Here is a 71,827-nt window from a genome sequence, read left to right on the forward strand (position 1 = left end):
CAGCTTCAGTTTCATTCAAGTCAAATTCTTGCTTTTTCTCATCTTGTTCTATTTCTTGTGGTCTCATGTCAGTATCATCTGATGGAAATGTGTTTTTTTCTGATCACATAAATCTCTTCCACAGTCACAGTCTTTGTACAAACTTTTTAAAATGAAAAAAGTAAAAGAAAAATTTCGGAGGCCCTCTACGTGTCTTCTAGAGTCTATCGCAGTGTCTCCTTTAAATTTATGCTAGGCTTTGAACTTAGTGCATAGGCTTTACCAGTGTAGGAGTCACACTCTTTTCAAAATTCTCTAAAAATGTTTCCTGAGGCCCTCCTCTACGTGTCTTCCAGGGTCCATTGCAGACCCTCCTTCTAATTTTTGGCAGCCCTTGCACTTTATGAGTCTAGGAGTCCCACTACCTAACAATGGTAACAGAGTGTGTATGAGGCCCTCCCTTATGTCTAATACAGGGTGTATATCGCAGCCCCTCTTCTTTCTCATTTTTGGCACTTCTTGCATTGTCTGCATAGACTTTGTGAGTTTCAGAGTACCTCCTTCATAAATTAAACAGGATGTGTCCGACCATGTCTCACACCACATGGCCAGAAAAGGTAGTAAAATGGTAAAATGACATTTACTGGTGAATGTTTTTTTCATCATTAAAAGCAATGCAAAAGTGCAAAAAACGCATCAAAAACGCTACTTGTGAACTTAGCCTAAGATGCAGAGGAGGCGTTTTTTTTCTGTTTTTTTTTTTTTAAATTCGCCTTATATACAAGTCATTAAACAGGAAAGAAAGTTTCCTAACATTTTTTTCCTGTAAAATCCATTTCATCTTCTGTTTTGGAGGTTTTATTGTCAGTCCGTAAAAGTAATACTCTGCAGCAACCTGGGAGTCAGGGATGCGTCCAGGTGTCTTCCCCATGCTGTTCCCATTCCATTTGACAACTTTTTCCATCAATTTCGGCGATTTTACTGACCCCGAGACCTCCTGGGAGGGTTTACTGGAAAAATGCTCCTGTTTCCCATTAACTTGCATTGTTCTTGGTACTTGAGTTGAGCCGAGAGTCCGACCTGCTTGATTCCAGTACTGAGCACTCGAGCATTTTAGTGCTCACTCATCACTACTAGTGTTGAGCGAGCACTAAAATGCTCGGGTGCTCGAAGCTTGGGCCGAACTCACCGTGATACTCGGGTGCTCGACCCGAGCAACGAGCCCAATGTTAGTCTATGGGAGACCCAAGCATTTTTGCGGCGGCACCCCCGGCAGTCTGTAGAAAGCCTAAAAAGTGCCCAAAACGATAGTGATAGTGCTCAAATGACATGGGGACAGCATGGGCATCGCCCCAGGATGCATTTCTGACCCCCAGGTCACAGCTGTCAACAACGTGGTCAGAGGTATTAAGCCACTTTTACGGGCTCACAATAAAACGTTCAAAAACGAAACTGAAACGGTTTTCCTGTGAAATATGTTAAGGAACATCCTTTCCAGGGTAAAGACTTGTGTATAAGGTAAAATAAATAACCAAAAACAAAAATACTCCTCCACACAAGTAGCATTTTTTATCGTTTTTGCACTTATGTATTGCTTTCAACCGTGACAAACGCATTCACCAGGAAATGTCATTTTAAAATTTTACAACCTTATCTGGCCATGTGCTGTATGACACATGCATACAGTGCTGAAAAGACATGGGAACAGCATGGGGAAGACCCCTGGAAGCATCTCTGACTCCCAGGTCACTGCCTAAAAGTGTGCCCATCAGAAGTGATCCTTGCCGCATCAGAAGATGCAGACTTGCAACTATCCCTGTGCAAGTCCTTGTCCCAGGGCAGTGTTCAAATGTACCTCCCCCATTCCTTGCAATGCAAACGCAAATATGCAGCCAACCACCCACCCACCCACCCGCTGGCTGCAATACCATACTGCTAGCTTGCACTTGAAATAGGGGCGGCTGTGTTTTGGCTGACCATGTACCTTCCCCTCAGGTGACTGGTCACATGACTGTGACATAGCACAGGTCCTGTGCACATAGAATGTTTGATCACATGACTGTGACATCAGCACAGGTCCTGTGTGCATTGGAAGATATATAAACCCTGGCAGTTTTGAGACAGGGTGTGAAAGGCGTGAGGCCTGTTCCCTGTGTGGGACACCGTTAGTGTGAGGCCTAGTGAGGTCTGGTGAGGCCTAGTGAGGCCTGGTGAAGCTTGGAAGGCAAGAGTCCTGGAAGGCAGAAGGCTGGATCCTTGTGTGTGAGAGATGCCAGCAGCCTTGGAGGGCAAAAGGGCTGGAGACCACGTTTGGTAAGCCTTAGAGCCACAGTTGTGGCAGAACAAAGTGGACTGAAGCGGCTACGACCCGGCAAAAGTAAAAACACTGCCTGATGTGGACATTTCTATAAGTGACTTTGCTGGGGGCTGCAACTGGAGCCAAGTGGGCTTGTCTGCCGCTTGAAAGGCTCCTGGACATTATATGTAATATGTCGGCGAGCTACTGAGTTGAACTCGGTTATAGCAGTTATGATGTATAATAAACTGCTGGAGTGTGAAAACTGGAAAAACGTGGCTGGTGGGCTTTAATTGATCCGGTGCAGCGAGTATTCCCCAATATGATGACTAGCGCTGCCTTACATGTGGTTCGAGACTGCGGGCAACTGCAGCCAGGTTGCTAGGGGCAACTGCAGCCCAGTTGCTAGGGGCAACTGCAGCCCGGTTGCTAGGGGTAATGGCACAGGTCGACGAGTGTGGATGCAAGCATCTTGCTGTGACTCGGCGGGGTCACGAAGATTAAAGCATCTTGCTGTGAGTCGACGGGGTCACGAAGATTAAAGCATCTTGCTGTGACTCGGCGGGGTCACGAAGATTAAAGCATCTTGCGCTAACTCGGCAGGGGTTATGAAAATTGTTGTCACATTGAAACCTGGTTTGCTGTGGCTCGGTGGGGCCACAAATTTTTTTTCCGGGGAGGGTGTCTAGTGTGGACAGTGTACCACGATGACTATGACTGGAGCAGTATCTCCAGACGGAATGGAGAAGTGGTTGGATGACCGAGTGCAATCGCTCTTCGGCATGATGGAGTGTCCTGAAGAAATGCAGGAGCTGATAAAGATGGCTGTGAAGGGAGCAGCAAATGAGACTGAAGCTATTGAGCGATTAAAGTGCCTGTCAAAAGCACAGCAGCAGGCATTTGAGAAAATACAGCAACAGGACATGGTGCGGGAGCAGCAGGAGCTGTTGGAACCGTATAGAATGGCGGCAGTGGACCATTCTGTGAACTCTCCGGGGGCGCCAGTATTGTCGCAGAGTGCCCGGGGAGGAGTGCCCGGGGAGGTGGTAAGAGATGTTGTGAACTGAGTCCTAAGACTATTGCTGATTTTTTGTGTAAAAATTCCCCTACCGGTGTGGTTGTTCAAAAGGGGGCAGAGTCTAAAAAGGGGCGGATTTTCACAAGAGCGTGGAGTATAGAAAACCAAAATTTGTTACTGGTTGTGGGTTGGTACCCCCTAAAAATGACAATTTGACCGTTGATAACGGGGTGACTCCAGTGGAGGGGGTTGACGTCAAGGTGGGAGGTGACTTGTTGGTCCACGACACCATAGGGAGTGACACAGACCCCACAACTGACGGTAACGCTATGAAAGTAGAAAGAGACGTCAGTCAGGAGGGGCTAGACGAGGGGAGAGAGTCCCCCTCTCGTCGTCGACGGCGCAAGGGCCACAAAAAGGTTGCTCCTGTAGTCTTTGCTGAAAGTGAAAATACAGAAAATATAATGCTGTATGCCTTTGTTCCAAGTGTGGATCCTCCTTTAGAGGCAGAAGAGGAGGTGACGTTGCCAGTAGCAACCTCCGGTACAGTACTGAGACGGAAGGATCTGGATCTGACAGTCCTGAAAGAGGAGGTGGCTAGTCATGACCAAGAGCTGGAGCCTATCAGGCAGCAGGGTCAGAGTGACGTGCAGCAACTATGGGAAAACCTGGAGAACGTGTCCTCAGACCAGCCGAGCCTGGAGTCTGAACGGCAGAAAGTATACCAGGTTGTAAGGAACTTGCAGCGAGAACTGGAAGAAAGCAACGAGGAAGTTAACCAATGGAAGGAAATGTTCCAGGAAATTAAGGAGGACCGCCGCAAAACCAAGGAGGGAGGTTTTGCAGTTAAAGCTTGAGAAGGAGGCGCGGCAGGATGAAGTTTCTGGGTGTGAACAAAGCCTAGAACAACTGCGCAAACAGTTCAATCGGGAGCTGTGTGAATCCAAGAAGGAATATGGTGAACGCAGTGGGGAACTGCAACAAATTAAGAGAGACTATGAGGATCTCCTCAGGGTTAAAGAAAAACTAAAGGATGATAAGGCGGATGCAGAGCACATGCGCCAAGTGGTTGAGACCACTCTGCAGGACACCCGTGATGAAAATGATGATCTCCGCAGAAAGACCCTAGGTCTGGAAGCTCAGGTGAAGGAGCTGCAGACGTTACATATTACATAGTTACATAGTTACATAGTTTATAAGGCCGAAAAAAGACAAGCGTCCATCCAGTTCAGCCTATTTCTTGTGCACTGCAGCTATTCCGCAGCGTTGATCCAGGGGAAGGCAAAAAAACTCCAATGCGGTATAGGCCAATTTACATCATTGAGGAAAAATTCACTTCCCGACTCCAATCTGGCAGTCAGATTAAATCCCTGGATTAATTAACTATCACTAAGCATAAGATGTAATTTTATTGTTCTCAAGAAAGGCGTCCAGGCCTCTCTTGAACTCATTAAGTGAGTTGGACATCACCACTTCCTCTCCCAGAGAGTTCCAGAGTCTCACGGCTCTGACCGTAAAGAATCCCCTTCTATGCTGGTGCAGGAACCTCCTTTCCTCCAGACGCATAGTGTGCCCCCTCGTCTTTGTCACCATCCTTGGTATAAACAGGTCATGGGAGAGATCTCTGTACTGCCCCCTGATGTATTTATACATGTTTATGAGGTCTCCCCTAAGCCTTCTCTTTTCCAACGTAAATAGGCCTAATTTTGACAACCTCTCTCGATATTCTAGTCCCTCCATTCCCTTTATTACCTTAGTCGCCCTCCTTTGTACCCTCTCTAGCTCCAATATGTCTTTCCTGAGCACCGGAGCCCAGAACTGTGCACAATATTCTAAGTGCGGCCTTACCAGCGCTTTATACAGAGGAAGAACAATGCCCCTATTCCTCTTCTGATGCATGCCATGACTCTATTTGCCTTCGCAGCTGCTGCCTGACACTGGGCACTCCAATTTAATTTGCTGTTAACCAAGATGCCCAGGTCCTTCTCCATGTCAGACTTCCCCAACGGTTTCCCATTTAATATGTATGGGTGACTGCTGTTTTTCTTTCCCATGTACATGACCTTACATTTATCGGCGTTGAACCCCATTTGCCATTTTTTGGCCCAGCTCCCCAATTTATCTAAATCCTCCTGTAGCTGTGCCATATCCTCATCTGTATTAACTACTTTACAAAGTTTAGTATCATCTGCAAATATTGCTATTTTACTATGCAACCCTTCCACTAGATCACGTTCTGTGATAATCTCCAGAGGGCAGAGACGTGCCTTAAAGAAAGAATCAGCAAGATGGAAGCTGAGTGGGAAAATATGGAGGAGTCTATCGGAGAAGCCACAGACCAGGGCCAGGAGTTGGCCACTGGAGATGGGAGGTATGAAGCAAATACCTCCTTGAATAATGCGAGCTCGGATGATTCGGTGGATGTAAGAGCCGGGATCAAGGAGCTCAAGGAGACGCTACAAGCCTATTTCAGGCAAGAGAAGCTTGAGAGACTGGCTGTTGAGAGCCGAGTGGGCACATTGGAGACAGAGAGGTCTGAGAGAACTCTACTGTTAAAGGAGCAGTTGAAGCAGGAAGAGCTTCAGAGATGGGCTGCTGAGAGGCGAGTAGCTGAGCTAGAGGAAAAAGTTTTCGAGCTCAAAGGTCGCCTAGCAAAATGTCACTCAGTGAACGAGGCCTCCTTGGAGAAGAAAAAGGGCAAACAAGTTGCACTCACTCCCTTATACCATGAGAAGGTGGACCTGAGGAGAGCTAAGAGAGTGTTAACAGAAGATAAATATGAAATGGAAGTGGTCAAGACGAAAGTTCGTGAATTTGTAGCTGTGAGTCAGCTCAGGGGAAGCATACAGGGTGAAGAAGCTAAAAGTCAGTTGCCCCTGAAACCTGAGCCAGATGATTAGTTTGGAGAGCACTGGTGAGACAGAAACATCTCGGTACAAGTGCCTCATAGATGTACCCGAGGATTTGAGAGAAGAATGCACCAGTGAGTCCGTGCATGAAGAGTTTAAGAAGGCCGTGGGAGCCTGTAAGGTGTACTCGACCTCAGAAGCTAAACAGCTGGTGGTCCTGTCCACGACCAAAGTCACAGTGAAGAGGGTGGCGATCCTAAGTGACATGCACTGGCGATGTATTCGCACGAAGCGGTTTCTCCGGTTGAAGACGGAACAAGCCGTTAGACAACTGGAACTTACGAGAAAAGCTCACAGTCTGCGGGAAGAGGTCATCCGGGTGCCTCATGTTCTGGTAAGAAAGCTCATTGGGAGAAATGGCCGAGCCATGCAGATGATGGTAAAGAAGTCTGGTGTGATGTAAGTAAGCAGTCCACGTGATCGTCAGGACTGGATACCAGATGAAGACGGCATGGTGTCAATCTCCACTGTAGGAACGGAAGAAAGCCTGGAATATATGCGCATGCTGATGGAGTACCGAGTGACCTACCTGCGAGAGGTGGAACAGTTGAATCCCGCTAGACTGCGAGTGGATAGACAGCATCATCTGAGACCCGACAGAGAAAGGGCCCCTTAAATAACAGAACAGCTACAGCTGAAGTCAGGGACCTTTCAAGATGTCCTGAGAGTAGTGGGCGTGGCTTTAGAGGTAGTGAGACCTCCAGTAACTCAGGTTTGAGCAGCCCATACAAACGACCCAATAGAGGACAGGACAGCACGGAGTCGAACCGGACCTTAGATACCAGGGCATGTGACTCACACTGCTGTATTGACTGCTGGGAGCGGGGGAGGTCTGACAAGGTTACAACTGACTGCTGGGAGCGGGGGAGGTCTGACAAGGTTACGACTGACCGCTGGGAGCGGGGGAGGTCTGACAAGGTTACGACCCGGAAATGTGACTTGACGAAGTCAGTGACAATGACAAATGGTAGGTCCCTAAGGAATGGGCTAATGTCGATGACTAATGTTCCAGGGGCTGAGCAGCGCAATTGTCAAGTACATGGTCTCTGTGTGAATGGTGGGTTATAATGTGATGATGTATATTATGTGTTCAATCCCACAAGTTTGAACAGAGGGGGGGATATGTAATGCAGCGGTGTGCAGCATTACTATATTGGTCCCGGATGTGTTTTGGCTGACCATGTACCTTCCCCTCAGGTGACTGGTCACATGACTGTGACATAGCACAGGTCCTGTGCACATAGAATGTCTGATCACATGATTGTGACATCAGCACAGGACCTGTGTGCATTGGAAGATATATAAACCCTGGTAGTTTTGAGACAGGGTGTGAAAGGCGTGAGGCCTGTTCCCTGTGTAGGACACCGTTAGTGTGAGGCCTAGTGAGGCCTGGTGAAGCCTGGAAGGCAAGAGTCCTGGAAGGCAGAAGGCTGGATCCTTGTGTGTGAGAGATGCCAGCAGCCTTGGAGGGCAAAAGGGCTGGAGACCACGTTTGGTAAGCCTTAGAGCCACAGCTGTGGCAGAACAAAGCGGACTGAAGCGGCTACGACCCGGCAAAGGTAAAAACACTGCCTGATGTGGACATTTCTATAAGTGACTTTGCTGGGGGCTGCAACTGGAGCCAAGTGGGCTTGTCTGCCGCTTGAAAGGCTCCTGGACATTATATGTAATATGTCGACGAGCTACTGAGTTGGACTCGGTTATAGCAGTTATGATGTATAATAAACTGCTGGAGTGTGAAAACTGGAAAAACGTGGCTGGTGTGCTTTAATTGACCGGGTGCAGCGAGTATTCCCCAATATGATGACTAGCGCTGCCTTACAGCGCATATCCTACCTCCCCCGAGGATTGCTGGATGTTTTCCTGCTATTATCCCAGTTCTGTGACTCCCGTTAAAACAAAGCTTCAGGTGATAAATTATGGATGAGGTGGTGGCAAAGGAGAAAGAGCAGGAGGAACAGGGGCCATTCACATCAATATCAGGCCAGTCAACCACACATGTCTTGTAGGATATGTTTCTGTACCAAAAGGAGCAGTTCGGCTACACACTTATAGGGCATAGAGTGAGTGCAACGCCTACCAAAAATTTCGAGGCACTCTAATGCCCCTTGGAAGTGACATGGAGGTCAGAGGGCCTTAACTAAACCGTTTTTTCCATTTATAGCAACTGGGTCTCCTGCGCACTGTTAGCCTAAGCAGTGAATGGAAGGCTTTCCAAAAATTATGAGGAACTGCAATGCCCCTTGAAACAGACGTGGATTACAGCGTACTAAAAACCTTCTACCCATTATTGGGGAGTGGGTCTCCCTTAGTTTTCGCCTTTGCATTGAAAAGAAAAAGCTGACTAAAATTAGGAGGAAATGCAATGCCCGTTGGAAGAGTCGTGGAGGTTAGAGGTAATTAAAAACAACATTTCAATGCCCCTTGGAAGAGCTGTGGAGTTCAGAGTGGTTTAACAAGACGGTTTCAATGCCCCTTGGAAGAGTGGTGGAGATCGCAGTGGAATAAAAAGACAATATCAATGCCCCGTGGAAGAGACATGGAGGTCACAGTAGCTTAACAAGACGGTTTTAATGCCCCTTGGAAGAGACGTGGAGGTTGCAGTAGCTTAACAAGACGGTTTTAATGCCCCTTGGAAGAGACGAGGAGGTCGCAGTAGCTTAACAAGACGGTTTTAATGCCCCTTGGAAAAGTGGTGGAGGTCGCAATAGCGTAACAAGACGGTTTTCATGCCCCTTGGAAAAGTGGTGGAGGTCGCAATAGCGTAACAAGATGGTTTTAAAGCCCCTTGGAAAAGTGGTGGAGGTCGCAGTAGCTTAACAAGACGGTTTTAATGCCCCTTGGAAGAGACGTGGAGGTCGCAGTAGCTTAACAAGACGGTTTTAATGCCCCTTGGAAGAGTGGTGGAGGTTGCAGTGGAATAAAAAGACAATATCAGTGCCCCGTGGAAGAGACATGGAGGTCACAGTAGCTTAACAAGACGGTTTTAATGCCCCTTGGAAGAGACGTGGAGGTCACAGTAGCTTAACAAGACGGTTTTAATGCCCCTTGGAAGAGATGTGGAGGTTGCAGTAGCTTAACAAGATGGTTTTAATGCCCCTTGGAAGAGACGTGGAGGTCGCAGTAGCTTAACAAGACGGTTTTAATGCCCCTTGGAAAAGTGGTGGAGGTCGCAATAGCGTAACAAGACGGTTTTAATGCCCCTTGGAAAAGTGGTGGAGGTCGCAATAGCGTAACAAGACGGTTTTAACGCCCCTTAGAAGAGACGTGGAGGTCGCAGTAGCTTAACAAGACAGTTTTAATGCCCCTTGGAAGAGTGGTGGAGGTCGCAGTGGAATAAAAAGACAATATCAGTGCCCCGTGGAAGAGATGTGGAGGTCACAGTAGCTTATCAAGACGGTTTTAATGCCCCTTGGAAGAGCTGTGGAGTTCAGAGAGGTTTAACAAGACGGTTTTAATGCCCCTTGGAAGAGCTGTGGAGTTCAGAGAGGTTTAACAAGAAGGTTTTAATGCCCCTTGGAAGAGACGTGGAGGTCACAGTAGCTTAACAAGACGGTTTTAATGCCCCTTGGAAGAGACGTGGAGGTCGCAGTAGCTTAACAAGATGGTTTTAATGCCCCTTGGAAAAGTGGTGGAGGTCGCAGTAGCTTAACAAGATGGTTTTAATGCCCCTTGGAAGAGTGGTGGAGGTCACAGTGGAATAAAAAAACAATATCAATGCCCCTTGGAAGAGACGTGGAGGTCACAGTAGCTTAACAAGACGGTTTTAATGCCACTTGGAAAAGTGGTGGAGGTCGCAGTGGAATAAAAAGACATTATCAATGCCCCTTGGAAGAGACGTGGAGGTCACAGTAGTTTAACAAGACGGGTTTTAATGCCCCTTGGAAGAGCTGTGGAGTTCAGAGAGGTTTAACAAGACGGTTTTAATGCCCCTTGGAAGAGACGTGGAGGTCACAGTAGCTTAACAAGACGGTTTTAATGTCCCTTAGAAGAGCCATGCAGTACAGCATCTTAAAAACCTTATTTCCATTATTGGAGAGTGGGTCTCCCTTAGTCTTTGCCTATGCCTTCCAAGCAAAAGCTGCCAAAAATTAGGACGGAGGAACTTGCAATGCTGGCAAACAAGAGCCATGCAGTACAGCATCTTAAAAACCTTATTCCCATAATTGGGCAGTGGGTCTCCCATAGTCTTTGCCTATGCCTTCCAAGTAAAAGCTGCCAAAAATTAGGACGGAGGAACTTGCAATGCTGGCAAACAAGAGCCATGCAGTACAGCTTCTTAAAAACATTATTCCCATTATTGGGGAGTGTGTCTCCCATAGTCTTTGCCTATGCCTTCCAAGTAAAAGCTGCCAAAAATTAGGACGGAGGAACTTGCAATGCTGGCAAACAAGAGCCATGCAGTACAGCATCTTAAAAACATTATTCCCATTATTGAGGAGTGGGTCTCCCATAGTCTTTGCTTATGCCTTCCAAGCAAAAGCTGCCAAAAATTAGGATGGAGGAACTTGCAATGCCCCTTACAAGAGCCATGCAGTACTGCATATTACAAACATTATTCCCATTATTGGGGAGTGGGTCTCCCATAGTCTTTGCCTATGCCTTCCAAGCAAAAGCTGCCAAAAATTAGGACGGAGGAACTTGCAATGCTGGCAACATGGACCAAGGTCACCCTGGTGGTATAGTTGTGGTGGAGGCTGAGGATAAGGAGAAGAGCAAAATACAGCCAAAATGAGGAAGCGTATACCCATGTGTGGGTTTGAAGCGGTGCATGGGAATACACCTCCCAAAATAACACATTGGATTTGACTTTATGTTACTCTGCTGTCATTTGGTGGTGATGAGAAGTCCGACCCAATCCAGCCCTTGTTCATTTTGATAAGGGTCAGCTTGTCAGTTGACAGGCGAGTGCGCTTATCAGTTATAATTCCCCCAGCAGCACTAAAAACACGCTCCGATAACACGCTAGCGGCAGGGCAGGCCAGGACCTCCAAGGCGTACAGAGCGAGTTCATTCCAAGTGTCCAGCTTGGATACATAATAATTAAAAGGCACAGAGGAATCACAGAGGACGCTGGTATGGTCGGCAAGGTACTCCCTCACCATCTTTTGAAACTTTCCACTCCTTGTGAGAGCGCCTCAGGGCCTGTCCAAAGGGAGGATCTGAGAAAACTCTCCCAGAATGTTGACAGTGTTCTCCTGCCTCTGCTGGATTGGAGTTGCTTCTCTCTCGCCTGTACGCCTTGGTTGGGCAACTAACTGTGACCTCTGCCGCTAGCGTGTTCAGATGGGAATTTTTTTAACAGTTCTGCAGCAAGGGCCTTCTGGTACTGCCCCATTTTTGTAGACCTGTCCGCCTCAGGAATAAGAGATAGAAAGTTCTCCTTGTAGCGTGGTTCTAGAAGTGTCACCAACCAGTAATGACTGTCACCCAACATTTTGACAACGCGAGGGTCATGGCTAAGGCAGAGTAACATAAAGCCAGCCATGCGTGCCAAACTGGTAACGAGCAAGACTTCCGTGTCCTCACCAAGATGACGACTGACCATGCTCTCCTCCTCCTCCCCCCTGTCCTCCCACCCACGCTGAACCGACGGTATGACAGTTGTACAGGTACTACCGTCTACAGCGCATGATACCAGCTCCTGTTCTTCCTCCTCCTCCTCCTCCTCTCCCTCATTGTCCCCCAATGCACGTTGGGATGAGATGAGGCTGGACTGTGTGTAATCGCTCGCTACGGCTTCTTGATCCATCTCATTTTACTCTGGCTGCAATGCCTCCTCTTTAATTCTCTGCACAGAGCGATGCAAAAGACAGACAAGTGGGATGCTGACGCTAATGATGGCGTTATCGCCACTCACCATCTTGGTGGACTCCTCAAAGTTTGTCAGGATGGTACATATGTCAGACATCCAGGTCCACTCCTAAGGTCTTATGTGTGGAGTCTGACCTGAATATCAACGGCCTTGTTGCAGCTGGTACTCCACAACTGCTCTCTTCTGCTCACAAATCCTTTGCAACATGTGGAGGGTAGAGTTCCAACGTGTGGGGACATCACACACCAGTCGGTGTGCCGGAAGCTGCAAACACTGCTGCAACACAGCAAGGGCGGCGGCAGCTGTAGCCGACTTGCGAAAATGAGCTGACAGGCGGCGTACTTTCATGAGCAGATCTGGCAAATCGGGGTACGATTTAAGAAACCGCTGAACCACGAGGTTAAGCACATGAGCCAGGCATGGTACGTGTGTGATCTCGCCTCAGAGCCGCCACCAGGTTACGGCCATTGTCACACATGACCATGCCTGGATGTAGGTTCAGCGGTCTCAGCCACAGATCTGCCTGCTCTTTCACAGCTGTCCACAACTCACAAGCAGTGTAAGGTTTATCACCTAAGCTTATTAGTTTCAGCACAGCCTGTTGCCGCTTGGCTGAGGCAGTACTGCAGTGCTTCCAGCTTGTAACTGATGTGGTGATATCTGAGATGGAAGCTGAACATGAGGAGGAGGAGGAGGATGATGCACAGGAGCTGTACACTGTGGGGGCAACTCTGACTGACATATAGGGCCTGCAATCCTTGATGTGGGGAGGATGTGTTCCGTCCCAAGGTCCGACTGGGTCCCGGCTTCCACTATGTTTACCCAGTGTGCCGTCAGGGAGATGTACCGTCCCTGGCCACAAGCACTTGTCCACATGTCCATTGTCAGGTGGACTCTCCCAGTAACTGCGCTGTTGAGGGCACGGCAGATGTTTTGGGACACGTGCTTGTGTAGTGCAGGGATGGCACACCGGGCAAAATAGTGTCGGCTGGGGACCGAGTACCGAGGGACGGCCACCGCCATAAGGTTGCGGAAGGATTCCATCTCCACCAGCCTAAAAGGAAGCATTTCCAACGCAAGCAGTCGTGAAATGAGCGAATTTAGGACTGTGGCCTGTGGGGCGTTGGCTGCGAATTTTCGCTTTCGTTCAAAGGTCTGGGATATGGACAATTGAACGCTGCGGTGGGACGTGGACGTTGATGCTGTTTCTTGAGAAACTGCCATAACAAGTGAAGACAGAGAGGAGGGGGCATCTTTGCACGCAGTATGGACAGGGGATTGCCTTGCACACACAACAGTGGGTTCTATTGCACGCACAACAGCGGAAGAAGCAGTGGTGACACCCGCTGACACTGGTCGTGGACCCTGGGGTTCACCCCACAAAGTCGGGTGCTTTGCTGCCATGTGCCTGATCATGCTGGTGGTGGTCAAGTTGGTAGTTTTGTCACCCCTGCTGATGCTGGCATGGCAGGTGGTACAAATGGCCTTTTTGGGGTTATCAGCAGAGTCTTTAAAAATATTCCAGACTCTGGAAGACCTACAGGTTGTACTGGCAACGTCCCTCGTGTTGGTGTTACGGGGAACTGTTGCCCGCCTTCTGTGTGCGGCCACCACACTGCTTCTTCCTGCCTGTTGGGGTACTCTGCCTCCCTCACCCTGTGTGCTGCTGGCCTCGCTCTGCATGTCCTCCTGCCACATTGGGTCAGTTACTAGATCATCCACCACCTCCTCCTCTTCCACTTGCGCACCACGATCCTCCTCCTCACTTCCTGGCAATTGTGCCTCGTCATCGTCCACCTCTTGTGACAAATTGCCAGCGTCGACTTCCTGTTGCCGTGGCTGTTCAAATATTTGGTCATCGCTACATGGGATCTCCTCTTCCACCACTTCAAGCGGAGCAGGCGAGGGGCACAAATCTGGAAATGGACCAGTGAACAGCTCTTCAGAGTGTCCAAGTGTGGGATCAGTTGCTGTCTGACGACACTCGGCATGGTGGGAGGAAGGATCATCAGGGTGAGGAGGAGTATGTGGTCGAGACTCACGGCTACTAAGATTTGACCGTGTGGAAGACAGACCGGAGGTGGTGGTGCCCAGGTAACTGGAAGTATTATCTGCTATCCAATTAATAACCTGTTCACACTGATCAGTTCGCAATACTGGTGTCGTTCTGTGCTTCCCTAGTAATTCGGTCAAGAACTGGGAGTGAGAAGATGTGGCTATTGGTTGAGGCACATTTTCACCTTGGCCACGGCCCCGTCCCCTGCACGCACCATCACCAGAACGTCCAGTTCCACGTCCCTTGCCACGTGCCTTGCCCATTATAAATGAAGTAAAATAGCTTACACTCGCACTATCAATGGAAAAAGGGTAATAAAAAGGAGATTAGGACCGTGGAAGAGGAAAACCACAGTTCTATTTCTCTGGCCTACACCAGACTCTTTTAAACAGATATATTTGTGTCTGAACAATCACGGAGACACTATTACTCTTTTTCTTTACGGAAAAACTACCAAAAGCTGGATAATAGAGATTTTTTACCGTTGAACAGCAAAACCACAGTTATAATTTACTGGGGTATACCAGACTTTTTTAAATAGATATATTTGCGGCTGAACAGTGAGCGACACACTCAAACTGTATTTTTTAGGTAAAAATGGCCCAAAAGTGGATAATACTAAGGTTTGAAATGTGGAACTGCAAAACCACACTTGTATTTCTCTGGCCTACACCAGACTCTTTTAAATAGATATATTTGTGTCTGAACCATCAGGGAGACACTATTACTGTTTTTCTTTACGACAAAAAATGCCAAAAGCAGGATAATACAGAGGTTTGACCCGTTGAACTGCAAAACCACAGTTATAGTTATGTGGCGTACACCAGACTCTTTTAAACAGATATATTTGTGTCTGAACAATCACGGAGACACTATTACTGTTTTTCTTTACGAAAACACTACCAAAAGCTGGATAATAGAGATTTTTTTACCGTGGAACGGCAAAACCACAGTTATAATTTACTGGGGTATACCAGACAATTTTAAATATATATATTTGCGGCTGAACAGTGAGCGACACACTCAAACTGTTTTTTTTTTAGGTAAAAATGGCCCAAAAGTGGATAATACAGAGGTTTGAACCGTGGAACTGCAAAACCACAGTTCTGTTTCTCTGGCCTACACCAGACTATTTTAAACAGATATATTTGTGTCTCAACTATCACAGACACACTTTTTTTTTTTTTTTTTGGGGGGGGGGGGTGACACCAAAAGGTTAATAAGACGTGTATTTGTACAGTGTGAAGGAGGGAAAAAAAGAGGATTTAGATGAAAAAAAAAAGGATTTTTCCTGGCCTCCGAGACCTGGAGCTAAGTCCAGCAATTTCAGCAGCAGGAGCACACAGGACTGTAATGCAGCGTTTGCTGGTATAACCACTGCGTCTCCTATACAGCCTGCCTGCCTGATATCTGGGATGGATATTAGTCCTGAGAAGGACTGTTTGTTTAATTTTGCAGGCTTTAGAGACCCTACACTACCTATTTTGCACTATAAATCTCTCCCTAGCTCAGCAGCACTTTCCCTACACTGTCTGATCCCGGCCGTCTGTGTCCAAGATGGCGGCGCCCGGTTTGAAATATTCCAGGTGACGCTGTGCGGCCAGCTAATCAATGTAATGCCCACAACCAACATGGCTGCGGCATTACAGTGACTGGCTGGCAATCCCTGCATGTTCGCTGAACATCCCGAGTAGCGTGATGCTCGGGCGAGTACTGAGCAGTGTCGAGCATGTTCTCTCAACACTAATCACTACTCATGATCAGTCTCCTTGCAGTGCTCTGCTGACACCTAGTGGCCTTTTTCTATAACTACACCCTTATTTTCAACTACAAGTGTTCGTAACCACAATATTCACCTTTTCATACTTCTTGAACTGTATCTTCTTGGAAATCTTCATCATGGCTGTTCCTTGATTTGAACCAGTGACCTTTCACATGGGAATTCAGCTAATAACACACTGAGCTATTGGGAATGTGAGATCAGGTTGTATTTTGTAGTATATAGGAAGAAAAAGATTTTTCCACCACAAGGAGCAAAACAGTAACAATGCAGTGACATGACGAGAATCTGCATAACTAATGATATGCTAAATATCTGCAAGTCACATTTATGTATGAGATAGCCAAGATGATAGTCTATAAAATGATGGTCGTCTCATGTTCAGCAGTAGTGGATGGTGAGATACGGAGCGTGAAAGTCAGAAGGTCAGAACATTGTTACCCTTTAGCTCATCAGTGTATGTACAGTGGGGGAAATAAGTATTCGATACACTGACGATTTTGCAAGTTTTCCCACCTACACAGAATGGAGAGGTCTGTAATTTTTATCGCAGGTCACTTCACCTGTGAGAGACAGAATCTAACAATAATAAACAGAAAATCACATTGTAGGATTTTTAAATAATTAAATTGCATTTTAGCGCATGAAATAAGTATTTGATACAATAGAAAAACAGAAGTTAATATTTGGTCCAGAAACCTTTGTTGCAGTCACAGAGGTCAGACGATTCCTGTAGTTCTTGACCAGGTTTGCACACACTGCAGCAGGGATTTTGGCCCCCTCCTCCATACAGATCTTCTCCAGATCTTTCAGGTTTCGGGGCTGTCGCTGGGTAACATGGAGACTGGCGAGGCCACTCAAGGACCTTGAAATGCTTCTTACGGAGCCACTCCTTAGTTGTCCTGGCTGTGTGTTTCGGGTCATTATAATGCTGGAAGGCCCAGCCACGACCCATCTTCAATGCTCTTACTGAGGGAAGGAGCTTGTTGGCCAAAATCTCCCATGTAACGAGTTCAAACATGCGCAATTAATACAGGTAATGAGTGCAGAGTAGGAGGGCTTCTTAACCCCTTGCTGACATTGTCAGTAAAAGTACGTCTCTGTGCCCTGGGCCTATTGGACCAGGTATGTACTATTACGCACAATGTGATCACACCCGTCCAGAAGCTGTGCGGGGCGATCGCCGCCAGGTGTCAGCTGATTCTCACAGCTAACACCCGGTACTATGTGCCAGGAGCAGTCCCGCACCACTCCCGGCACATTAACCCCCGGAATGCTGCCATTGAAGTTGATCAGAGCATTTGCGGGGCAGGCACCCCTCTTACCTTGGATCGGGACCCTGCACTGTGCCAGCTCTGAATTCATAGATACATTATTTGTATGGTCCTATATTTATACTTTGCACATTATTTTTTTGGAGACACTCATATGTTTTTCTATCATATACCAACTCCTTTGTAGGATTTTATTCCACAAAATGTGAGACTGAATTGTATTTAAATCTCTCATTGACATGTGGCTATGAATCTCCATCTAATAATAATAATTTTTATTTTTATAGCACCAACATATTCCGCAGCACTTTACAAATTTTAGGGGGGACTTATACAAACAATACAGAATAAACATATCTCATATCGAAAAGAGTGAGGGTCCGGCTGCTCGCAAGCTTACAGTCTATGAGGAAATGGGGGAGACACAAAAGGTAGAATGCACATATATTGTATAATGCAGCCTTGATATACTATATAGGATAAATAATACATGGACTGGTCGCCAGCCAGTATGTGTGCAGTCCTGACCGCGGCTATTATGTACATGGTTGGTATGAACCTGAAATTGAAGATTTTAATATGGGGGAAAGCTGGGATGGACAGAGTGTGTTTAGGTGATACGCCAGTCTAAAGAAATGGGCTTTTAGGGTCCGCTTGAAACTGTGGGTATTGGGAATTAATCGAACTGTCCTGGGTAGTGCATTCCAGAGAATTGGCGCAGCACGCAAGAAATCTTGGAGACGGGAGTGGGAAGTTCGGATTATGGAGGATTTTAGTTTTAAGTCACTGGCAGAACGGAGGGCACTTGTAGGGTGGTAGACTGAGACAAGAGAGGAGATGTAGAGGGGTGCTGAAGCATGGAGCGCTTTGTGGGTAAGCGTGATAAGTTTAAATTGAACTCTATATTGGATGGGTAACCAATGCAATGACTGGCACAGGGAAGAGGCATCTGAGTAGCGGTTGGCGAGGAATATGATCCTGGCTGCTGCATTAAGGACGGATTGGAGAGGGGAGAGTTTAGTAAGAGGGAGACCGATAAGTAGAGAGTTGCAGTAGTCCAGACGAGAATGAATAAGAGCTACAGTAAGAGTTTTTGCCGAGTCAAAGGTGAGAAAAGTCCTGATTCTTGAGATGTTTTTGAGGTGTAGATGACATGAACGAGCGAGTGATCTGATGTGAGGAGTGAAGGAAAGATCTGAATCAAGTATGACCCCAAGACAGCGGGCTTGTTGCTGGGGAGTAATGGTTGAGCCACAAACGGAAATGGCAATATCGGGCACAGGTAGGTTAGTGGAGGGAGGAAAGACGAGGAGTTCAGTTTTTGACAGATTCAGTTTTAGGCAGAGGGAGGACATGATGTTAGACACAGCAGAAAGACAATCACTGGTCTTTTGTAGTAATGCCGGGGTGATGTCCGGAGCAGAGGTGTATAATTGGGTGTCCTCAGCATAGAGATGGTACTGAAAACCGAATCTACTGATTGTTTGTCCAATAGGAGCGGTGTTTAAGGAGAAAAGAAGGGGGCCTAGGACTGATCCTTGAGGAACCCTGACAGTAAGGGGAAGGAGAGAGGAGGAGGAGCCGGCAAAAGACACAGAGAAGGAGCGGTCAGAGAGGTAGGAGGAGAACCAGGAGAGAACAGTGTCCTTGAGGCCAATAGTGCGGAGCATAGTGAGGAGGAGCCGGTGATCCACAGTGTCGAATGCTGCAGAGAGATCCAGGAGATCAGCAGGGAGCAGTGACCTTTGGATTTAGCTGTTAGTAGATCATTAGAGACTTTAGTGAGGGCAGTTTCAGTAGAATGTAAAGAGCGGAAACCAGATTGTAAAGGGTCAAGAAGAGAGTTGTCTGAGAGATAGCGGATTAGACTGGAATGGACCAGGCGTTCCAGGAGTTTAGAGATAAAGGGAAGATTAGAGACAGGTCTGTAGTTGGCCGTGCAGTTCTGGTCAAGGGATGGTTTTTTAAGTAATTGATGTATGCTGGCGTGTTTAAAAGAAGAGGGAAAGATACCAGATGAGAGGGAGAGGTTGAAAATTTTAGTTAGGTGAGTGGTGACAGCTGGAGAAAGGGACTGAAGGAGATGTGAGGGAATAGGGTCACTGGTGCAGGTGGTAGGGCGAGAAGATGCAAGGAGCCTGATCACTTCATCTTCCGTGACTGGTTCGAAGTCAGAAAGTGAGCAAGATACAATGTGGCGGGGAGAGCATGTATAACGTTTGGGGATTGGGAGAAAATTTCCTGTCGTATATGGTCAATTTTTTCTTTTAAATAATTGGCCAGATCGTCAGCGCTGAGGTCGGTGATCGGGGCCTGTGCTGTTTGATTGAGGAGAGAATGAAACGTGTCAAAGAGGCGTTTAGGATTATTGGAAAGTGAGATGATGAGGTTGTTAAAGTAGGTTTGTTTGGAGAGGTGAAGCGCAGAGTTATATGTTTTCAGCATAAATTTATAATGGAGGAAATCTTCGGCCAGATTAGATTTTCTCCACAGCCGTTCAGCGCACCTGGAACACCTCTGGAGAAGACGTGTTTGAGGTGTGCGCCAGGGTTGTCGCCGTCTATGCCGAATTGTTCTTTGTGTAGGAGGTGCGGCTTCATCCAGGGAGCATTGCATTATTTCGTTATAATGCTTCAATGCAGAGTCGGGACATGAGAGGGAGGAGATTGGGGCCAATGATGATTGCAACTTTTTCATAAATTTCTGGGTGTTAATGGCGCGTATATTTCTTTAAGTGTGGAAAGTGGGGTGTCTTGAGTAGAGTCACAGTTCTTGACAGAGAATGAAAGAAGATTATGGTCAGACAGTGGAAGGGGAGAGTTAGTAAAGTCATGTACTGATCAAAGCCGGGAGAAGATCAGGTCCAATGTGTTCCCGTCCTCATGTGTAGGAGAATTAGCAAGCTGTGAAAGGCCGAAGGAGGAGGTTAGTGATAAAAGGTGAGCGGCAGATGGGGAAAGAGGATCGCCAATTGGGATGTTAAAATCTCCCATGATTATCGTTTGGATGTCACAGGATAGAAAATTTGTAAGCCAGGCAGCAAAGTGATCCAGGAACTGACGGGGGGGACCTGGGGGGCGATAGACAACCGCCACTCGCAGGGAGAAGGGCCGGTAGAGTCTGACTGTGTGGGCCTCAAAAGAAGGGAAGATAAGGGAGGGTACTGGTGGGATCACCTGAAAAGTACATTTTGTTGAAAGAAGCAGACCAACACCTCCACCTGATTTGTTGTCAGGTCGCGGGGTATGAGAGAAGTGTAGGCCACCATAGGAGAGAGCTGCAGCGGCGGTGGTGTCCGACTGCTGGATCCAGGTTTCAGTGAGAGCCAGAAGGTTGAGGGAATTAGAGAGGAAAAAGTCATGGATGTAGGAGAGTTTATTACATGCTGAGCGCGCATTCCAAAGGGCACAGCTGAATGAGACAGAAGATATGCAGGGAATATTAATGAGATTAGCAGGGTTACTGAATGTAACAGGGAAAGAGTTAGTGTTATTACTGGAGGGTCCTGGATTAAGAGAAATATCACCTGCGACTAAGAGAAGGAAGATACAGAGAGTGAGCAGATGGTTGAGTGATTTGTGAGAGCGTTTCCTGTGTTGTATGGTGGGAATGAATGGATCTGTGTGGTATAACATTGTGAAGAGAGCATGACAGCTGTACATAGGAGAAGAGAGGAGTTAGGGGTTAATATGGATGAAGTCTGCAGAATTTGTGGGAGAACGGTGAATGTGGATGATTGTAGCAGCCAGAATATAAATGGCACAGATACAAATGGTGAATACTGTTTGCAAAACAGATGACCTGGAAGCAAGTTTGTTTAATTGTCTTACCTGTCTCCTGCCCAACTGCCATATCTAACTGCCGAGACACTTTGATAAACTATGGCACTTCGATAAAGTATGCATAAATGCTATATGCATAAATGCTGCCCCTTGACTATGTCTCAATATATAGGGACGTATCTGCTTAGATCTACACAGATTTAACTCGTTAGCAATCAATCAACTAGCTTAAGACAACAGGAGACCATAAAACTGCAGAAAAAAAACAGACTGGCAACTCGGCATGGATCATAAACTGTTAAAGTAAGTGTGATGACCTTAAAGTATCATGGATTAAACAACGCAGAGGAGTGAGAAATATATACCAGTGATTAGCTGCAGAGCATTGCAAGGAACATGGAGGTACAATGCAGTTTTCAGAATAGATCACACATAGTAGAGGAGTGAGAAATATATACCAGTAAGAAGAGAAGAAAGATGAATATTAGCAATGCTGTATCTAACTGAAGAGACACTTTGATAAATTATGGCACTTCGATAAAGTATGCATAAATGCTGTATGCATAAATGCCCCCGCATATATGCATACATCTAATGGATGTATAGCATTATATTCAAATCTATACAATTTTTTTTACATTTTGTGAAGCAATGACTTTTGGGAAAATGGGGACGTCCTGTTACACGCTATTTTTTTAAATGTTTAACTTGAATAAAGAATATAAATATTACTTTGGATGTTTTTGATTCCACTATTTATTGGATGTTTAGTCTTCATGTATGACGGGGCCACTGCAGCCGTTTCTGCTTGTGAGCGCTTTGTGCTGAGCTGCACTTGTTCGTATCTGTACACTGTGTACATCCATCAGGACCTGTATACTGGTCCTTGGCTCCGTATACTGGTCCTTGGCTCCCTGTATACTGATCCTTGGCTCCCTGTATACTGGTCCTTGGCTCCCTGTATACTGGTCCTTGGCTCCCTGTATACTGATCCTTGGCTCCCTGTATACTGATCCTTGGCTCCCTGTATACTGATCCTTGGCTCCCTGTATTCTGATCCTTGGCTCCCTGTATACTGGTCCTTGGCTCCCTGTATACTGATCCTTGGCTCCCTGTATACTGGTCCTTGGCTACCTGAATACTGGTCCTTGGCTCCCTGTATACTGATCCTTGGCTACCTGAATACTGGTCCTTGGCTCCCTGTATACTGGTCCTTGGCTCCGAAAAATTGTCCACAAACACAGCATTGTTATATACATACTAGATGGTGGCCCGATTCTAACGCATCGGGTATTCTAGAATATGTATGCGGCCGACCGGGCGCAATCAGCAGAATGTTGTTTAAATTTGGAGCCAAAATCGCTGATTGGTCGCGACCGGCAACCGCGACTAATCAGCAAAACGGTGTTTAAATTTGGCGCCAATATCGGTGATTGGTCACGGGTGGCGGTCGCGACCAATCAGCGAACTGTGTTAGTGAGGACCGGAGAGCTTGTTTAAATTTGGTGATAAAATTGACCAATCAGCAGAGCGTTGTTTAAATTTGGCGGCAATCTCGCTGATTGGTCTCGGGCGGCCGGCGGCCGGGACCAATGAGCAGAGCGGTGTTTAAATTTGGCGCCAAAATCGCTGATTGGTAGCGGTCGCGACCAATCAGCAGAGCGTTGTCTAAGTTTGGCGCCAATCTCGCTGATTGGCCGCGGCCGCGACCAATCAGCACAGCGGTGTTTACATTTGGCGCCAATCTCGCTGATTGGTCGTCGGCGACCGCGACCAATCAGCAGAGCGGTGTTTAAATTTAGCGCCAATCTCGCTGATTGGTCGCGGCCGGCCACCGCGACCAATCAGCAGAGCGGCGTTTAAATTTGCCGGCCATCTCGCTGATTGGTCGCGGCCGGCCACCGCGACCAATCAGCAGAGCGGCGTTTAAATTTGCCGCCCATCTCACTGATTGGTCGCGGTGGCCGGCCGCTACCAATCAGCAGAGCGGCGTTTAAATTTGCCGCCCATCTCGCTGATTGGTCGCGGTGGCCGGCCGCTACCAATCAGCAGAGCGGCGTTTAAATTTGCCGCCCATCTCGCAGATTGGTCGCGGCCGGCCACCGCAACCAATCAGCGTCGTATTAGTGTGGGCCCGGGAGCGGTGCTGCTTGTGCGGCTCCGTATTAGCGAGGACCGGGGAGAGGCGCTGCCTGTGCGGCTCCTTCTGCTGCGAGAAGCCGGGAGATGAGCGGCTGCTCGCAGCAAAAGCATCCCGACCGGCGGCGCCGCTCCCCGGTCCTCCGTTCACACTTGGTGTCGGGAGATCAGCGGGCCAAGCCGCTGATCTTCCGACGTTAGCCGCATGGAGGTCAGCGGCGCCGGTCGGGGTAGTTGTGTTGCTAGCGCCGCTCATCTCCCCGCTGCATCGCCGCTGATCTCTGTCCGCCAGTGAAGCCGCTAACGGCCGCCATCTTTTTTCAGAAATCCCGAGGCGCTGATTGGCCGCTGCCGGACCAATGAGCGACGCGGGATTTCCAGGACAGACAGAAAGACAGACGGGATAAGACGATTATATAGATAGATAGTAAGTCCCATATTGTGCCTGAATATCTACATGGACAGTGTATAAGGTTCAGCACATATAGTACTCATATCATATAGAGAATTGTACATAAGAACCGGAGAGTACGAGAGACTAATATACCAATTTTTATTATTAAAGGGTTGTCCACTACTATGGAAAATGCCCCCAATGTATTCAAATGGTGTATATACGTTCATTAGTAAGTACCTTGTGCTGTCCTTCTTGCCTGTGAGTGGCGCTATCGCTGACCGCTCAGAGGCATCACGTGACCCCTGGCTGCAGCCGGCTGTGACCCAGTGACGCGCTCCGCGCTGATTGACGGACTGTGGGCAGGGTTTCCCCGGCGTCACACCCAGCATGCACCACGCACCATTCCCAATGAATGAGGAGAGGGAGAGCGCGCGGTAGATGCTGGGTGTGACGCGCGGGGAAACCCCGCCCACAGCCCGTCAATCAGCGCGGCGCGCGTCACTGGGTTGCGCCTCACTTGACGTCACATCAGCAATGTCAGGATGATTATCCATTGTAGTAAATAGTAGTGGACAACTTCTTTAAACAATACAAAAATACAATAAAAACACAGAAAAAGTGGGAAACCACCAGGTGGCGACACAGCACCAAATATCTAGTTTTTGTAAGGAATATAATAGAAACACAATAGTCAGGTTGTTACTATACAACAGATGACTGTCATGCAAGTCGTTATGACTAACACAAAACATGGGCAATGCTGCCGTGAAATCAGATAAACGTGTCTGCATAAACATCACTAAACTCCCAGACCAACATCAGATTGCTAAGCAAATAGTGACTAACTACCTGCTTAAAGGCTGAGAAACACCGGAGACCCCGACGCACGTTTCTGCTGTTATAGCTTTCTTCCAGGGGTGACATCACACTAACATGAGTAACCCTTTATACTATAGTGTGAGCAATCATCGCTCATGCACGCACCAGAACTGTAATTAATGAATCATTCACACCACAATCAAACAGACACAAGTCCGTCACCTTGGAGTGGAGATACTTAGCATATGTTCCACCCACCTATCATCTAATACAATCGCAATGTGTGTTTGCTAAAGTATGTAGAACCCAGCCATGTTCCACCAATAACATTGCCTATGGGTTGTTACTTGTGATGAGCGAGTGTGTCCTGTTAACGCTTTCGGCGAACATGCTCAGGTGCTCGCCGAGTATTTTCGGCATGCTCGAATGTGATGTTTGAGTCACTCCGTATGCATAATTTGCGACTGTTTGACAACTTTAATGTGAGGAATGCCTAAGAAACAAGCATTTCTCACATGTATTAAAGTTGTCAAACAGTCGCAAATCATGCATACGGAGTGACTCAAACATCACATTCGAGCATGCTGAAAATACTCGGAAAACACTCGAGTATACTCGTAAATCTCGAGAAATGAGCATGCTCGCTCATCACTAGTTGTGACTCATCCAGATCCTGCGTGGTGCGCGTCACACCCACCAATCAGGAGGGGCACATCCCAGGGTCGAGTCAAGGGGGGGCGGTCCGATAGCGCGACTCAAATTCGTCGCCCATGTGGGTGTGAAAGGGAGACAGTCCCCGGATGCACGCATCCAGTTTGGAAGGGTACCGGAGAGGAGAGAGTAAGTCAGTGGGAGGTTCAGACTGCAGATTATATCTCCATTATGAACCACTAGAGAGAATAAAAAAGGGGGATAAAGAACGCACAGAACCACAGCTGAGATATTAGGGTACGACATAAGCTGTATGAGCCCAACAGAGAGCGAGTGCATTGAAGCAATTGTACGAGGTGCAAAACGTGTATCAAAATAGCTAAAAAAACAGATGTATATACATATACCCATATCTGCATACACATACATGTCCACACATAGGGCAGAATGCAAGAACAGCTCCTTAACTAAAAGAAACAGACATAATAGAAGAAGACAGGATTTTACGGCCCATTGATAGGGAGAATATGATGCATAATATATCAGAATAATAAAACACAAACAGCATATAAGAGAGAAACAGGACAATATCTCTCCTGGACGGATAGGGATATATATATATATATATATATATATATATATATATATATATATATATATATATATATATATATATAAATGGAGAGGCAATGTAACTATAGAGTCCATTACAGAAAACGCCTAGTTATTTCAGCATAGTTACATAGACATTGACGTCTCTAATCCAGAAGAGTCCATAATAATCAAGAAATCCCACTGATATCCATCCCCTTTTTCCCTTCCTTCCTCGACGAATGTCCAACCAAAACATCACCGGACCCTGGAGCAGCGGACGTCAGGATGGGACGTCGGATTGAAGGGGAGTGTGCAAGCGCCATAATGATTAGACATGGCATTAGCATCCATACAAAAACACAAACATTAAAATAAAAGTGTGAGTAAAATTAGACATGGCTGATTCAGAGAAAAGCCGCAAGATTCGCATTTACATTGACCCCACGGGGTGGCATGGACTGCACCGTCCATATCCATCTGGTCTCAAGCCGAGTTAAAAGGCGGCTCAGCGGACCCCCGAGTACACCAAGAACTACACAGCTGATTCCCTTTACCTCCAACTTTGTTGGGTCACAACTGTGGAACTTTTTAAAGTGTCTTGGTTTTGTGCGCAGATTTTCTACCTCATCTCCCTTGTACTCAAGATGTTCCGCACATATGTACAATTCTCTATATGGTCCTTGGCTCTGTATACTGGTCCTTGGCTCTGTATACTGGTCCTTGGCTCTGTATACTGGTCCTTGGCTCTGTATACTCGTCCTTGGCTCTGTATACTGGTCCTTGGCTCTGTATACTGGTCCTTGGCTCTGTATACTCATCCTTGGCTCTCTATACTCGTCCTTGGCTCTCTATACTCGTCCTTGGCTCTCTATACTCGTCCTTGGCTCTCTATACTCGTCCTTGGCTCTCTATACTCGTCCTTGGCTCTGTATACTGGTCCTTGGCTCTCTATACGGGTCCTTGGCTCTCTATACTCGTCCTTGGCTCTCTATACTCGTCCTTGGCTCTGTATACTCGTCCTTGGCTCTGTATACTCGTCCTTGGCTCTGTATACTCGTCCTTGGCTCTGTATACTCGTCCTTGGCTCTGTATACTCGTCCTTGGCTCTGTATACTCGTCCTTGGCTCAGTATACTGGTCCTTGGCTTTGTATACTCGTCCTTGGCTCTGTATACTGGTCCTTGGCTCTGCATACTGGTCCTTGGCTCTGTATACTGGTCCTTGGCTCTGTATACTGGTCCTTGGCTCTGTATACTGGTCCTTGGCTCTGTATACTGATCCTTGGCTCTGTATACTGGTGCTTGGCTCTGTATACTGGTGCTTGGCTCTGTATACTGGTCCTTGGCTCTGTATACTCGTCCTTGGCTCTGTATACTGGTCTTGGCTCTGTATACTGGTCCTTGGCTCTGTATACTCGTCCTTGGCTCTGTATACTCGTCCTTGGCTCTGTATACTCGTCCTTGGCTCTGTATACTCGTCCTTGGCTCTGTATACTGGTCTTGGCTCTGTATACTGGTCCTTGGCTCTGTATACTGGTCCTTGGCTCTGTATACTCGTCCTTGGCTCTGTATACTCGTCCTTGGCTCTGTATACTCGTCCTTGGCTCTGTATACTCGTCCTTGGCTCTGTATACTCGTCCTTGGCTCTGTATACTCGTCCTTGGCTCTGTATACTGGTCCTTGGCTCTGTATACTGGTCCTTGGCTCTGTATACTGGTCCTTGGCTCTGTATACTCGTCCTTGGCTCCCTGTATATTTTGCCTTGGTCATTATTTGACTTTTTCAAAATCCTTTAATATTTTGCAAACAGAAAACAATCCAGATTAGAGGAGGAGAGAGGCGACGGCCAAAGTCCGCACCATGTATGACCGGAGCCAGGACGGGGGAGAGGGCGCCCCCCCCCCAATACAATAACAATATGAATATAAGGATTTGTCTACAAGTAATGGCGTCTTCTGGGGTTTGGGCTTCCGCCCATCCGCACGTTACTTTGCTCGCTTTGGTGTTGCGGTCATCATTAAAGGGACGGTGAAACGGACCAGGGCTGGGGGAAGCAGAAAAATCCTCACCCCGCTGCAGAGACCGAGCTGTGACGCAGAGGGTCCGATCCCACTGGCCGGACTGTGGAGGAACTCACAGAGTATCCGCTGCGTTCTGACTCGATACAAAACAGTTTCTGGTCCAGGAAGACCCCTGGCTCTGTAAGAACTGCGCTTCCCCCCTCCCCTGGTCCACCGCTCAGTCTCTGCTGCTGCTCGGTTGTCTGTTATTGTCTGCAGCGCTGATGTCACATCGACAGCGCTGCAGCCAATCAGAAAGCTCAAAGGGTTGTGCCGTCTGCTATCACAGAGCCTCTGAGCTCATTGATTGGCTGCAGCGCTATCAACATAACAGCGCTGCAGACAATAGCAGAGATCAGGAACAGCGGCAAGACAAAAAGACCTGCAGCTGAGGGTCAGGGGGTCCTAAGCCCAGAAAAATCCTTTAAATGGTGCCAGCAGGCGTCACGCTGGTTACCACGGCGACCCGGAGTCTGCCGGACGACAACGACGGAAAAACAAAACCCGAAAATCCCCGGGAAAGCCGCAGGCGGAGTATTCCTCCCGTTATCAGCAGATTATGTGATAGAGTAACCTGCGACATTCAGCGCTATTATATACCAGGCCCTGACCCGGCTCCGGGGACCGAGAGAGGGAAAAGTTATGGCTCTTGGAAGAAGAGGAGGAAAAAAAAGAAAAGGTATCTAAATCAACAAGGGGTTAAAAATACACAGAGACACGTGACTTTCCAGCGACTTGTGCTCAGGAGTCCGCGGCTCCGCTGGGAGTTGTAGTGTGACGCGTGACGTCACTGATGACCGCGGGGCACGAGGAGTCTGAGTCACCACAGATCACATGACCGCGGCGCACACCACGTGATCAGGCTGGCGCGCTGCACGTTAGTGCGGAGGAGGAGGGGGGGACTGCCGGCTGTGACGCGCGGCCGCCGCTGACTCTGGGCCGGACTCTGCGCGTCACACCCCTCCCTCCACATCCGGATGGTTTCTTCCGCGCTTGTATAAATATCGACGCCCACGGCCGTCAGCTGACACAGACACATCAGGATGGCGCTGTGCGGGGGACTCGGGAGCGTGAAGCCGGCGACGGAGGAGGTGCAGGGGTTGTGCGACCAGGTGACTGCGGCTCAAACCTGTGTGTAGTGTAACGGCCGGGGGCGGTGACGTCACTTGTCTCTCTGACGTCATGTGACAGTAGCGGTTTACTGTTACTTTTGCCAGTAGGAGTAACTGAGGCTCAGTAATGTTGTGCTGCGGTACGAGGTGCGCTGCTGCAGTGCACCCATGAGGTTCCAGCCCTCCCTGGTGTCCTCCTTGGTAGGGGGTGTACTTACTTTACTTTACTCATTGGATCGGGCAGAGCGCTGGTGGTCCATGTCTGTTGTGCTGCCCCTCCCCCCATCTGATGCTCTGCCCGCTTCCCCTTCCTCAGTGCGGTGTCAGCACCCCGGGGTGGCAGTGACGTCTGCGGCCTCTAGTGGTGATCGCAGAGATCTGCGGCTGCTGCGGAGCGTGGTGTGTACGGGGCACAACGACTGACCGCAGCGTCTTCTCTCCTGCAGGTGAAGGCCGAGGTGGAAGAGAAACACGGCAAGAAATATCCCACCTTCGTGGCCGTGGAGTACAAGACGCAGCTGGTTGCTGGGACTAACTTCTTCGTTAAGGTAAGTGCATGCTGGGAGTTGTAGTGCACGGCCACCTGGACACTGCCGTATTCATCCGGTGTGTTCAACTCACTTTTTACAGGTGCAAATGGTCACGTTCCCTTAAAGGGACCCGGTGCTCGGATCGTCCATGTTACACTGGGGGTGCGGGCCGTGTGGCGCAGTCACACTGATGTAATGCCTCTAGCGTCAGTCTGCAGCCTGGTGTCTGTCAAATCCTAATGATAGATCTTGGTTTCCTTGATGCTTTGGGGCAGGACTGTGGGTGGGGTCTCTGGCTCTGCCTCTCCGCTGCCTCTGTGTTCACTTAAATTTTGGGCTGGCGCAGTCTTGGCTGTGGGTGGCACTCATTGTCTTCATGAAGGGGATGCCAGCGCATGCAGTCTTCCTGAAAATGGCAACAGAGGTGGCACATGCGCAGAATGAGATCTCAGTGATGAGCCAAGATCTCATTCTGCGCATGTGCCACCTCTGTTGCCATTTTCAGGAAGACTGCATGCGCTGGCATCCCCTTCATGAAAACCGTGAGCGCCGCCCACAGCTAAGTCTGTGCCCACCTGAAACTCGAATGAATGCTGCGGCGGGGCCGTGGCTGAGCTCTGAGCCTACGACCCGCAGTCCCACCCAAAAGTCCAGCACCGAGGAAACAAATTTATTAGGATTTATCAAAAACCAGGCTGCTGACTTTTACACTAAAGGTACTTATTAAATCAGTATGACCGCGTCATTCTGCCCTTCCCTTCAGTGCAACATGGACATTCCTGCTGGCCGGCTTCCTTTAAAGTCACATGCAAAACTTAACACTTGTGTGAATGTCTGATGTATAAAATCTCTGGGCGGGGTGTAAATTTGAGCTGAAATTTTCCAACTTTGATGAATAAGCTGCAAACATCTGAGAACCAAAACCGCACCCAAAATGGTGAACATAAAAGGTAGTCACAGGTCCGCAGAACAAGAATGTCGCCATTTGTATCTGCCATAATCTCAGAATATCTACTCTATCTGAATGAATGAGATTGCATGATCCAACAGCTTCCTTACTTTATACTTATGAAAATTCCTCTAAAGCACAGTAATACCTAGTTTCGATGGTAAACTTAACTTGCACATAGTAATGAGTCGCTATTGCATGTCTGTGGGGAATATATTATCAGTAATGACGTGGTTGCATACATAAAGGTATGTCTCCTCCAGATGACACTGTGGATAGTGAGGGATCACACTTGACCCCATTGCGGTTCCCCATGAATGATAAAGCAGTCACCAGGTTATATTTGCCTGCTTTATCTAAAGGGTACGTGGCACACCCTTTGAAGGTGGTCTGAATTATACAGGGTGCCAATTCTTTTAAAGCCAACTATTGAGCTCATGTAAAATACAATACAGTAGAACTGGACACCATAAAGATGCTTAATTAGGATTTATTAAACACCTCACATCTATTGCTGACACCAGTCTGTATAGAACGTCATAATGTATTGAGTAAATGCTCTTCATCAGGTGTGCAAGGGGTGGGCTCCCCTTAAACACAAAGCAGGTCAGTTTTGCATGTTTGTCTATATTGTGTCGCGATGGGGCCCCCCTGATGCACGAGGGTAAGTGCTCACACCCTTTATTTCCAGTGGTGATCAGGGGCTGCCTTGTGTTGAGTCTCTCCTCTGAATTGCACCTTCTGTTCCCCTCGTCTTCAGGTCCTTACCGGAGATGAGGAATACATCCACCTGCGCCTCTACAAGACGCTGCCGCACGCAGGGGAGAAGCTGAGCCTCTCTGCCACCCAGGTGGGGAAGACTAAGGCGGATGACATTGTCCACTTCCAGTAATCCTGTCGCCTTCGCTCACTGCTGCTCTCACTGTTACGGTCTCTGCTCTTATTATCCTGCCTTTCTTTTTGTACTAATGTTCTATAAATGCATTAAACTCAACGGCTTCTGCTCCTGAACTTTGGAACAAAAATAAACTTTTTCTACTAAATGTTTCTTGTGATGTCATTATAGCACGAGGGCTGCCCCCTCTTTAAAGGAGCAAAAACTATGATCAGATCAAGGCTGGAACCTGGGGGTCTCACATTATGGAAGGAATGACTAAACAATGTATAGGTGTCACTTGTAGTTCTTGGGCTGTAACACAAGACCTGACTTGTCATCTGTGTGTTTTTGCAATCTGCTCTCTTGTTTTGGTCATTGACACTTTTTATCAGGAAAAAACCCCATAAACTTTTAATAGCTATCAATAAAATGTTGCCTTAAAGGCACACACCAAATACTGTATGATGCAAAAATGGACACATCTTATTAAAAAGTGACCTAGTGCTGCAAATGTGAACAGATACTCAAATATGGTCTAATTTAGAAGACACACAGACCAAAGAGACCCAGAGATTAGGTGTCTCAAAAAGCCTACCCTTATATACCAGTCATTGGTCACAACAAAATAAACCACTAGGAGTACAACAGATAAAATACCAAATTTCTGTAATCCCAAAACTACCTGGTGTATATATATATTAATGGGGCTGGAAATTTATGCAAAAAATCACCTCCTATTTCTATAATGTGGGTATACCTATTCCCTTATGCCACTTAGCAAGACAATTTCCAGGTAGGGACAATACTCCATAAATGAATAATTAATTCCCAAACGGAGGTACGTAGGCAGGTAACCACAGAAATCAAAACATTGAGAAAGGTAAGCACCGGTAACGCTTCACCTCCTGCACTTACAAATATATAGTGGGTTACTCATCTCAAAGTGTAGAGATCTTGCCTCCCCCGTCCAGTATAAGAATTCCTCGACGCATTTCCCCATAAGGTTTCAGCTTCATCGGGAGAAAAAATGGGATCAATATATTGATAGGGATCCTGCTGATGATTTGCAGTCTATCCCGTTATGCTGCTCATTGACACTTTTGCACCAAATTCTTTTCCATCGCACACTTGGTTCATGAATCTTGTGCAAAATCAAAATGTTTTTTTTTTTTAAATATTGTTTAGCACTATTAGAGAACAGAGCATTAATAAAAAATGCAAAAAAAGTGTGCATTCATGCTGGGGGGTACTGATGGCAGATTTTTTTTTTTTTTTAACTGGATCCTCAACTGTCAGATTATTTAACAAAACATCTACAGAGACATCCATAACTAAATGGCTGCAGATGTTGCCTCATGCCCTGCACACGCCAGTCTTCACAAGATCTCCAGCGCTCACATGGTCCTCGCCCAAGCATGTGTTCCCCAGAGCGAAAGATACGACGTAACCCTTCACCCCTCTAAGAAAATGATCCTGAAGTGAAGACATCTATTCTGATCTAAAGCTCAGCTAGACAATTAGTGGCCTGTGCCCCCTCCCCCATTCACCCTGCAACCAGGGGTAGCCAAAGAGGTGTAATAACCAGCAGGTACCAGGATGCAAGGTGCACTGGACTGGTCATGTAGACACGGGGGAGAGCTGGAGGCAGCAGAGACCGCTGTCATCTGCAAAAAGTACTTTAATTCCTTTGGTACTATAAATCTCTAGCAAAGAACCTGCAGTGCCAGCCAGAGACCCGCCAAGTGTGCATCTGATCCTTATTCTGCTCCAGAGGCTTTGGGCCTCATGCACCTGACAAAGCGAGTGGTCACCAGGCCCACAGAGGATGGAGGCGACGGGCCGTCACCAGGCCCACCGAGGATGAAGGCGACGGGCCGTCACCAGGCCCACCGAGGATGAAGGCGACGGGCCGTCACCAGGCCCACCGAGGATGGAGGCGACGGGCCGTCACCAGGCCCACCGAGGATGGAGGCGACGGGCCGTCACCAGGCCCACCGAGGATGGAGGCGACGGGCCGTCACCAGGCCCACCGAGGATGGAGGCGACGGGCCGTCACCAGGCCCACCGAGGATGGAGGCGACGGGCCGTCACCAGGCCCACCGAGGATGGAGGCGACGGGCCGTTACCAGGTACTGATGGAATTTACATTCTGCTTTTCTTCATTTACTTTTAATTTTATTTCATAAAAAGAAACTATAACGTCATGTGCGCTCAGTCAGGAATTGCTTGCAGAAATTTCCGCAGCGGTTCTGCACCTCTTGGCAGCAAAACGCAGCATTTTTGTATGTGTTCATGTGGTTGCCTGCAGATTTGCCATGCGTTTTTTGCAATGCCTTGTATAGGAAAACCGCACAAAGAATGGACATGCTGCTTCTTTTAACGCACATGAAATTCTGTAACTAAAAATCCTGATCATGTGCACAGATCTTGCAAAATGTCATAGAAAATGCTGCCGATAAGGTTTGCAATGCGTGTCTGGGGCCAAATCCATGCAAATTTACCGCATCAAAAACGCACAGTGTGCACATACCCTTAACACTTCTATATTATATATATATATATTTTTTTTTTTAAGCTTCTTCTGCAGCATTTTTCCTCACACCTGCCTAAAACTTTAGCACAGTACTTTAATCATCTACACATTTATGTACTTTCCTATCCAGAAGTTTTTGTGATCTGTAGACGTTACCATGGAGAACTTACCACATTGGAATGAGTCATTATCAGCCGGTCACGAGGAAGCCGTCATCTATATATAAGCAATACCTCAGAACAATAGAGAATTTCCCAATGGGATATTACAGCATGGAGACATTGGGGATCACATTGGACCCCATTACGGTTCCCTGTCACTGAATGAAACATGCAAATATAATCCAGAACAGTTCAATGAAAAAACCTATAAGGAAATAAAAAAAACAACAATCTGTTACATGTAAAATTAATGACACTGAATAAAGCCCACATACACACTGTGTGACCCTGACTGTGTAGCTATTGGAACAGCTCAGTGCTGATTACTGAGCAGTCAGATCCTGTATACAGACTGGCGTAACATCCGAGTGTGCAGGTAATAGAGGTGTATACACCGAGCACATTAATGGGCACAGATACGGCGCTGCCAGGACCTGCTAGGTAAGAATCTGGAAATCTCATGGGAGGGAGAAGGCTCTGTAACTGGCAGCAGAATGGGGCACCATGACTGGCATTATAGTGGGTGAATGCTCCGTGATTCAATCCAGGTAGTGACCCATCTTATTTCTGAATACAGCCCTCACATGGTACTAATAAAGGGCCCCACCACAATGCAAGTCAGGGGGCCTCCGTCCTACTGTCAGATGCAGAACTCGCACCCTGCCAAGAGCTCTGTAGAGGTGCGGAGAGGCAGCTGGGACGTTATAGAGAAGCTTCTACTCGTTTCATCAGTGAGGGACGTGGCTGGAATGACCTGGACCATCAGTCGTTACTCCAGTCAGGATCTGACTGCTCAGTTATCAGACATCGCCGGTCCGTGCACCGAGCTGCTCCAATAACGGCGCTGCCAGGATCGCGGTGCGTGGGGCCTTTATTCAGCGCAGGAGTATTTTTACATGCAGACACTTTTCTGTGTGGGAAATATTTCATATCGACGACGTTTTTCTAGTGCAAAAATATCATAGGAAAAAAACAAACATGAAAAATGATCACAGAAAAAAAAAACCAAAACAATTGTCAACTTTGTCATCTAAAACACGCTGGGTTTCTGGCACAATGTACAGGGGCAGATATTTCCTGGTGGAGGCATAACCACCAGCACGTGACACGGTGCACCAGGTCTTGGTCTTACATCCGATGGGGACAATCTATCGTTACTGTGAGAAGATGAGGAAACAAACGTGTCACGCTCCGTCTGAAAATGATATTTAATGGTAATAAAACTACAGATTTCATAGAAAACGTCAGCTTGTCCTCGTCCCCGGACGGCGTCCTCCTCGCAGTCACAATGAATTGCGCTTATTTCCGGCTACGTCCGATAACAGACGAGATAAAATATTCTTCTTCCTATTGTCCCGGCTCGGGCTCCTCGGAGGAAACGTTCACATCCCGAGACGGGGGAGCGGCGATCTCAGATCACAGTCCCTGAGTTATTGCTCCTTCGGGGGCTTGTAGTGCAGTCGACAGCGCTCGCTGAATACCTGCAATCACAAAGATGATGAGAATAATGAAAAATGTCACATCCAGGGCGGCGCAGACATCAGCACGTGACATCGGAGGAAAGACAATCCCTATATAACAGCAGATTACTGTACAATGCTGGCGAGAATGCGGCATCTGAACGAGAACCTGCAGGAAGATGTAAGGTGCAGAGCCTGAGAACCAACAGCGAAGGAATCACTGGAGGGAAAGATACCATATAACTGAAGATACTGGAAACCTGCAGGAAGATGTAAGGTGCAGAGCCTGAGAGCCAACAGTGAAGGAATCACTGGAGGGAAAGATACCATATAACTGAAGATACCGGAAACCTGCAGGAAGATGTAAGGTGCAGAGCCTGAGAACCAACAGTGAAGGAATCACTGGAGGAAATGATACCATATAACTGAAGATACCGGAAACCTGCAGGAAGATGTAAGGTGCAGAGCCTGAGAACCAACAGCGAAGGAATCACTGGAGGAAATGATACCATATAACTGACTATACCGGAAACCTGCAGGAAGATGTAAGGTGCAGAGCCTGAGAACCAACAGTGAAGGAATCACTGGAGGAAATGATACCATATAACTGAAGATACCGGAAACCTGCAGGAAGATGTAAGGTGCAGAGCCTGAGAACCAACAGTGAAGGAATCACTGGAGGAAAAGATACCATATAACTGAAGATACTGGAAACCTGCAGGAAGATGTAAGGTGCGGAGCCTGAGAACCAACAGTGAAGGAATCACTGGAGGAAAAGATACCATATAACTGAAGATACTGGAAACCTGCAGGAAGATGTAAGGTGCAGAGCCTGAGAACCAACAGTGAAGGAATCACTGGAGGAAAAGATACCATATAACTGAAGATACTGGAAACCTGCAGGAAGATGTAAGGTGCAGAGCCTGAGAACCAACAGTGAAGGAATCACTGGAGGTAAAGATACCATATAACTGAAGATACTGGAAACCTGCAGGAAGATGTAAGGTGCAGAGCCTGAGAACCAACAGTGAAGGAATCACTGGAGGAAATGATACCATATAACTGAAGATACCAGAAACCTGCAGGAAGATGTAAGGTGCAGAGCCTGAGAGCCAACAGTGAAGGAATCACTGGAGGAAATGATACCATATAACTGAAGATACCAGAAACCTGCAGGAAGATGTAAGGTGCAGAGCCTGAGAGCCAACAGTGAAGGAATCACTGGAGGTAAAGATACCAAATAACTGAAGATACTGGAAACCTGCAGGAAGATGTAAGGTGCAGAGCCTGAGAACCAACAGTGAAGGAATCACTGGAGGAAATGATACCATATAACTGAAGATACCAGAAACCTGCAGGAAGATGTAAGGTGCAGAGCCTGAGAACCAACAGTGAAGGAATCACTGGAGGTAAAGATACCATATAACTGAAGATACTGGAAACCTGCAGGAAGATGTAAGGTGCAGAGCCTGAGAACCAACAGTGAAGGAATCACTGGAGGTAAAGATACCATATAACTGAAGATACCAGAAACCTGCAGGAAGATGTAAGGTGCAGAGCCTGAGAGCCAACAGTGAAGGAATCACTGGAGGAAATGATACCATATAACTGAAGATACTGGAAACCTGCAGGAAGATGTAAGGTGCAGAGCCTGAGAACCAACAGTGAAGGAATCACTGGAGGAAATGATACCATATAACTGAAGATACTGGAAACCTGCAGGAAGATGTAAGGTGCAGAGCCTGAGAACCAACAGTGAAGGAATCACTGGAGGAAATGATACCATGTAACTGAAGATCCTGGAAACCTGCAGGAAGATGTAAGGTGCAGAGCCTGGGAGCCAACAGTGAAAGAATCACTGGAGGGAAAGATACCACATAACTGAAGATACTAGAAACCTGCAGGAAGATGTAAGGTGCAGAGCCTGGGAGCCAACAGTGAAGGAATCACTGGAGGAAATGATACCATATAACTGAAGATACTGGAAACCTGCAGGAAGATGTATGGTGCAGAGCCTGAGAACCAACAGTGAAGGAATCACTGGAGGAAATGATACCATATAACTGAAGATACTGGAAACCTGCAGGAAGATGTAAGGTGCAGAGCCTGAGAACCAACAGTGAAGGAATCACTGGAGGAAATGATACCATATAACTGAAGATACCAGAAACCTGCAGGAAGATGTAAGGTGCAGAGCCTGAGAACCAACAGTGAAGGAATCACTGGAGGAAATGATACCATATAACTGAAGATACCAGAAACCTGCAGGAAGATGTAAGGTGCAGAGCCTGAGAACCAACAGTGAAGGAATCACTGGAGGTAAAGATACCATATAACTGAAGATACTGGAAACCAGAAGGAAGATATAAGGTGCAGAGCCTGAGAGCCAACAGTGAAGGAATCACTGGAGGAAATGATACCATATAACTGAAGATACTAGAAACCTGCAGGAAGATGTAAGGTGCAGAGCCTGGGAGCCAACAGTGAAGGAATCACTGGAGGTAAAGATACCATATAACTGAAGATACTGGAAACCTGCAGGAAGATGTAAGGTGCAGAGCCTGAGAGCCAACAATGAAGGAATCACTGGAGGGAAAGATACCATATAACTGAAGATACCAGAAACCTGCAGGAAGATGTAAGGTGCAGAGCCTGAGAGCCAACAGTGAAGGAATCACTGGAGGAAATGATACCATATAACTGAAGATACTGGAAACCTGCAGGAAGATGTAAGGTGCAGAGCCTGAGAACCAACAGTGAAGGAATCACTGGAGGGAAAGATACCATATAACTGAAGATACTGGAAACCTGCAGGAAGATGTAAGGTGCAGAGCCTGAGAACCAACAGCGAAGGAATCACTGGAGGAAAAGATACAATGTAACTGAAGATACTGAGAAGTGTTCACACATCCTCCAGGTCGCCACGATTATGGCGACACCAAACTGGTGAGGTTCTAGACTTTATTTTTACTATAAAAGACTAAAATTAAAGAGCTTCGTTAACCAAATAAAGAAGAAAATGTGTTTTGTCGCCTTTTTCTGAGACCCGTAAGCTTTGTTTTATCTTTCCGCCAATGCAGCGTTGTGAAGCTCGTATTGTATTTTGCGCTGCGAGCTTTCGATTTAATACACAACACTTTAGGGTGATATAAAAATATTTCTATTTTTCTTTTTTAAGTGCAATCATAAAATCTCTAGAATACTGCAGTATTATATTACACACAATGGTTATAAAAAGTCTACACCCCCTTATTAGAATGCCAGGTAAACAAGTCCAAAAAAGAAGAATTCATTGAAAAATAAACTGAAATCATTTTGAGGGGGGGGGGGGGGGGATAAAAAATGACAAAACCACAATACTGGTTGCATAATTGTGAACACCCTCTTATAATTGGGGCTCCCAATTATACACACATTCCCCCTACGTTACACAGTAGTCAGCGCTCGGCCGCCGTCGTTTACAGCAATTCTGATTAGCGGCAGAGAAAGTGTCGTTGTTCTAGACAGATTTTCTTGACATTTTCTGGTCCGTAAACAGCGGACAACACAGCAAAGGGTCTCATTGTGAAAAGTTATCAGTCAGGAGAAGTTTTAAAAAAAAACATTTCCCAGACATCAGATCCATCATGGACACTGTGAAGACGTCATCAAGAAGAGGCTGAAATTTGGCACGACAGCGACGTTACCTAGAACCGGACCTCCCTCAGAAATTGATGAAAAGTGAAGAAAATTGGTTCGGAAGGCTGCCACAAGGCTGACAGCAACTTTGAAGGAGCTGCAGGAATTTCTGGCCAGTCCTGGTTGTGTCCAGCATGTGACAACAATCTCCCGTATTCTCCATATGTCTGGCCTGTGAGGTTGGGGTGGTGGGCGGGGGACAAGACAGAGCCTTTTCTTACAAAGAAAAACATCCAAGTCCAGCAATGTTTTGCCAGAACCTCCATCACATCAGCCAGTAGCAGAAATGTGTTCTGTCTGATGAGACTGAGGGGGAACTTTGCGGCCAGAATTCCAATAGGTGCAAAGCCGACACAGGTCATCACCAGAAGATCACCATCCACACAGTGAGGCATGGTGGAGGCAGCATTGTGCTTTGGGCAAGGTTTTCAGCAGCTGGGGCTTTAGAAAAGGGGGAATTAATTATGGGCAGAACAAATATTAGTGAATTCTACATCAGAACCTTCAGGCCTCTGCTAAAAAGCTGAAGATGAGGAGGAATTTCACCTTTCAGTGACAACGACCCTGAGCGGCCTCCAAAATACCAAAAAAACGGCTCCTCCAGGAGAAGATGGAAGTTTTGGAATGACCCAGCCCAGGCCTGAACCCAAGGGGCAATCTGTGGTTACCTGAAGAGGGCGCTGTACACGGCAGATGCCCCCGCAATCTGACACATGTGAAGCTGCTGCCAGGAGGAGCCGGCAAAGATCGCCAATTCTAGATGCGCAGATAGACCCCGACCCAAAATGTCTGAAAGACGTCAGAAAGTCACACTGGACTTCACCAAAATGTTAGTCTAAGGGTGTGCAGACTTATGCAACCAAATTGTATTAGTTATTTTTCTACCTGAAAAGATTTCAGTTTGTTTCTCATTAGATCTGTACAGATTATTGGGCGACATTAACCCCTTCACGACCTATGATGTGTAGGTACCTCATAGGTTGTGTCTTGGCATTTGATGCAGGCTCCGGCGATGAGCCCGCACCTTTCCGGGGACATGACTGCTGATCTGTGCCCCTAACAGCCGCAGGTGGAATCGCGATCCATCCACGGCTGTTAACATGTTAATGGCCGCTGAAAGCGCGTCACTAATCCCACCCATAGGTGCCCGTCACATGATCGCGGGGCTGCAGGAGACCTCTGGGGTTGTCATTGCTGATCTGCTATGAGCGCCGCCCCGTGTGCCTGGCATTCCTAGCAGATGAGCGTTTTTGCAACACATAGCAATGCAGACGCCCTGCCGTGTATACCACAAGCGATCAGACGATCGCAGCTTCTAGTCTTCCGTGGAGACTATTGAAGCAGGTAAAAAGTAAAAAAAATAATGTTTTTAAAAATATTTAAAAAAAGTTTAAAACCACCCCCCTTTCGCCCCATTCAAAATAAAATAAAAATATATCAAAATATACACATATATGGTATCGCTGCGTTCAGAATCGCCCGATCTATCAATAAGAGAAAAAAATTAATCCGATCGGTAAACGGCATAACGAGAAAAAAAAAAAGTCAAAAACACCAGAATTACGTTTTGTTTGGTCGCTGCATAGATGTTTGGTGTCTACGAGCTCGTAATGACCTGGAGAATCATAATCGTAGGTCAGTTTTACCGTTTAGTGAATGTGGTAAAAAAAAAAAAAAAACACAATTGTAGAATTGCACTTTTTTTGCAATTTCACCGCACTTGGAATTTTTTTTTCCCTGTTTTCCAGTTTACAATCTGGTAAAACCAATGGTGTCGTTCAAAAGTACAACTTGTCTTGAAAAAAAATAAGCCCCCACACGGCCGAGGGAACGGAAAAATAAAAAAGTCATAGCTCTATGAGCAAAAAATGAAAGCGCAAAAAACAGAAAATACCAAGGTCGTGAAGGGGTTAAGGTGGCAAAAGTTCTGAAATGATTCTTCTCCGTAGGATTTATTTAGGACAAAAATCAGAGATTTTTAACAAGGGAGTGTCGATTATTTATATCCACTTTAGTTTAATTCATGGTCTTTATAGGAGCAGCAATGCGGCAGTCTCCTGCAGACCATCAGAAACACCCGGCAGACCCCACTATCATCAGTGGGGTCCATGGTGTGCCACTAGTGGGCTTCTATGTACCCGGCTACACAGGACGCGCACGGTCAGAGCATTCTTGCGCCTCACCCTATGGGGGCGTCTTACGTCCCTGCAGGAGGCAGCGGGTGTCAGAGTTTACGGCAGAGGCAGCTTCTTACCTTCCAGCTCCGGTCGTTCACCACTTCCTCCACATTCAGCTCAGATTGCAGCAGCTTCAACTAAGAAAGGAAAGAGATGAACAAAGGTCAGGAGGGGTCAGAGGTCATCAACGGCAGGTAACAGGGAGTAATAGCGCACGGTGCACTGCATTGTGGGAGATGTAGTTTAGTAATGGAGCCGGCACAGAGCTGCGATAGTCGCGGCAGGATCAGATTCTTCATGTTTAACCTGTGAGATGCCGCAGCCAATAACGACCACAGCAGCTACTTTTGTTGATAGTGGCCGGGGAGTCGGGGGTTAATTGGCCCCCAGGTCTGCACTGTGCACAGTTATAGGGGTCTGCAGGTGAAGGTCAATGCTCGTCAGCAGGTGAAGAAACTGCAGGAATCGGTGGGAACGTCCCGGGAAAAGCCGCGACCGAAGAAAAAGGAAAACGACTAAAATGGAGAATGAATGACTACAACCCTGGAAAGACAAAGGAGATCATACACGAGACTGCATCACCCGGGGCCTCTGTCCGGGCCCCCACGGTGCAACGCCGCCCTCTGGAGAGCGAGGGGACCGGTCAGCGAGCAGCTGAAAAGCCCCCGACGCCACCACCGCCTGGTACACGGGCTCTAGTCCCAGAAGCCTCCATGAGGTGTAGAGACGCCTCCTCCCCGGATCCACCTTACAGGGGATATCCGGGTGACCTGTCCTTAAGTCAAGTCATCAATACCAAATCTGTGGGGTCAGAAGTTGCCCCCCCCACCCACCACCTTCCCGGACAGTCAGCTGCCAATTCCTGCAGGGGCCAGATGTACAAAGTGCACAGAGCAGACAGCACAACCCCAAGCACCATCTAGTGGCCGATCTCAGCTACTGCAATAGAAGCTGATCAGCAGCACTGAGAGCGGCCGCCACACATGGTTTATATTGTGGTGTTACGAGCAGATGATCGGGGACATCAGATCTACCCGGACCCCCACTAATCTGATATTGGCAATTTATCCTGAGGAGAGATCATTAGTATACAAGACCTTTCATTCAAGTGGTCTCTGTGCTGCCCAACCTGCTGCCATTTTAATTAGTGTGACGTATAGAAGACACCTGCCGATGGCGCTCACGTTCCTGCAGAAGCAGCGGTGATCCGAGCAGGACCTTCTGCCTCACAGGACGGGGCGCAGATCACCATTATAGGGTGAGGACTTCTGCAGGCAGGACGCAGCACATCCTGCTCCACCTGCGTCACGGCCGCTCTTCCTGCAGAGTCTCCACAGCTGCAGCGCAGCAAACAATGATGGCACGGCCGCCCTCACCTTGGTCTGCTCTTTCCTCAGCTGTCTCATTACTGCCAGGTTGTCCGGGTTCCTCTTTCTTTCCTCCTGGAAACTATTCACAGTAATGGATGTCTGCGATATGCAGCTCTTTATGGTATTTTCCCGGGATCGGTGAGCGGCGAGGAGCTGAGGAGGAAACACACAGTGAAGGCGGGGAGGTGACTGACGCAGAGGAGGGGCCGCGGGGCCGGCGGTGGCACTCACAGACTCGTACAGCTGCCGACAGGTCTGACTGGCATCGATCTTCCCAGCGAAGGACACGGTGGGGACGGTCGTGTTCAGCTCGTGGACGATCCGGTCGTCTATCGTCCGCATCACCCGGAGGATTTCCTGCAGAGACCGGTGACAGCACAGCAAAATCAGCTCTGCTCCAGTCACAGCCAAAGCTGAAGGCACAAGTCTGCTGGCGTACGTCAGGCACAACAGTGGACAACGTAAATGCAGCTCTGGCTGTGACTGGAGCTTAAGAAACGCTGGTACTAAAGTGTAACATGTACTTTACTCTAGTCACACCCAAAGCTTCATTACCAGGTCACACCAGGCCAAGACAGGCAGCCTGGCGTCTGAGCGCAATGCATCATGGGAGCCCTGCTGGGTCACACAATGTATCACAAGCTCCAAGTTTTATTTTACTCCAGCCACATCCAAAGCTTCGTTCACAGTCCTGCTGCATCCTGACAGCTCGCCCATCATCAGCACCCCCTGCTGGGGGCGAATGGGAGCAATTGCTGCTGCACAATACGCAGCTCTGGGTGTGACCGGAGTATAATATTCAACTACTTCTCCAATGTAGAAATCTACAAAATACTGAACGGCAGTGCTGGGCCGACAGTGCATCAAAACCATCCCCCCGAGTCACCACCCCATACTGTGCACTCCCATGGGCACAGGGGCCGGTACTGCGGGGGTCCCCGCTCTCTGGGGGGCACGGCCACAGCTCTGATCCCCATGACCTCCAATGCCGGAGGAGGGGCGCTGAATTTCAGCTCCGGTCACTTTCTCAGTCCTGACACAGCGGTCGGAGAACATCCAAGTCCGGGGGAGGCAGACAATATGGCCGACATCTCCAAACTCCCTCCACCCCCATCCCCTTGGGGAAGAGGAACTGACAACCCCTAATATCAGACGTGTTGGTTGTCACCAGCAGCCGCCACACAGACCGATCTCAGAGCTGGGGCTTGTAGTCCTGCAGGTCTCCCCACCACCGCACCAGCTCTCTACTAGGGGCCACCACCACCACACCAGCTCTCTACTAGGGGCCCACACCAGCTCTCTACTAGGGGCCCCCACCACCACCGCACCAGCTCTCTACTAGGGGCCCCCACCAGCTCTCTACTAGGGACCCCCCCCACCACCACCACACCAGCTCTCTACTAGGGGCCCCCACCACTGCCGCACCAGCTCTCTACTAGGGGCCCCCACCACTGCCGCACCAGCTCTCTACTAGGGGCCCCCACCACTGCCGCACCAGCTCTCTACTAGGGGCCCCACCACCGCCGCACCAGCTCTCTACTAGGGGCCCCACCACCGCCGCACCAGCTCTCTACTAGGGGCCCCCCACCACTGCCGCACCAGCTCTCTACTAGGGGCCTCCACCACTGCCGCACCAGCTCTCTACTAGGGGCCCCCCACCACTGCCGCACCAGCTCTCTACTAGGGGCCTCCACCACTGCCGCACCAGCTCTCTACTAGGGGCCCCCACCACTGCCGCACCAGCTCTCTACTAGGGGCCTCCACCACTGCCGCACCAGCTCTCTACTAGGGGCCCCCCACCACCGCCGCACCAGCTCTCTACTAGGGGCCCCCACCAGCTCTCTACTAGGGACCCCCCCCACCACCACACCAGCTCTCTACTAGGGGCCCCCACCACTGCCGCACCAGCTCTCTACTAGGGGCCCCCACCACTGCCGCACCAGCTCTCTACTAGGGGCCTCCACCACTGCCGCACCAGCTCTCTACTAGGGGCCCCCCACCACTGCCGCACCAGCTCTCTACTAGGGGCCTCCACCACTGCCGCACCAGCTCTCTACTAGGGGCCCCACCACTGCCGCACCAGCTCTCTACTAGGGGCCCCCCACCACTGCCGCACCAGTTCTCTACTAGGGGCCCCACCACCGCCGCACCAGCTCTCTACTAGGGGCCCCCACCACCGCCGCACCAGCTCTTTTCTAGGGGCCCCCACCACCGCACCAGCTCTCTACTAGGGGCCCCTGCAGTGCAATGTGGGAGACCCCGGAGGTCACAGGCGGCGCCGTCCCATTGACCCGCCAGCAGCACATCCGTCCCGCGCCGGTTCCTCTCCCGCAGCCCCGGTCTGAGCCTCCCCCGCCGGCTCTCACACTCCCCGGTCTCCGGACACGTCACACAAGATCCTCACCTGAAACTCGGTGAAATCCTCGCAGCTCACCTCTCCACTGGGCGCCGCCATATTGGGACAGCCAGGGGTCCTCCGCGTCCCCGACCTCTGACCTCCTCATGAGGTGTCCGCGGAGACCGCCTGACCCGCATCCAGCGCCGCGTCTCTGACGTAAACCCGACGTATGACACGCCGTCTGCGCCTCACCAGTCAGTATAACCCTTCATTACTCTTCATACAAAATATGTCTCCGACAAACACAGCGAGGCCGCCATCTTCTCAGTGATTCTTCATAGGAACATTATGGGTTTGACTACAAGAAAATGGCGCCTCGATAAAGACTGAAAATTCTCATCGATCTGATTGGCTACAGCGCCACAGTGCGTGTCTCTTATTGGTCAAATTATTGTTAATTCTGTTATCTCAACCACAAGCAATGTGACCTTTTCTATTGCCTTAGTCTGCCTTCTCTCCTCGACATTCCATTGGCTGTTCTGTCTTGGGCGGGGCCTGTGAACAGTGACGTCAGGCGGCAGTTCGTCTTTGTGTGACTGCAAAGATGTTGCGAGCGGCGCTCGGGAGGAGCGGAGTGCGCCTATTGGCTGGTGAGTGGTCAGGTGACCGCGGAGCTGCGGGGGCCCCCGGCTGTCACTCCGCTGCGGTCCTGCGGGGGCGCTGCTGCCCGTCCCCATAGTGCAGTATAGGAGTGATGTGAGGGGGGAGGGGCGAGTGTGACAGGTGCCACCATGGAGACCGTATACATAGATATATATACACCCGGCGTACAGAGCTGTCAGGCGGCAGCGATGGATCTTAGAGAGACCCGGAAAGTGCGCAACCCCCAGTAATAACTGCCCCGGTATACGGAGGGTCTTGTGGGATGTTCTCGGTGTACAGAGGGTCTTGTGGGATGTTCTCGGTGTACAGAGGGTCTTGTGGGATGTTCTCGGTGTACAGAGGGTCTTGTGGGGGGCGCTCTGTATACGGCGGGTCTTGTGGGGGGTTCCCGGTATACGGTGGGTCTTGTGGGGGGCGCTCTGTATACGGCGGGTCTTGTGGGGGGTTCCCGGTATACGGAGGGTCTTGTGGGGGGTTCCCGGTATACGGAGGGTCTTGTGGGGTGTTCCCGGTATACGGAGGGTCTTGTGGGGTGTTCCCGGTATACGGCGGGTCTTGTGGGAGGGTTCCCGGTATACGGCGGGTCTTGTGGGAGGGTTCCCGGTATACGGCGGGTCTTGTGGGAGGGTTCCCGGTATACGGCGGGTCTTGTGGGAGGGTTCCCGGTATACGGCGGGTCTTGTGGGAGGGTTCCCGGTATACGGCGGGTCTTGTGGGAGGGTTCCCGGTATACGGCGGGTCTTGTGGGAGGGTTCCCGGTATACGGCGGGTCTTGTGGGAGGGTTCCCGGTATACGGCGGGTCTTGTGGGAGGGTTCCCGGTATACGGCGGGTCTTGTGGGGGGTTCCCGGTATACGGAGGGTCTTGTGGGGGGTTCCCGGTATACGGAGGGTCTTGTGGGGGGTTCCCGGTATACGGAGGGTCTTGTGGGGTGTTCCCGGTATACGGCGGGTCTTGTGGGAGGGTTCCCGGTATACGGCGGGTCTTGTGGGAGGGTTCCCGGTATACGGCGGGTCTTGTGGGAGGGTTCCCGGTATACGGCGGGTCTTGTGGGAGGGTTCCCGGTATACGGCGGGTCTTGTGGGAGGGTTCCCGGTATACGGCGGGTCTTGTGGGAGGGTTCCCGGTATACGGCGGGTCTTGTGGGAGGGTTCCCGGTATACGGCGGGTCTTGCGGTTGCTCCCGGATTAGTGTTACATGTTCACTTATCATTCTGCTGTATTTTCTCCAGCTCGGGCTGTAGCCTGCTGGGGGTTCTAGTCCCCCTGTATACACGGTGTAGATGACGGATTTCTGGTCTTTCTCCAGGCAGACCCGCGGTCCCCGTCCCTCAGTCCCTGGTGGGCAGGAGATGGCAATGCAGCAAACCCGAGGGGGACAAGACCAAAGCGGAGGGTGAGTGCAACGCCACTGCCGGGGGGCGCTCTCCTGGGCCCCCACCATCTCTGCCTGATTAACCCCTGTGTGACCTTGGTGATATCCAGTGAGAAACCCCACTTAGGCCTGTTTCACACGTCCATGTCTTCGGTACGAGTGGTGACAGCTTCCACATGTACCGGAGACACTGACACATGTTGACCCATTCATATCTATGGGTCTGTGCACATGTCAGGGTGTTTCCACACACCGTGTGTCCATGTGCTCCACGCGCTGACATGTCCGTTGTTTTGCGGATGCACGGTCCGCAAAACGTACCACACGCTGAACACACACGGATGACATCTGTGTGACACGGACGGCGCCTGGGAATCAGCTCTACATGTAGCGTTGTTCCCAAGCGCCGGGTGCTGAACACTGCCCTCATCATGGTTCCCTGCCAGCGCTGCGATCAGCACTAGCAGGGACAGTGATGAGGGTAGTGGTACTCTGCTGCAGAGTAGCTGGGGAGAATGAGCCGCTCTGGATCTGCGCTCAGTGAGTGACAGGACACGGCTCCTGAGCTGCAGCTCCAGAGCAGCTTATTCTCCCCGGCTCCTCAGCAGCAGCAGTCGCATGGATTACTGCGGGAGACACCGAGGAGAGGCGAGTATAAGGATTTTATTATTTTATTCTTATTTATTCAGGCGGGGACACTGCGGTAGCAGACTACTACTACCCTCATCATTGTCCCTGCTGGTGCTGATCGCGGCGCCAGCAGGGAACCATGATGAGGGCAGCGTTCAGCACCCGGCGTTTGGGAACATCGCTAACTGTATCGCTGATTCCCAGGCGCCTTATGTGCCACACTCAGACACATGGGACACGGATATCTCCAGAACCGTAAATATCCGGACTTGTGAAACAGGCCTTAAAACAAGGCCATATAGCGTCCCCTGTGGTCAGCGGGGATACTGCTGCTCTGACTGCTGGTAACAGCCACAGTTTTATTGCCCCAATGATCACTTCCCCCATCATCCGCCTCCTGCTTATTCTCCAGGTCATTCCTTCAAAATCCCTGGACACAAACCCACCAACTTTGAGAAGAAGATTCTGGTCTGGGGAGGACGATTCAAGAACGAATCCGATATTCCTGAAATTGTCTCGTAAGTAACGATCTGTGGGGGAGGATGAGGGTTGTGATCCTGCTCAGCCCTCACTCTGTATTCTCTCCCAGGTACGAGATGGTGGATTCAGCCAAGAGCAAAGTGCGAGTCAAGTTCTCCGTCATAATGATGCTGCTGACCATCGTCGGCTGCATCATAATGGTCGTATCTGGGAAGCAGGTGAGCGGCGGCGGCATCTGTACTGGAGACTATGGGGAAAGTCTGATCCATTACTTATCCAGTATTATACTCCAGAGCTGCACTCACTATTTTGCTGGTGCAGTCACTGTGTACATACATTACATTACTGATCCTGAGTTACATCCTGTATTATACTCCAGAGCTGCACTCACTATTCTGCTGGTGCAGTCACTGTGTACATACATTACATTACTGATCCTGAGTTACCTCCTGTATTATACTCCAGAGCTGCACTCACTATTCTGCTGGTGCAGTCACTGTGTACATATATTACATTACTGATCCTGTACTGATCCTGAGTTACATCCTGTATTATACCCCAGAGCTGCACTCACTATTCTGCTGGTGCAGTCACTGTGTACATACATTACATTACTGATCCTGAGTTACATCCTGTATTATACTCCAGAGCTGCACTCACTATTCTGCTGGTGCAGTCATTGTGTACATACATTACATTACTGATCCTGAGTTACATCTTGTATTATACTCCAGAGCTGCACTCACTATTCTGCTTTCCACATCTGACCACTGAGATTTTTCCTCGTTCCTCAAGGCAAAACTGCTGCAGCTCCTTCGCGTTAGATGGTTTCCTTTGGTGAACAGCGATCTTCACTTCTGACCACAGATTCTCCTTTGGATTTACGTCTGGGCTGTGACTCGGCCGCTCCAGAACATTTCCACGTTCCCCTTAAACCGCTCGAGTGTTGCTTTAGCAGTATGCTTTGGGTCATTGTCTTGTTGGAAGGTGAACCTCCGTCCCAGTCTCAAATCACTGACAGAGTGAAACAGGTTTTGCTCAAGAATATCCCTGTATTTCTTCCCCTTGGCTCGGACCATTTTCCCTGTCCCTGCTGCCAAAAAACATCCCCACAGCATGATGCTACCACCACCATGTTTCACTGTGGGGATGGTGTTCTTGGGATGATGACCTGTGTTGATTTGGCGCCAGACATAGCATTTACCTTGGTGGCCAAAAAGTTCAATTCTGGTCTCATCTGACCACAGCACCTTCCTCTGTACATTTGTGGAGTCTCCCACATGTCTTTTGGTAAACTCAAATTGAGCCTTACAATTTTTGTGTGTAAGTAAAGGCTTTTTTTCTGCCCACTCTTCCATAAAGGCCACCTCTATGCAGTGTGCGGCTTATTATGGTCGTATGGACAGATACTCCAGTCTCTGCTTGGGAACTCTGCAGCTCCTTCAGGGTTATCTTTGGTCTCTGTGCTGCCTCTCTGATTAATGACCTCCTTGCCCGGGCTGAGCGTTTTGATGGGCGCCCTCTCTTGGCAGGTTTGTTGTGGTACCATGTTCTTTCCATTTGATGATAATGGGTTTGATGGTGCTCCAGGGATCATCAGAAATTGGGAGATTATTTTATAACACCACCCTGACTTGTACTTCTCAACAACTTTTCCCCTGACTTTGTTTAGAGATCTCCTCGGTCTTTGTGGTGCTGTCGGTCTTCGTGGTGCTGTTTGGAGATCTCCTCGGTCTTCGTGGCGCTGTTTGGAGATCTCCTCGGTCTTCGTGGCGCTGTTTGGAGATCTCCTCGGTCTTCGTGGCGCTGTTTGGAGATCTCCTCGGTCTTCGTGGCGCTGTTTGGAGATCTCCTCGGTCTTCGTGGCGCTGTTTGGAGATCTCCTCGGTCTTCGTGGCGCTGTTTGGAGATCTCCTCGGTCTTCGTGGCGCTGTTTGGAGATCTCCTCGGTCTTCGTGGCGCTGTTTGGAGATCTCCTCGGTCTTCGTGGCGCTGTTTGGAGATCTCCTCGGTCTTCGTGGCGCTGTTTGGAGATCTCCTCGGTCTTCGTGGCGCTGTTTGGAGATCTCCTCGGTCTTCGTGGCGCTGTTTGGAGATCTCCTCGGTCTTCGTGGCGCTGTTTGGAGATCTCCTCGGTCTTCGTGGCGCTGTTTGGAGATCTCCTCGGTCTTCGTGGCGCTGTTTGGAGATCTCCTCGGTCTTCGTGGCGCTGTTTGGAGATCTCCTCGGTCTTCGTGGCGCTGTTTGGAGATCTCCTCGGTCTTCGTGGCGCTGTTTGGAGATCTCCTCGGTCTTCGTGGCGCTGTTTGGAGATCTCCTCGGTCTTCGTGGCGCTGTTTGGAGATCTCCTCGGTCTTCGTGGCGCTGTTTGGAGATCTCCTCGGTCTTCGTGGCGCTGTTTGGAGATCTCCTCGGTCTTCGTGGCGCTGTTTGGAGATCTCCTCGGTCTTCGTGGCGCTGTTTGGAGATCTCCTCGGTCTTTGTGGTGCTGTTTGGTTAGTGGTGCCTCTTGTTAATGGTGTTGGTGCCTCGTGACCTTACAGAAAAGGTAAAGTGTATATACTGACAGACATGTGACATTAGATGCACACAGTGGGACGTCACTAAGCATGGGACTTATAAAGGGAATTGCTTACACCAGAAATATTTAGGCTGTGTGCCCACGTAGCGTTTTACAAGCGTTTTTGATGCGGAATTTCCGCAGCGGAAACACTTGTAAAACGCTTGGTAACCCGCACCCCATGATCCCCAATGGGTTTCCGCAACTTCTATGCACATGCTGCGGATTTTTCCGCAGCGTTTATGCCGCGTTCAAAAATCCGCAGCATGTCATTTAATTTTGCGTTTCCGCAAGCGGAATTGCCTTTGTTCAATGCATAAAAAACGCAAGGCAATTCCGCATGTGGAAAACGCGTGATAAACGCGCGAAAAAAGCGCGATAAACGCGTGCGGAATTCCGCATGCGTTTTTCCGGGAGAGGACTTGCATTTATGCAGCAGAAATTTTCTGCTTCATAAATGCAACGTGGGCACATAGCCTTAGGGGCTTAATTGCAAAAGCGGTGAATACATCTGCACATCCCAATTTTTAGTTATTTGCTCCCATAAATGTAATTTCTGCCTAATATTTTTCTCACTTCACCAACTTTCGACTCTTTGCTGATGCATCACACACGGCGGATTACAAAATATTTACACACAGGTTGTAATGTAACAAAATATGAAAAAGCCAAGGGGGGTGAATACTTTTGCAAGCCACTGTGTATTTATTTGAGCCCTTCCTGACATAGGACATTGTATGTCGGAGACTGATGTGCGGAGCGGTGACCCCAGGGCAGCAATCGCTGCTGTTAACCGTTTAGATGCTTTTGTCCGCAGCTTTTCAAAGGTTCTGATCGGCACTGGCTTCGGGTCTGATGCCCACCTCCCACTCCAGCCGTACCACCACAATCTAATGGTGGGGTGCAGATAGACAATATATAGTAGCCAGCGTCCCAATAGGACCCCCTGTCGCCATCATCTCTGTATTCCCACAGCTCTCGGGTCGTTTTTATTTCACAATGAACAGTGGTGTCCCCTGGGCTTCTTGTTCTCCTCCTTGACTGTCGCCTTCTCTTTCCTCAGGCCGCCCGGCAGCAGGAGACGTTGGCCAAGCTGAACCTGGACAAGAAGGCGCGGCTCAAGGCCGAAGCGGAGAAGTAGCCGCAGCACAGAGTGTTATGAGGACGCTGCACAGTATTTCACCCCCCCCCCCCCATTGATGCCTAGACTGTAGCCGTAGTGACGTTTCATAGTGATTGTTCAGTGCTGGGGTCCAGGTCCCCCCCTCTGAGTGATGGGGGGGTCCGATACACTGCAAGGGGATGGGAGGGGGTCCGCAAAGAATCAAGCACCGTACAAGCTGCATCTGATATCGTACAGCGGCCGGGAAGCTGAGATATCGGCTGCTGTATGGAGACAGGAACAGGAGCCTGCACACAGCAGCCCCGACCTCAGCTGCCCGGACTGCCGCCCCTACTATGGGGGGTGGGAGAGGAAGACCTGCGCCTCCTCTAGAGGCTGCGTCTGACCTTACACTGGTCCCTGCTTCATTTTCCCGATATCTTGTCCCCGGTATTATTTTGCCGGTTCCCGTATCTGGGCCCTGGTATTATTTTGCCCGTTCCCGGTTTCTGGTCCCCGGTATTATCTTGCCGGTTCCGGTTTCTGGTCCCCGGTATTATTTTGCCGGTTCCGGTTTCTGGTCCCCGGTATTATTTTGCCGGTTCCAGTTTCTGGGCCCCGGTATTATTTTGCCCGTTCCCATATCTGGGCCCCGGTATTATTTTGCCCGTTCCCGTATCTGGGCCCTGGTATTATTTTGCCCGTCCCCGGTATTATCTTGCCGGTTCCGGTTTCTGGACCCCGGTATTATCTTGCCGGTTCCGGTTTCTGGTCCCCGGTATTATTTTGCCAGTTCCGGTTTCTGGACCCCGGTATTATTTTGCCGGTTCCGGTTTCTGGTCCCCGGTATTATCTTGCCGGTTCCGGTTTCTGGTCCCCGGTATTATTTCGCCGGTCCTTAGTGTCATTTCACAGGTTTTGATGCACAATAAAGTATTTGATCACTAGTTTGGTAGCAGGATAATGTGTGACTTTAATATGGAGGGGGATGTGCAGCCCCCTCGCCGATCACTTCTATGGAGAAACAACCAGTGCAGTCGGCCACCATCATTCTGGTGCTGAGCTCTAAATCCGGAACATTAAATGAAGAGATTCTGGCAGTCACCACTAGGGGGAGCTCCCTGCATACGTGTTATACAGTGACCACTAGGGGGAGCTCCCTGCATACGTGTTATACAGTGACCACTAGGGGGAGCTCCCTGCATACGTGTTATACAGTCACCACTAGGGGGAGCTCCCTGCATACGTGTTATACAGTCACCACTAGGGGGAGCTCCCTGCATACGTGTTATACAGTGACCACTAGGGGGAGCTCACTGCATACTGGTTACACAGTGACCACTAGAAGGAGCTCCCTGCATACGGGTTACACAGTGACCACTAGGGGGAGCTCACGGCATACGGGTTACACAGTGACCACTAGGGGGAGCTCACGGCATACGGGTTACACAGTGACCACTAGGGGGAGCTCACGGCATTCGGGTTACACAGTGACCACTAGGGGGAGCTCACGGCATTCGGGTTACACAGTGACCACTAGGGGGAGCTCACGGCATACGGGTTACACAGTGACCACTAGGGGGAGCTCACGGCATACGGGTTACACAGTGACCACTAGGGGGAGCTCACGGCATACGGGTTACACAGTGACCACTAGGGGGAGCTCACGGCATACGGGTTACACAGTGACCACTAGGGGGAGCTCACGGCATACGGGTTACACAGTGACCACTAGGGGGAGCTCACGGCATACGGGTTACACAGTGACCACTAGGGGGAGCTCACGGCATACGGGTTACACAGTGACCACTAGGGGGAGCTCACGGCATACGGGTTACACAGTGACCACTAGGGGGAGCTCCCGGCATACTGGTTACACAGTGACCACTAGAAGGAGCTCCCTGCATACTGGTTACACAGTGACCACTAGAAGGAGCTCCCTGCATACGGGTTACACAGTGACCACTAGGGGGAGCTCCCTGCATACGGGTTACACAGTGACCACTAGGGGGAGCTCCCTGCATACGGGTTACACAGTGACCACTAGGGGGAGCTCCCTGCATACGGGTTACACAGTCACCACTAGGGGGAGCTCCCTGCATACGGGTTACACAGTCACCACTAGGGGGAGCTCCCTGCATACGGGTTACACAGTCACCACTAGGGGGAGCTCCCTGCATACGGGTTACACAGTCACCACTAGGGGGAGCTCCCTGCATACGGGTTACACAGTCACCACTAGGGGGAGCTCCCTGCATACGGGTTACACAGTCACCACTAGGGGGAGCTCCCTGCATACGGGTTACACAGTCACCACTAGGGGGAGCTCCCTGCATACGGGTTACACAGTCACCACTAGAAGGAGATCCCTGCATACGGGTTACACAGTCACCACTAGGGGGAGCTCCCTGCATACGGGTTACACAGTCACCACTAGGGGGAGCTCCCTGCATACGGGTTACACAGTCACCACTAGAAGGAGATCCCTGCATACGGGTTACACAGTCACCACTAGGGGGAGCTCACTGCATACGGGTTATACAGTGACCACTAGAAGGAGATCCCTGCATACGGGTTACACAGTCACTACTAGAGGGAGCTCCCTGCATACGGGTTACACAGTCACCACTAGAGGGAGCTCCCTGCATACGGGTTACACAGTGACCACTAGAGGGAGCTCACGGCATACGGGTTACACAGTGACCACTAGGGGGAGCTCACGGCATACGGGTTACACAGTGACCACTAGGGGGAGCTCACGGCATACGGGTTACACAGTGACCACTAGGGGGAGCTCACGGCATACGGGTTACACAGTGACCACTAGGGGGAGCTCACGGCATACGGGTTACACAGTGACCACTAGGGGGAGCTCACGGCATACGGGTTACACAGTGACCACTAGGGGGAGCTCACGGCATACGGGTTACACAGTGACCACTAGGGGGAGCTCACGGCATACGGGTTACACAGTGACCACTAGGGGGAGCTCCCGGCATACGGGTTACACGGTCACCACTAGGGGGAGCTCCCTGCATATGGGTTACAAAGTGACCTCACTGATGGAGCGGTGCAGACAGCTTCCCCTAGTGGTGAGTTCAGGAAGTGAATACATTCTTCATCTTTGCAGGAAATATGGGGCCGAAGCTCTGACTGCCAAGAAGACGTATTAATAGTAATAATCAGCACAGGATTGTGAGCGCTGAAGACAGTCATAGGAAATGGAGATTCATATTAAATATAAAAAGTGTAATGTCTCCATGATGAGGCGATTTGTCCCCCCTTGTAGAGTAACAAACCCTCAGCTGTGACCAGAATCTGCCCATTCCGTGACATCAAGCAGAGATATTGATAGCGCTGAGGATTCATCATTTGCGTCTTATTTATTGATTTTTTTTGTCTTCCACGACGATTTTTCTCTCCAAATCCTTTATAATCGGTGTTCCGGAGCCTCCGGGTGGATCTGGTGTATACGCGGGGCAGGAGCCGGTAATCCGGATTATATTCACGCCCCCCCCCCGGAGCTTCCAGCACTGATGGAACAATCCTGCAGAATGAAGCATTCACCATCCGGCAGCTCCAGAGCTGAAATCTCCCAGCCTTCCCTGCTCGCTCCGGTGTTCTGCATCCTGGAAGGTGGCGTCTCAATGGGATGGTTCTCGCGCCTCCGGCTTCTCCTTTACTCTGGAGACACATGTCGTACTCCAGTCACATCTAAAGCTGCATTCACACTTCCTGAGCGGACATGTCGCATCTTCTCCGCGTCCTACGGCGATGGGTGAGATCAGCCCGTCTGTACGGACTGTGGATCATCCGGTGACACAGCTGAATTCACAGCATCCCTCTGCCGGGGAGGAGACAGAATGAGAAGCAGAGTTGTGAATGCAGCTCCGGCTGTGACTAGAGACCTCTGGCTGCTGTGCATGCTCAGTAGTGGTGCATTGTGGGATACTAAAGGATTACGCCGCAATATGGGAACTCCGCTAAGGAGCAGTTCAGACTGAACAATGCTGACAGTTTTTCCAAGGGAAAACCAATGTGGTGTGAGTGCAGCTCCGGCTGTGACCGGAGTGCAAGCAATGATGTCCATCACCGCTCGCCCCGGGGCGACAATGGAACCAGATTTCCGGTTGTTACACAATGAATCCGCATCGCGAAAACTGAAAATCCAACTCCTCCCGTTTGGCGTCTACAGTTCTTTTCAGACTTCTGTGTCTCCATGGTAACAGACTACAATGGTCCTGACCGTAGTCAGCTTCTTCCTTTACTATCTGCGGGAGGGAGGGAGGACGCCGGATGGTTAGACGTCAGCAACTAGTGAAAAACAATGTGAGGACATGATGGGAGTTGTAGTGTCACAGCAAGTCAAGGAGGTTCTCATCCAAATGACCGGACTGGCATGCTGGGGGTTGTAGTGTCACGGTCCAGGGACCATGAGCCGGCGATGAGGACGTGTTCACACCCGGGTGACATTCTGCAGAAGAAGAAAGTGACTGCGCCACCGCAGTGACGGGACGTGGAGTGTGTGGGCTGGCGCCCCCTGCTGGATCAACGCGACCTCACCATATACAGACCTGGAGCAAGCTCTATTCTGTAACATCCAGACGTCAGATCCCCCCCGAACAGATCACAGGAGGGTCCAGGGGGGCAGTAGTGGAGAATCCCTTATCATCATGGATCCATCGTGACCCCAGAAAAGGCGACATGTCCCGAACATCACAGCTCTGCAGAAGACGGAGAAGACCGGCCCCCGACCTACAGAGAACAAACTACAGATAGCCCCCCCCAAAGAAGGGCGAGAAGTGTCTGAACGAGCAGTGACAGAGCGGAGCATGGCGGCCGCCGTCTGCCCAAACTGCAAGGTCCCCCCCGACTCTGCTCCCCCAGCGTCTGCACTCACACTGCACCAGCAGAATAGTGAGTGCAGCTCTGGAGGATAATACAGGAGGTAACTCAGGATCAGTAATGTAATGTATGTACACAGTGACTGCACCAGCAGAATAGTGAGTGCAGCTCTGGAGTATAATACAGGAGGTAACTCAGGATCAGTAATGTAATGTATGTACACAGTGACTGCACCAGCAGAATAGAGAGTGCAGCTCTGGAGTATAATACAGGATGTAACTCAGGATCAGTAATGTAATGTATGTACACAGTGACTGCACCAGCAGAATATTGAGTGCAGCTCTGGAGTATAATACAGGATGTAACTCAGGATCAGTAATGTAATGTATGTACACAGTGACTGCACGAGCAGAATAGTGAGTGCAGCTCTGGAGTATAATACAGGAGGTAACTCAGGATCAGTAATGTAATGTCTGTACACAGTGACTGCACCAGCAGAATAGTGAGTGCAGCTCTGGAGGATAATACAGGAGGTAACTCAGGATCAGTAATGTAATGTATGTACACAGTAACTGCACGAGCAGAATAGTGAGTGCAGCTCTGGAGTATAATACAGGAGGTAACTCAGGATCAGTAATGTAATGTCTGTACACAGTGACTGCACCAGCAGAATAGTGAGTGCAGCTCTGGAGGATAATACAGGAGGTAACTCAGGATCAGTAATGTAATGTATGTACACAGTGACTGCACCAGCAGAATAGTGAGTGCAGCTCTGGAGTATAATACAGGATGTAACTCAGGATCAGTAATGTAATGTATGTACACAGTGACTGCACCAGCAGAATAGTGAGTGCAGCTCTGGAGTATAATACAGGATGTAACTCAGGATCAGTAATGTAATGTATGTACACAGTGACTGCACCAGCAGAATAGTGAGTGCAGCTCTGGAGGATAATACAGGAGGTAACTCAGGATCAGTAATGTAATGTATGTACACAGTGACTGCACCAGCAGAATAGTGAGTGCAGCTCTGGAGTATAATACAGGATGTAACTCAGGATCAATAATGTAATGTATGTACACAGTGACTGCACCAGCAGAATAGTGAGTGCAGCTCTGGAGTATAATACAGGATGTAACCCAGGATCAGTAATGTAATGTATGTACACAGTGACTGCACCAGCAGAATAGTGAGTGCAGCTCTGGGGTATAATACAGGAGGTAACTCAGGATCAGTAATGTAATGTATGTACACAGTGACTGCACCAGCAGAATAGTGAGTGCAGCTCTGGAGGATAATACAGGAGGTAACTCAGGATCAGTAATGTAATGTATGTACACAGTGACTGCACCAGCAGAATAGTGAGTGCAGCTCTGGAGTATAATACAGGATGTAACCCAGGATCAGTAATGTAATGTATGTACACAGAGCCTGCACCAGCAGAATAGTGAGTGCAGCTCTGGGGTATAATACAGGAGGTAACTCAGGATCAGTAATGTAATGTATGTACACAGTGACTGCACCAGCAGAATAGTGAGTGCAGCTCTGGAGTATAATACAGGATGTAACTCAGGATCAGTAATGTAATGTATGTACACAGTGACTGCACCAGCAGAATAGTGAGTGCAGCTCTGGGGTATAATACAGGATGTAACTCAGGATCAGTAATGTAATGTATATACACAGTGACTGCACCAGCAGAATAGTGAGTGCAGCTCTGGAGTATAATACAGGAGGTAACTCAGGATCAGTAATGTAATGTATGTACACAGTGACTGCACCAGCAGAATAGTGAGTGCAGCTCTGGAGTATAATACAGGATGTAACTCAGGATCAGTAATGTAATGTATGTACACAGTGACTGCACCAGCAGAATAGTGAGTGCAGCTCTGGAGGATAATACAGGAGGTAACTCAGGATCAGTAATGTAATGTATGTACACAGTGACTGCACCAGCAGAATAGTGAGTGCAGCTCTGGAGTATAATACAGGATGTAACCCAGGATCAGTAATGTAATGTATGTACACAGTGACTGCACCAGCAGAATAGTGAGTGCAGCTCTGGGGTATAATACAGGAGGTAACTCAGGATCAGTAATGTAATGTATGTACACAGTGACTGCACCAGCAGAATAGTGAGTGCAGCTCTGGAGTATAATACAGGATGTAACTCAGGATCAGTAATGTAATGTATGTACACAGTGACTGCACCAGCAGAATAGTGAGTGCAGCTCTGGGGTATAATACAGGAGGTAACTTAGGATCAGTAATGTAATGTATGTACACAGTGACTCCACCAGCAGAATAGTGAGCGCAGCTCTGGAGGATAATACAGGAGGTAACTCAGGATCAGTAATGTAATGTATGTACACAGTGACTGCACCAGCAGAATAGTGAGTGCAGCTCTGGAGTATAATACAGGATGTAACTCAGGATCAATAATGTAATGTATGTACACAGTGACTGCACCAGCAGAATAGTGAGTGCAGCTCTGGAGTATAATACAGGATGTAACCCAGGATCAGTAATGTAATGTATGTACACAGTGACTGCACCAGCAGAATAGTGAGTGCAGCTCTGGAGTATAATACAGGATGTAACTCAGGATCAGTAATGTATGTACACAGTGACTGCACCAGCAGAATAGTGAGTGCAGCTCTGGAGTATAATACAGGATGTAACTCAGGATCAGTACAGGATTAGTAATGTAATGTATGTACACAGTGACTGCACCAGCAGAATAGTGAGTGTAGCTCTGGAGTATAATACAGGATGTAACTCAGGATCAGTAATGTAATGTATGTACACAGTGACTGCACCAGCAGAATAGTGAGTGCAGCTCTGGAGTATAATACAGGATGTAACTCAGGATCAGTAATGTAATGTATGTACACAGTGACTGCACCAGCAGAATAGTGTGTGCAGCTCTGGAGTATAATACAGGATGTAACTCAGGATCAGTAATGTAATGTATGTACACAGTAACTGCACGAGCAGAATAGTGAGTGCAGCTCTGGAGTATAATACAGGATGTAACTCAGGATCAGTAATGTAATGTATGTACACAGTGACTGCACCAGCAGAATAGTGAGTGCAGCTCTGGAGTATAATACAGGATGTAACTCAGGATCAGTAATGTAATGTATGTACACAGTGACTGCACCAGCAGAATAGTGAGTGCAGCTCTGGAGTATAATACAGGATGTAACTCAGGATCAGTAATGTAATGTATGTACACAGTGACTGCACCAGCAGAATAGTGAGTGCAGCTCTGGAGTATAATACAGGATGTAACTCAGGATCAGTAATGTAATGTATGTACACAGTGACTGCACCAGCAGAATAGTGTGTGCAGCTCTGGAGTATAATACAGGATGTAACTCAGGATCAGTAATGTAATGTATGTACACAGTAACTGCACCAGCAGAATAGTGAGTGCAGCTCTGGAGTATAATACAGGATGTAACTCAGGATCAGTAATGTAATGTATGTACACAGTGACTGCACCAGCAGAATAGTGTGTGCAGCTCTGGAGTATAATACAGGATGTAACTCAGGATCAGTAATGTAATGTATGTACACAGTGACTGCACCAGCAGAATAGTGAGTGCAGCTCTGGAGTATAATACAGGATGTAACTCAGGATCAGTAATGTAATGTATGTACACAGTGACTGCACCAGCAGAATAGTGAGTGCAGCTGTGGAGTATAATACAGGAGGTAAGTCAGGATCAGTAATGTAATGTATGTACACAGTGACTGCACCAGCGGAATAGTGAGTGCAGCGCTGGAGTATAATACAGGATGTAACTCAGGATCAGTACAGGATCAGTAATGTATGTACACAGTGACTGCACCAGCAGAATGGTGAGTGCAGCTCTGGAGTATAATACAGGATGTAACTCAGGATCAGTACAGGATCAGTAATGTATGTACACAGTGACTGCACCAGCAGAATAGTGAGTGCAGCTCTGGAGTATAATACAGGATATAACTCAGGATCAGTAATGTAATGTATGTACACAGTGACTGCACCAGCAGAATAGGGAGCGCAGCTCTGGAGTATAATACAGGAGGTAACTCAGGATCAGTAATGTAATGTATGTACACAGTGACTGCACCAGCAGAATAGTGAGTGCAGCTCTGGAGTATAATACAGGAGGTAACTCAGGATCAGTAATGTAATGTATATACACAATGACTGCACAAGCAGAATAGTGAGTGCAGCTCTGGAGAATAATACAGGAGGTAACTCAGGATCAGTAATGTAATGTATGTACACAATGACTGCACCAGCAGAATAGTGAGTGCAGCTCTGGAGTATAATACAGGATGTAACTCAGGATCAATAATGTAATGTATGTACACAGTGACTGCACCAGCAGAATAGTGAGTGCAGCTCTGGAGTATAATACAGGATGTAACTTAGGATCAGTAATGTAATGTGTGTACACAGTGACTGCACCAGCAGAATAGTGAGTGCAGCTCTGGAGTATAATACAGGATGTAACTCAGGATCAGTAATGTAATGTATGTACACAGTGACTGCACCAGCAGAATAGGGAGCGCAGCTCTGGAGTATAATACAGGAGGTGACTCAGGATCAGTAATGTAATGTATGTACACAGTGACTGCACCAGCAGAATAGTGAGTGCAGCTCTGGAGTATAATAGAGGAGGTGACTCAGGATCAGTAATGTAATGTATGTACACAGTGACTGCACCAGCAGAATAGTGAGTGCAGCTCTGGAGTATAATAGAGGAGGTGACTCAGGATCAGTAATGTAATGTATGTACACAGTGACTGCACCAGCAGAATAGTGAGTGCAGCTCTGGAGTATAATACAGGATGTAACTCAGGATCAGTAATGTAATGTATGTACACAGTGACTGCACCAGCAGAATAGTGAGTGCAGCTCTGGAGTATAATACAGGATGTAACTCAGGATCAGTAATGTAATGTATGTACACAGTGACTGCACCAACAGAATAGTGAGTGCAGCTCTGGAGTATAATACAGGATGTAACTCCGGATCAGTAATGTAACGTATGTACACAGTGACTGCACCAGCAGAATAGTGAGTGCAGCTCTGGAGTATAATACAGGATGTAACTCAGGATCAGTAATGTAATGGGAGTACACAGTGACTGCACCAGCAGAATAGTGAGTGCAGCTCTGGAGTATAATACAAGAGGTAACTCAGGATCAGTAATGTAATGTATGTACACAGTGACTGCACCAGCAGAATAGTGAGTGCAGCTCTGGAGTATAATACAGGATGTAACTCAGGATCAGTAATGTAATGTGTGTACACAGTGACTGCACCAGCAGAATAGTGAGTGCAGCTCTGGAGTATAATACAGGATGTAACTCAGGATCAGTAATGTAATGTATGTACACAGTGACAGCACCAGCAGAATAGTGAGTGCAGCTCTGGAGTATAGTACAGGATGTAACTCCGGATCAGTAATGTAATGTATGTACACAGTGACTGCACCAGCAGAATAGTGAGTGCAGCTCTGGAGTATAATACAGGAGGTAACTCAGGATCAGTAATGTAATGTATGTACACAGTGACTGCACCAGCAGAATAGTGAGTGCAGCTCTGGAGTATAATACAGGATGTAACTCAGGATCAGTAATGTAATGTATGTACACAGTGACTCCACCAGCAGAATAGTGAGTGATGCTCTGGAGTATAATACAGGATGTAACTCAGGATCAGTAATGTAATGTATGTACACAGTGACTGCATCAGCAGAATAGTGAGTGCAGCTCTGGAGTATAATACAGGAGGTAACTCAGGATCAGTAATGTAATGTATGTACACAGTGACTGCATCAGCAGAATAGTGAGTGCAGCTCTGGAGTATAATACAGGATGTAACTTAGGATTAGTAATGTAATGTATGTACACAGTGACTGCACCAGCAGAATAGTGAGTGCAGCTCTGGAGTATAATACAGGATGTAACTCAGGATCAGTAATGTAATGTATATACACAGTGACTGCACCAGCAGAATAGTGAGCGCAGCTCTGGAGTATAATACAGGAGGTAACTCAGGATCAGTACAGGATCAGTAATGTAATGTATGTACACAGTGACTGCACCAGCAGAATAGTGAGTGCAGCTCTGGAGTATAATACAGGATGTGACTCAGGATCAGTAATGTAATGTATGTACACAGTGACTGCACCAGCAGAATAGGGAGCGCAGCTCTGGAGTATAATACAGGAGGTGACTCAGGATCAGTAATGTAATGTATGTACACAGTGACTGCACCAGCAGAATAGTGAGTGCAGCTCTGGGGTATAATACAGGAGGTAACTCAGGATCAGTAATGTAATGTATGTACACAGTGACTGCACCAGCAAAATAGGGAGCGCAGCTCTGGAGTATAATACAGGATGTAACTCCGGATCAGTAATGTAATGTATGCACACAGTGACTGCACCAGCAGAATAGTGAGTGCAGCTCTGGAGTATAATACAGGATGTAACTCAGGATCAGTAATGTAATGTATGTACACAGTGACTGCACCAACAGAATAGTGAGTGCAGCTCTGGAGTATAATACAGGATGTAACTCCGGATCAGTAATGTAATGTATGTACACAGTGACTGCACCAGCAGAATAGTGAGTGCAGCTCTGGAGTATAATACAGGATGTAACTCAGGATCAGTAATGTAATGGGTGTACACAGTGACTGCACCAGCAGAATAGTGAGTGCAGCTCTGGAGTATAATACAAGAGGTAACTCAGGATCAGTAATGTAATGTATGTGCACAGTGACTGCACCAGCAGAATAGTGAGTGCAGCTCTGGAGTATAATAGAGGAGGTGACTCAGGATCAGTAATGTAATGTATGTACACAGTGACTGCACCAGCAGAATAGTGAGTGCAGCTCTGGAGTATAATACAGGATGTAACTCAGGATCAGTAATGTAATGTATGTACACAGTGACTGCACCAGCAGAATAGTGAGTGCAGCTCTGGAGTATAATACAGGATGTAACTCAGGATCAGTAATGTAATGTATGTACACAGTGACTGCACCAACAGAATAGTGAGTGCAGCTCTGGAGTATAATACAGGATGTAACTCCGGATCAGTAATGTAATGTATGTACACAGTGACTGCACCAGCAGAATAGTGAGTGCAGCTCTGGAGTATAATACAGGATGTAACTCAGGATCAGTAATGTAATGGGTGTACACAGTGACTGCACCAGCAGAATAGTGAGTGCAGCTCTGGAGTATAATACAAGAGGTAACTCAGGATCAGTAATGTAATGATTGTACACAGTGACTGCACCAGCAGAATAGTGAGTGCAGCTCTGGAGTATAATACAGGATGTAACTCAGGATCAGTAATGTAATGATTGTACACAGTGACTGCACCAGCAGAATAGTGAGTGCAGCTCTGGAGTATAATACAAGAGGTAACTCAGGATCAGTAATGTAATGTATGTACACAGTGACTGCACCAGCAGAATAGTGAGTGCAGCTCTGGAGTATAATACAGGATGTAACTCAGGATCAGTAATGTAATGTGTGTACACAGTGACTGCACCAGCAGAATAGTGAGTGCAGCTCTGGAGTATAATACAGGAGGTAACTCAGGATCAGTAATGTAATGTATGTACACAGTGACTGCACCAGCAGAATAGTGAGTGCAGCTCTGGAGTATAATACAGGATGTAACTCAGGATCAGTAATGTAATGTATGTACACAGTGACTGCACCAGCAGAATAGTGAGTGCAGCTCTGGAGTATAGTACAGGATGTAACTCAGGATCAGTAATGTAATGTATGTACACAGTGACTGCACCAGCAGAATAGTGAGTGCAGCTCTGGAGTATAATACAGGATGTAACTCAGGATCAGTAATGTAATGTATGTACACAGTGACTGCACCAGCAGAATAGTGAGTGCAGCTCTGGAGTATAATACAGGATGTAACTCAGGATCAGTAATGTAATGTATGTACACAGTGATTGCACCAGCAGAATAGTGAGTGCAGCTCTGGAGTATAATACAGGAGGTAACTCAGGATCAGTAATGTAATGTATGTACACAGTGACTCCACCAGCAGAATAGTGAGTGCAGCTCTGGAGTATAATACAGGAGGTAACTCAGGATCAGTAATGTAATGTATGTACACAGTGACTCCACCAGCAGAATAGTGAGTGCAGCTCTGGAGTATAATACAGGAGGTAACTCCGGATCAGTAATGTAATGTAATGTATGTACACAGTGACTCCACCAGCAGAATAGTGAGTGCAGCTCTGGAGTATAATACAGGATGTAACTGAGGAGCAGTACAGGATCAGTAATGTAATGTATGTACACAGTGACTGCACCAGCAGAATAGTGAGTGCAGCTCTGGAGTATAATACAGGAGATAACTCAGGATCAGTAATGTAATGTATGTACACAGTGACTGCACCAGCAGAATAGTGAGTCCAGCTCTGGAGTATAATACAGGATGTAACTCAGGATCAGTAATGTAATGTATGTACACAGTGACTCCACCAGCAGAATAGTGAGTGCAGCTCTGGAGTATAATACTGGATGTAACTCAGGATCAGTAATGTAATGTACGTACACAGTGAGTGCACCAGCAGAATAGTGAGTGCTGCTCTGGAGTATAATACAGGATGTAACTCAGGATCAGTAATGTAATGTATGTACACAGTGACTGCATCAGCAGAATAGTGAGTGCAGCTCTGGAGTATAATACAGGAGGTAACTCAGGATCAGTAATGTAATGTATGTACACAGTGACTGCATCAGCAGAATAGTGAGTGCAGCTCTGGAGTATAATACAGGATGTAACTTAGGATTAGTAATGTAATGTATGTACACAGTGACTGCACCAGCAGAATAGTGAGTGCAGCTCTGGAGTATAATACAGGATGTAACTCAGGATCAGTAATGTAATGTATGTACACAGTGACTGCACCAGCAGAATAGTGAGCGCAGCTCTGGAGTATAATACAGGAGGTAACTCAGGATCAGTACAGGATCAGTAATGTAATGTATGTACACAGTGACTGCACCAGCAGAATAGTGAGTGCAGCTCTGGAGTATAATACAGGATGTGACTCAGGATCAGTAATGTAATGTATGTACACAGTGACTCCACCAGCAGAATAGTGAGTGCAGCTCTGGAGGATAATACAGGATGTAACTCAGGATCAGTAATGTAATGTATGTACACAGTGACTGCACCAGCAGAATAGTGAGTGCAGCTCTGGAGGATAATACAGGATGTAACTCAGGATCAGTAATGTAATGTATGTACACAGTGACTGCACCAGCAGAATAGTGAGTGCAGCTCTGGAGGATAATACAGGAGGTAACTCAGGATCAGTAATGTAATGTATGTACACAGTGACTGCACCAGCAGAATAGTGAGTGCAGCTCTGGAGTATAATACAGGATGTGACTCAGGATCAGTAATGTAATGTATGTACACAGTGACTCCACCAGCAGAATAGTGAGTGCAGCTCTGGAGGATAATACAGGATGTAACTCAGGATCAGTAATGTAATGTATGTACACAGTGACTGCACCAGCAGAATAGTGAGTGCAGCTCTGGAGGATAATACAGGATGTAACTCAGGATCAGTAATGCAATGTATGTACACAGTGACTGCACCAGCAGAATAGCGAGTGCAGCTCTGGAGGATAATACAGGATGTAACTCAGGATCAGTAATGTAATGTATGTACACAGTGACTGCACCAGCAGAATAGTGAGTGCAGCTCTGGAGTATAATACAGGATGTAATTCAGGATCAGTAATGTAATGTATGTACACAGTGACTGCATCAGCAGAATAGTGAGTGCAGCTCTGGAGTATAATACAGGAGGTAACTCAGGATCAGTAATGTAATGTATGTACACAGTGACTGCATCAGCAGAATAGTGAGTGCAGCTCTGGAGTATAATACAGGATGTAACTCAGGATCAGTAATGTAATGTATGTACACAGTGACTGCACCAGCAGAATAGTGAGTGCAGCTCTGGAGGATAATACAGGATGTAACTCAGGATCAGTAATGTAATGTATGTACACAGTGACTGCACCAGCAGAATAGTGAGTGCAGCTCTGGAGGATAATACAGGATGTAATTCAGGATCAGTAATGTAATGTATGTACACAGTGACTGCACCAGCAGAATAGTGAGTGCAGCTCTGGAGGATAATACAGGAGGTAACTCAGGATCAGTAATGTAATGTATGTACACAGTGACTGCACCAGCAGAATAGTGAGTGCAGCTCTGGAGTATAATACAGGATGTAAGTCAGGATCAGTAATGTAATGTATGTACACAGTGACTGCACTAGCAGAATAGTGAGTGCAGCTCTGGAGTGTAATACAGGATGTAACTACGGATCAGTAATGTAATGTATGTACACAGTGACTGCACCAGCAGAATAGTGAGTGCAGCTCTGGAGGATAATACAGGAGGTAACTCAGGATCAGTAATGTAATGTATGTACACAGTGACTGCACCAGCAGAAGAGTGAGTGCAGCTCTGGAGTATAATACAGGATGTAACTCAGGATCAGTAATGTAATGTATGTACACAGTGACTGCACCAGCAGAATAGTGAGTGCAGCTCTGGAGTATAATAGAGGATGTAACTCAGGATCAGTAATGTAATGTATGTACACAGTGACTGCACCAGTAGAATAGTGAGTGCTGCTCTGGAGTATAATACAGGATGTAACTCAGGATCAGTAATGTAATGTATGTACCCAGTGACTGCACCAGCAGAATAGTGAGTGCAGCTCTGGAGTATAATACAGGAGGTAACTCAGGATCAGTAATGTAATGTATGTACACAGTGACTGCACCACCAGAATAGTGAGTGCAGCTCTGGAGTATAATACAGGATGTAACTCAGGATCAGTAATGTAATGTATGTACACAGTGATTGCACCAGCAGAATAGTGAGTGCAGCTCTGGAGTATAATACAGGAGGTAACTCAGGATCAGTAATGTAATGTATGTACACAGTGACTGCACCAGCAGAATAGTGAGTGTAGCTCTGGTGTATAATACAGGATGTAACTCAGGATCAGTAATGTAATGTATGTACACAGTGACTGCACCAGCAGAATAGTGAGTGTAGCTCTGGTGTATAATACAGGATGTAACTCAGGATCAGTAATGTAATGTATGTACACAGTGACTGCACCAGCAGAATAGTGAGTGCAGCTCTGGAGTATAATACAGGATGTAACTCAGGATCAGTAATGTAATGTATGTACACAGTGACTGCACCAGCGGAATAGTGAGTGCAGCTCTGGAGTATAATACAGGAGGTAACTCAGGATCAGTACTGTAATATTAGGTTGCTGTAGACTCGTCCTATATGGACACTACTTTGTAGACGTACATGTGATTTCTCTTCCAGTAATGGGGCGCTGCTCTTGGGCTTTTCCTGCAGATAATTGTTATCTTTGAGGCTACAGACTCTTGTGATAACAATCAGTGAGCTCAGCAGATGATGCAGCGCGGCCGTCGGGAATATTCTGAGCTCGGGTATTTGGCTGCCGCCCGCGGGTGATATTATCTGCAGCGGAGATGACAGTGGCCTCTTAGGGCGGAGAAGGACAGGTCTAGAACACCACAGATGAAGCTCCCTGGTAACATGGCGCGCGTCTTGCTGAGAGAAGCAGATGGGGATAGGACACGTCTTATTTGGTTTCCAGGGTCAGGACATGGATCTGTGGCTCATTACTTTCTCCGATGACTGGTTGCATTAAATGGGAACCTGCCCCAAACGCCACAACTAGTTATGGGTGAACCCGAATGGTAAAGTCCGGGGTCCATGCACGGAACCGAAATACGGACTTCTCCCAGAAGTCTGTGTTACTGTTGGGGATCGGCAGCCAATCATGAAGCATTTCCTGTGTAGCCACTTTCGGCCCCATCACAGCCATGACAAGTATTGGCATGGCTGTGATTCGCCGGCCCATTGTGTTAAAATAAATAAATACAGCCAGACTTCTAGATTTGTTGACTTTTGAATGTATGTGTTTCTTTGGCTGGTCAAGAAGGGCAGCGACTCAGTGTTGGGGAACAATGATGTTTGTTACTATGCTAATTACATATTGTACTAAGCACAACTATGTAAATTGGTTAAATGCTCAAACAATGAGACATGAGCGCTGCACCTTTCCCCCCGACCTGTGACTGATGATCTTAGCCACATATGTAAATATAAAAAGGGTTTTCTATCCTGCTGCAAAGAGAGTCAAAGATCAAAGCAACTCTTCTAGACAGTAGTTTGGCAGCATGGCTCCATCCAGAGACACAGATTTGGATTCTACATGATTCCGGCCTAAGGGTATACAGCCCTGACTGGAAGGATACAGATCTGCTCCATAGACCATCAGAGAACCCATGGATAAATTTGGGGAAACCAGGTTGGGTCAATGAGGTCACCTGGTCCCATGGATATGTTGTTTGGGGTTGCCAGGTGGGACCCTCCGGTCACCTGGAACCCATGGAGACATTCGGAAAGGCAGATTGGGACCAGCTGGTCATCTGGCCCCTTGGAAACTCTCGGAGAGGCCAGGGTGGGACTCTCAGGTCTCCTGGTCTTGTACCTCAATGGACTGTCAGCTTCCTAAACTTGCAGTTACCTCCTCTCTGTGGGTGTCCACCCAAAGCGGGGTGCCACTGCTTGATATAATTGGCTCTGGAAGTGCCAAAGTCACAGCTGATTTATTCCCGGCGGGCCGGCGGAAGGGTGAGACTGTGATTTTGCACCATCGTGGGTATTTGCTGGGACTGGTTTTTTTTATTGTCCGCTTTGTGGTTCAATAACATATTGCCACGCTGTTTTACCCTCATCCTGTGTTGTCTTAGTATTATGCCCACGAAAGACCCCGGATCTTCACAGGGTCCCCTCTATTTTTGATAAGAAGCACAGGTAAAGCAGACAGCTGCGGGCTGCAGCCTTCAGCTCTCCACTTTATCTTGGTTGGTTATCGAAAATAGAGGGGACCCCATGTTGTTTTTTTTATTGAAATAAATCATTTAAAAAAAATGGCATGGGGACCCCCTTATATTTGATAACTAGCCAAGGTAAAGCAGACAGATGATATTTTCAGGCTGGGAAGGTCCATGGATATTTGGCCCTCCCCAGCCTAAAAATAGCAGCCCGCTGCCGCCACAGAAAAGGCACATCCATTAGATGCGCCAATTCTGGCGCTTTGTCTGGCTCTTCCCGCTTGCCCTGGTTCCTTGCCGAGCGGCGTAACATTTAAGGTTAATGTCAGCTGTGTAATGTCCACTGACATCAAGCCCAGGGGTAATGTCAGGGAAATTACACAGCTGACATCAATCTCAAACCCATTACCCTGCTTTGCCAATGCACCAGGGCAAACGTGAAGAGCAGAGGCTAAGCGCCAGAATCTAATGGATACGCCATTTCTGGGGTGGCTGAGGGCAGGTGTTATTAGTCAGGGAGGGGGCCAATATCTATGGCCCCTTCCCAGCATATTAGTATCAGCCCACAGCTGCCTGCTTAGTCTTTGCTGGTTATTAAAAATAGGGGGGGTGGGGGGGTACACAAACGTCATTGTTTTTGGGGGTCCCCCCTTTTTAATAATCAGTAAAGGCTACGCAGACAGCTGTGAGCTGATATTAATAGCCTGTGAAGCTTCATGGATATTGTCCCCTTCCCAGATTAATAACAGCAGCCCCCAGCTGTCTGCTTTCCCTCAGCTGGGTATTAAAAATAAGGGGGACCCCATGCCATTTTTTTCTTTATTAGCTAAATGCATGTACAGTAATCTACACACGCACTGCACTAATTATATATCTCACTGACATATTTCTTAATATGCACAGGTGCCAGCTGGTGAATACTCATCATCGTCGCCTGCTGATGAGTGTAGTAGTCATCAGCCGACGCCTGACCGGCGGTAACCTTTTCACTGCCAGTAACAGCCGCTGGCTCACACACTGTTCTAAGCATGGGAACCCGCAGCGGTCCGCGATACCCAGCGGCTGTGACCAGCGGTGGCTTCAGTAAGGTTACCACCAGTCAGAGCTGCTGTCCTCTGTGTGACAGCGTGGGAACCGCTGCATGTTCGGGATCAAGTTCGGGTTCCGTTCTGGTACCCAAACCGAACTTTTTTATAAAGTAAAAAAGTTCGCCCGAGCCCGATCGTTGATGGGTCCGCCCATCCCTAGACACAGTAACTGGCGGCTAATGGCACAGTAATAACCCGAGGGAGGGCAGGTCAGAGACTGGTGTCTGCACAGCAGGGACAGAAGCCGCACAGAACCACCTCCCGGATCCCCAGCACCCGTCATCTGAGTGCAGCCGCTGATGTGCTGTACCTGACCTCCTGCCGCCCTTCTGCTCGCTCTCAGGACGGCTCTGCGGGTACAATATCTGTACAGAGAATGCTGCTGATGGACTGCGAGCGCTGCTCTGGAGGTGACTGGAGTAGAAGACAGGATGCAAAGTTACTTACCAGATATCACCCCATCCTCCCCAGCTCTAAACTGTAATGTAAGGCGTCGTACACACATATATACAATACTGTGCAGAAGTGTTAGGCAGGTGTGGAAAACAGGCTGCAGAGTAAGAAGACCTCAGAATAAAAGGGTTAATAGTGTACCAATTAATAAAATGTAAAGTGAATGAACCCAAGACAAATGTCATCGGATACTGATAACGGAGGAGATGGGTGGTCACCAGATACTGATGATGGAGGCGATGGACAGTCACCAGATACTGATGATGGAGGAGGGGGCTGTCACCAGATACTGATGATGGAGGAAAGGGACGGTCACCAGATACTGATGATGGAGGAAAGGGGCGGTCACCAGATACTGATGATGGAGGAAAGGGGCGGTCACCAGATACTGATGATGGAAGAAAGGGACGGTCACCAGATACTGATGATGGAGGAAAGGGACGGTCACCAGATACTGATGATGGAAGCGACGGGCGGTCACCAGATACTGATGATGGAAGCGACGGGCGGTCACCAGATACTGATGATGGAAGCGACAGGCGGTCACCAGATACTGATGATGGAAGCGACGGGCGGTCACCAGATACTGATGATGGAAGCGACGGGCGGTCACCAGATACTGATGATGGAGGCGACGGATGGTCACCAGATACTGATGATGGAGGCGACGGATGGTCACCAGATACTGATGATGGAGGTGACGGGCGGTCACCAGATACTGATGATGGAAGCGACGGGCGGTCACCAGATACTGATGATGGAAGCGACGGGCGGTCACCAGATACTAATGATGGAAGCGACGGGCGGTCACCAGATACTGATGACGGAGGCAGCCGGTCACCAGATACTGATGATGGAGGAGGGGGCTGTCACCAGATACTAATGATGGAAGCGACGGGCGGTC

At 48.3% G+C, this 71,827-nt stretch overlaps 3 protein-coding genes across 4 annotated transcripts; 2 read left to right on the plus strand and 1 right to left on the minus strand.

Annotated features, from left to right (window-relative positions):
* The first annotated feature begins 28,461 nt into the window (after nt 1-28,461).
* Nucleotides 28,462-31,201, plus strand: LOC141253116 (cystatin-B-like). The gene is made up of 3 exons (XM_073670870.1): nt 28,462-28,679; nt 29,126-29,227; nt 30,919-31,201. The coding sequence occupies exons 1-3, from the start codon at nt 28,611-28,613 to the stop codon at nt 31,048-31,050; spliced, it is 303 nt and encodes a 100-aa protein (XP_073526971.1). The 5' UTR covers nt 28,462-28,610; the 3' UTR covers nt 31,051-31,201.
* Nucleotides 31,202-34,923: 3,722 nt separating this feature from the next.
* MIX23 (mitochondrial matrix import factor 23) lies at nt 34,924-45,005 on the minus strand. Of its 2 annotated transcripts, none has more exons than XM_073668673.1 (5): nt 44,819-45,005; nt 42,646-42,771; nt 42,421-42,567; nt 41,122-41,181; nt 34,924-35,210 (listed from the first exon to the last, which is right to left on the minus strand). In XM_073668673.1, the coding sequence occupies exons 1-5, from the start codon at nt 44,867-44,869 to the stop codon at nt 35,160-35,162; spliced, it is 435 nt and encodes a 144-aa protein (XP_073524774.1). In that variant the 5' UTR covers nt 44,870-45,005; the 3' UTR covers nt 34,924-35,159. The 2 variants fall into 2 exon arrangements, with proteins under 2 accessions (XP_073524774.1, XP_073524779.1); XM_073668678.1 differs by having other exon boundaries at nt 44,849-45,000.
* A 214-nt stretch (nt 45,006-45,219) lies between these two features.
* FAM162A (family with sequence similarity 162 member A) lies at nt 45,220-52,509 on the plus strand. Its single transcript, XM_073668683.1, has 5 exons — nt 45,220-45,402; nt 46,725-46,811; nt 47,833-47,938; nt 48,010-48,118; nt 51,524-52,509. The coding sequence occupies exons 1-5, from the start codon at nt 45,357-45,359 to the stop codon at nt 51,599-51,601; spliced, it is 426 nt and encodes a 141-aa protein (XP_073524784.1). The 5' UTR covers nt 45,220-45,356; the 3' UTR covers nt 51,602-52,509.
* Nucleotides 52,510-71,827: the final 19,318 nt, after the last annotated feature.

This window comes from Phyllobates terribilis, unplaced genomic scaffold, assembly GCF_046119375.1.
Source record: "Phyllobates terribilis strain yellow unplaced genomic scaffold, ASM4611937v1 Scaffold_2__4_contigs__length_985480577, whole genome shotgun sequence".
Taxonomy (NCBI): domain Eukaryota; kingdom Metazoa; phylum Chordata; class Amphibia; order Anura; family Dendrobatidae; genus Phyllobates; species Phyllobates terribilis.

Coding starts and splice junctions, on each gene's coding strand:
- LOC141253116 (XM_073670870.1), top strand. CDS start 28,611: ATGGCGCTGTGCGGGGGACTCGGGAGCGTGAAGCCGGCGACGGAGGAG. Junction 28,680..29,125: donor TGCAGGGGTTGTGCGACCAG/GTGACTGCGGCT, acceptor TCTCTCCTGCAG/GTGAAGGCCGAGGTGGAAGA. Junction 29,228..30,918: donor GGACTAACTTCTTCGTTAAG/GTAAGTGCATGC, acceptor CCTCGTCTTCAG/GTCCTTACCGGAGATGAGGA.
- MIX23 (XM_073668673.1), bottom strand. CDS start 44,869: ATGGCGGCGCCCAGTGGAGAGGTGAGCTGCGAGGATTTCACCGAGTTT. Junction 42,772..44,818: donor AGGATTTCACCGAGTTTCAG/GTGAGGATCTTG, acceptor CGGTCTCTGCAG/GAAATCCTCCGGGTGATGCG. Junction 42,568..42,645: donor GTCGGCAGCTGTACGAGTCT/GTGAGTGCCACC, acceptor TTTCCTCCTCAG/CTCCTCGCCGCTCACCGATC.
- FAM162A (XM_073668683.1), top strand. CDS start 45,357: ATGTTGCGAGCGGCGCTCGGGAGGAGCGGAGTGCGCCTATTGGCTG. Junction 46,812..47,832: donor GGACAAGACCAAAGCGGAGG/GTGAGTGCAACG, acceptor CTTATTCTCCAG/GTCATTCCTTCAAAATCCCT. Junction 47,939..48,009: donor GATATTCCTGAAATTGTCTC/GTAAGTAACGAT, acceptor ATTCTCTCCCAG/GTACGAGATGGTGGATTCAG.